Raw genomic sequence first — 70667 nt, 5'->3', positions numbered from 1 at the left:
ACAAGAAAGGGAAAATGCAAACCCGACCCTAAACGTGAGCTAAAAGCCAAACCGAAAAGCTCACCCTGAAACAGGCAGGAAAAAAGCAAAACTAAACCCTAAACATGACATAAAAGCCAAACCGAAAAGCTCACCCTGAAAGAGGAAAGGGAAAATGAAAAACCGAATCCTAAAATGATCTAAAAGCCGAAGCAAAAAGCTTACCCTGTTACAGGAAGGAAAAAAATAAAACTAAACTTGAGCTGAAAGCTGAACCGAAAAGCTCACCTTGAAACAGGAAGGAAAAAAGCAAAACTAAACCCTAAACGTCAGCTAAAAGCCAAACCGAAAAGGTCACGCTGAAACACGAAAAAAAGATCCAAAGCTGAACACGGAACGGGAGCTAAAAGGTGAACCGAAAAGATCACCGTGCAACAGGAAAGGGAAAATGCAAAACCGAACCCTAAACTTGTGCTAAAACATAAAGCCAAAAGTTGACCCTGAAACAGGAAAGGGAAAATGCAAAACTGAACCCTAAACGTGATCTAAAATCTAAACCGAAAAGTTCACCCTGAAACAGGAAAGGGAAAATGCAAAACTGAATCCTAAACTTGAGCTAAAAGCCAATAGAAAAGCTGACGCAGGAACAGTAAAGGGGAAATGTAAAATTGAAACTTAGCACGAGCTAAAAGCCGAACGAAAAAGCTCACCCTGAAACAGGAAGGAAAAAAGCAAAACTGAACCCTAGATGTGATATAAAAGACAAAACGAAAAGCTGATGCTGAAAGAGGAAGGAAAAAAGCAAACCTAAACCTTAAACGTGAGCTAAAAGCCAAACTGAAAAGCTCACCCTGAAACAGAAAAGGGAAAATGCAACACTGAACAGCAAACGTGATCTAAACTGTAAACCGAAAAGCTCATACTGAAACAGGAAAGAAAAAAGCAAAACTAAACCCTAAACGTGAGCTAAAATCCAAACCGAAAAGCTGACGCTGAAACAGGAAGGAAAAACGGAAAACTAAACCCTAAACGTGAGCTAAAAGCCGAACCGAAAAGCTCACCCTGAAACAGGAAGGAAAAAAATAAAACTAAACGTGAGTAAAAAGCCGAAGCAAAAAGCTCACCCTGAAACAGGAAGAAAGACAATAAAACTAAACGTAAGCTAAAAGTCGAACCGAAAAGCTCATACTGAAACAGGAAAGAAAAAAGCAAAACTAAACCCTAAACGTGAGCTAAAATCCAAACCGAAAAGATGACGCTGAAACAGGAAGAAAAAACAGAAAATTAAACCCTAAACGTGAGCTAAAAGCTGAACCGAAAAGCTCACCCTGAAACAGGAAGGAAAAAATCCAAAACTAAACCCTAAGCGTGAGCTAAAAGTCGAACCGAAAAGCTCATACTGAAACAGGAAAGAAAAATCAAAACTAAACCCTAAACGTGAGCTAAAAGCCAAACCGAAAAGCTGACGCTGAAACAGGAAGGAAAAACGGAAAATTAAACCCTAAACGTGAGCTAAAAGCCGAACCGAAAAGCTCACCCTGAAACAGGAAGGAAAAAACCAAAACTAAACCCTAAACGTGAGCTAAAAGTCGAACCGAAAAGCTCATACTGAAACCGGAAAGAAAAATCAAAACTAAACCCTAAACGTGAGCTAAAAGCCAAACCGAAAAGCTGACGCTGAAACAGGAAGGAAAAACGGAAAACTAAACCCTAAATGTGAGCTAAAAGCCGAAGCAAAAAGCTCACCCTGAAACAGGAAGGAAAAAAATAAAACTAAACCTGAGCAAAAAGCCGAACCGAAAAGCTCACGCTGAAACAGGAAGAATAAAAGGAAAACTAAACCCTAAGCCTGGTCTAAAACATAAACTGAAAAGCTCATCCTGAAACAGGAATGAAAAAAGAAAACTGAACCCTAAATGAGAGCTGAAAGCCGAAACGAAAAGCTCACCCTGAAATAGGAAAGGGAAAATTCAAAATCGAACCTTAAACGTGAGTTAAAACCTAAACTGAAAAGCTCACCCTGAAACAGGAAAGGGAAATGCAAAACTGAACCCTAAACGCGAGCTAAAACCTAAACCGAAAAGCTCACCCTGAAACAGGAAAGGGAAAATGCCAAACAGAACCCTAAACATGAGCTAAAAGCCAAACCGAAAAACTCAACCTAGAACAGGAAAGGGAAAATGTAAAATTGAACCTTAAAAGTGAGCTAAAAGCGGAACCGAAAAGCTGACGCTGAAACAGGAAGGAAAAAACCAAAACTAAACCCTAAACGTGAGCTAAAAGGCCAACCAGAAAGCTAAGCCTGAAACAAGAAAGGGAAAATGCAAACCCGACCCTAAACGTGAGCTAAAAGCCAAACCGAAAAGCTCACCCTGAAACAGGCAGGAAAAAAGCAAAACTAAACCCTAAACATGACATAAAAGCCAAACCGAAAAGCTCACCCTGAAAGAGGAAAGGGAAAATGAAAAACCGAATCCTAAAATGATCTAAAAGCCGAAGCAAAAAGCTTACCCTGTTACAGGAAGGAAAAAAATAAAACTAAACTTGAGCTGAAAGCTGAACCGAAAAGCTCACCTTGAAACAGGAAGGAAAAAAGCAAAACTAAACCCTAAACGTCAGCTAAAAGCCAAACCGAAAAGGTCACGCTGAAACACGAAAAAAAGATCCAAAGCTGAACACGGAACGGGAGCTAAAAGGTGAACCGAAAAGATCACCGTGCAACAGGAAAGGGAAAATGCAAAACCGAACCCTAAACTTGTGCTAAAACATAAAGCCAAAAGTTGACCCTGAAACAGGAAAGGGAAAATGCAAAACTGAACCCTAAACGTGATCTAAAATCTAAACCGAAAAGTTCACCCTGAAACAGGAAAGGGAAAATGCAAAACTGAATCCTAAACTTGAGCTAAAAGCCAATAGAAAAGCTGACGCAGGAACAGTAAAGGGGAAATGTAAAATTGAAACTTAGCACGAGCTAAAAGCCGAACGAAAAAGCTCACCCTGAAACAGGAAGGAAAAAAGCAAAACTGAACCCTAGATGTGATCTACAAGCCAAACCGAAAAGCTCATGCTGAAACAGGAAGGAATAAATCAAAACTAAACCCTAAACGTGAGCTAAAACTCGAACTGAAAAGCTCACCCTGAAATAGAATGAAAAAGCAAAACTAAACCCTAAATGTGAGCTAAAAGTCCAACCAGAAAGCTCAGCCTGAAACAAGAAAGGGAAAATGCAAAAGCGAACCCTAAACGTGACCTAAAACCTAAACTGAAAAGCTCACCCTGAAACAGGAAAGGGAAAATGCAAACCAGAACCCTAACCTGATCTAAAAGCCAAATTGAAAAGCTCAACCTAGAACAGGAAAGGGAGAATGTAAAATTGAACCTTAAAAGTGAGCTAAAAGCCAAACCGAAAAGCTCACCCTGAAACAGGAAGGAAAAAAGCAAGACTAAACCCTAAACGTCAACTAAAAGCCAAACCAAAAAGCTCACCCTGAGACAGGAAGGGGAAAATGCAAAACTGAACCCTAAACATGAGCTAAAAGCCAGACTGAAAAGCTGACCCTGGAACAGTAAAGGGGAAAGGTAAAACTGAACGTTAGCATGAGCTAAAATGCGAACCAGAAAGCTCACCCTGAAACAGGAAGGGAAAAAGCAAAACCGAAGCCTAAACAAGAGGTAAAAGCCGAACCGAACAGGTCACCCTGAAACAGGGAAGTGAAAATGCAAAATCGAACCCTAAACGTGATATAAAAGACAAAACGAAAAGCTGATGCTGAAACAGGAAGGAAAAAAGCAAACCTAAACCTTAAACGTGAGCTAAAAGCCAAACTGAAAAGCTCACCCTGAAACAGAAAAGGGAAAATGCAACACTGAACAGCAAACGTGATCTAAACTGTAAACCGAAAAGCTCATACTGAAACAGGAAAGAAAAAAGCAAAACTAAACCCTAAACGTGAGCTAAAATCCAAACCGAAAAGCTGACGCTGAAACAGGAAGGAAAAACGGAAAATTAAACCCTAAACGTGAGCTAAAAGCCAAACCGAAAAGCTCACCCTGAAACAGGAAGGAAAAAACCAAAACTAAACCCTAAACGTGAGCTAAAAGCCGAAGCAAAAAGCTCACCCTGAAACAGGAAGGAAAAAAATAAAACTAAACCTGAGCAAAACGCCGAACTGAAAAGCTCACGCTGAAACAGGAAGAATAAAAGGAAAACTAAACCCTAAGCCTGGTCTAAAACATAAACTGAAAAGCTCATCCTGAAACAGGAATGAAAAAAGAAAACTGAACCCTAAATGAGAGCTGAAAGCCGAAACGAAAAGCTCACCCTGAAATAGGAAAGGGAAAATTCAAAATCGAACCTTAAACGTGAGCTAAAACCTAAACTGAAAAGCTCACCCTGAAACAGGAAAGGGAAATGCAAAACTGAACCCTAAACGCGAGCTAAAACCTAAACCGAAAAGCTCACCCTGAAACAGGAAAGGGAAAATGCCAAACAGAACCCTAAACATGAGCTAAAAGCCAAACCGAAAAACTCAACCTAGAACAGGAAAGGGAAAATGTAAAATTGAACCTTAAAAGTGAGCTAAAAGCGGAACCGAAAAGCTGACGCTGAAACAGGAAGGAAAAAACCAAAACTAAACCCTCAACGTGAGCTAAAAGGCCAACCAGAAAGCTAAGCCTGAAACAAGAAAGGGAAAATGCAAACCCGACCCTAAACGTGAGCTAAAAGCCAAACCGAAAAGCTCACCCTGAAACAGGCAGGAAAAAAGCAAAACTAAACCCTAAACATGACATAAAAGCCAAACCGAAAAGCTCACCCTGAAAGAGGAAAGGGAAAATGAAAAACCGAATCCTAAAATGATCTAAAAGCCGAAGCAAAAAGCTTACCCTGTTACAGGAAGGAAAAAAATAAAACTAAACTTGAGCTGAAAGCTGAACCGAAAAGCTCACCTTGAAACAGGAAGGAAAAAAGCAAAACTAAACCCTAAACGTCAGCTAAAAGCCAAACCGAAAAGGTCACGCTGAAACACGAAAAAAAGATCCAAAGCTGAACACGGAATGGGAGCTAAAAGGTGAACCGAAAAGATCACCGTGCAACAGGAAAGGGAAAATGCAAAACCGAACCCTAAACTTGTGCTAAAACATAAAGCCAAAAGTTGACCCTGAAACAGGAAAGGGAAAATGCAAAACTGAACCCTAAACGTGATCTAAAATCTAAACCGAAAAGTTCACCCTGAAACAGGAAAGGGAAAATGCAAAACTGAATCCTAAACTTGAGCTAAAAGCCAATAGAAAAGCTGACGCAGGAACAGTAAAGGGGAAATGTAAAATTGAAACTTAGCACGAGCTAAAAGCCGAACCAAAAAGTCACCCTGAAACAGGAAGGAAAAAAGCAAAACTGAACCCTAGATGTGATCTACAAGCCAAACCGAAAAGCTCATGCTGAAACAGGAAGGAATAAATCAAAACTAAACCCTAAACGTGAGCTAAAACTCGAACTGAAAAGCTCACCCTGAAATAGAATGAAAAAAGCAAAACTAAACCCGAAATGTGAGCTAAAAGTCCAACCAGAAAGCTCAGCCTGAAACAAGAAAGGGAAAATGCAAAAGCGAACCCTAAACGTGACCTAAAACGTGAACTAAAAAGCTCACCCTGAAACAGGAAAGGGAAAATGCAAACCAGAACCCTAACCTGATCTAAAAGTCAAATTGAAAAGCTCAACCTAGAACAGGAAAGGGAGAATGTAAAATTGAACCTTAAAAGTGAGCTAAAAGCCGAACCGAAAAGCTAACCCTGAAACAGGAAGGAAAAAAGCAAAACTAAACCCTAAGCGTGATCTGGAACCAAACCGAAAAGCTCACCCTCAAACAGGAAGGAAAAAAGCAAGACTAAACCCTAAACGTCAACTAAAAGCCAAACCGAAAAGCTCACCCTGAGACAGGAAGGGGAAAATGCAAAATCGAACCCTAAACGTGATATAAAAGCCAAAACGAAAAGCTGATGCTGAAACAGGAAGGAAAAAAGCAAACCTAAACCTTAAACGTGAGCTAAAAGCCAAACTGAAAAGCTCACCCTGAAACAGAAAAGGGAAAATGCAACACTGAACAGCAAACGAGATCTAAACTGTAAACCGAAAAGCTCATACTGAAACAGGAAAGAAAAAAGCAAAACTAAACCCTAAACGTGAGCTAAAATCCAAACCGAAAAGCTGACACTGAAACAGGAAGGAAAAACGGAAAACTAAACCCTAAACGTGAGCTAAAAGACGAACCGAAAAGCTCACCCTGAAACAGGAAGGAAAAAAATAAAACTAAACGTGAGTAAAAAGCTGAAGCAAAAAGCTCACCCTGAAACAGGAAGAAAGACAATAAAACTAAACGTAAGCTAAAAGTCGAACCGAAAAGCTCATACTGAAACAGGAAAGAAAAAAGCAAAACTAAACCCTAAACGTGAGCTAAAATCCAAACCGAAAAGATGACGCTGAAACAGGAAGAAAAAACAGAAAATTAAACCCTAAACGTGAGCTAAAAGCCGAACCGAAAAGCTCACCCTGAAACAGGAAGGAAAAAACCAAAACTAAACCCTAAACGTGAGCTAAAAGTCGAACCGAAAAGCTCATACTGAAACAGGAAAGAAAAATCAAAACTAAACCCTAAACGTGAGCTAAAAGCCAAACCGAAAAGCTGACGCTGAAACAGGAAGGAAAACCGGAAAATTAAACCCTAAACGTGAGCTAAAAGCCGAAGCAAAAAGCTCACCCTGAAACAGGAAGGAAAAAACCAAAACTAAACCCTAAACGTGAGCTAAAAGTCGAACCGAAAAGCTCATACTGAAACAGGAAAGAAAAATCAAAACTAAACCCTAAACGTGAGCTAAAAGCCAAACCGAAAAGCTCACCCTGAAACAGGAAGGAAAAACGGAAAATTAAACCCTAAATGTGAGCTAAAAGCCGAAGCAAAAAGCTCACCCTGAAACAGGAAGGAAAAAAATAAAACTAAACCTGAGCGAAAAGCCGAACCGAAAAGCTCACGCTGAAACAGGAAGAATAAAAGGAAAACTAAACCCCAAGCCTGGTCTAAAACATAAACTGAAAAGCTCATCCTGAAACAGGAATGAAAAAAGAAAACTGAACCCTAAATGAGAGCTGAAAGCCGAAACGAAAGGTCACCCTGAAATAGGAAAGGGAAAATTCAAAATCGAACCTTAAACGTGAGCTAAAACCTAAACTGAAAAGCTCACCCTGAAACAGGAAAGGGAAACGCAAAACTGAACCGTAAACGCGAGCTAAAACCTAAACCGAAAAGCTCACCCTGAAACAGGAAAGGGAAACGCAAAACTGAACCGTAAACGCGAGCTAAAACCTAAACCGAAAAGCTCACCCTGAAACAGGAAAGGGAAAATGCCAAACAGAACCCTAAACATGAGCTAAAAGCCAAACCGAAAAACTCAACCTAGAACAGGAAAGGGAAAATGTAAAATTGAACCTTAAAAGTGAGCTAAAAGCGGAACCGAAAAGCTGATGCTGAAAGAGGAAGGAAAAAACCAAAACTAAACCCTAAACGTGAGCTAAAAGGCCAACCAGAAAGCTAAGCCTGAAACAAGAAAGGGAAAATGCAAAACCAACCCTAAATGTGAGCTAAAACCTAAACCGCAAAGCTCACCCTGAAACAGGAAAGGGAAAATGCAAAACTGAACCCTAAACATGAGCTAAAAGCTGAACCGAAAAGCTCCCCCTAAAAGAAGAAAGGGAAAACGAAAAACTAAACCCTAAAAGTGAGCTAAAAGCCAAACTGAAAAGCTCACCATGAAACAGGAAGGAAAAAAATAAAACTAAACGTGTGCTAAAAGCCGAACCGAAAAGCTCACGCTGAAACAGGAAGCAAAAAAGCAAAACTAAACCTTGAACGTGAGCTAAAAGCCGAACTGAAAAGCTCACCGTGAAACAGGAAGGAAAAAAGCAAAACTAAACCCGAAACGTGGTCTAAAACCTAAACCGAAAAGCACATCCTAAAACAGGAAAGGGAAAATGCAAAACCGAACCCTAAACGTGATCTAGAACCTAAATCGAAAAGCTCACCCTGAAACAGGAAATGGAAAATGCAAAACCGAACCCTAAAGGTGAGCTAAAACCTAAACCGAAAAGCTCACCATAATACAGGAAAGGGAAAATACAAAACCGAACCCTAAACGTGATCTAAAACGTAATCCACAAAGCTCACCCAGAAACAGGAAGGAAAAGAAGCAAAACTGAACCCTAAACGTGATCTAAAAGCCGAACCAAAAAGCTCACCCTGAAACAGGAAGGAAAAAAGCAAAGACGAACCCTAAACGAGAGTTGAAAGCCCAACCGAAAAGCTCACCCTGAAACAGGATAGGGAAAATGCAAACCCGAACCCTAAACGTGATCTAAAACCTAAAGTATAAAGCTCATGCTGAAACACGAAAGGGAAAATGCAAAACCAAGCCCTAAACGTGAGCTAAAAGCCGAAGCGAAAAGCTCACCCTGAAACAGGAAGGAAAAATATAAAACTAAACACTAAATGTGAGCTAAAACCTAAATCGAAAAGCTCACCCTGAAACAGGAAAGGGAAAAAAGCAAAACTGAACCGTAAACTTCAGCTAAAAGCCAAACCGAAAAGCTCACGCTGAAACATGAAGGAAAAAAGGAAAACTAAACACTAAATGTGAGCTAAAAGCCGACCGAAAAGCTGACCCTTAAAGAGGAAGGAAAAATCAAAACTAAGCCCTAAATATGATCTAAAAGCTGAAGTGAAAAGTTCACCCTGAACCAGGAAAGGGAAAATGCAAAATTGAACCCTAAACGTGAGCTAAAAGCCGAACCAAAAAGCTCACCCTGAAACAGGAAAGGAAAATGCAAAACCGAACCCTAAACGTCAGCTAAAACCTAAACCGAACAGATCACCCTGAAAAAAGAAGGAAAATTGTAAAAAGGAACACTGAAAGTGAGCTAGAAGCCAAACTAAAAAGTTTACCCTGAAATAGGATGTTAAGATCCAAAGCCAAACCCACAATTGTGAGCGAGAAGCTTATACCTAAATGATCACCATGAAAGAGGAATGGGACAATGCAGAACCGAAGTTAAGAATGAGCTGAAAGCCAAACTGAAAAGCTCACCCTCAAACACAAATAAAAGATCCAAAGCCGAACCCTCAACATCAGCTAAAACGCACACTGAAAAGCTCGCCCTGAAACAGGAAAGGTAAGATCCCAAGCTGAACCGTAAACATGAGCTAAAAGACGAACTGAAAAGCTCACCCTGAAACAGGAAGGGAAGATACGAAGCCATATTTAAAGGTGAGCTGAGGGGTAAGCTATAATGTCTCCAGTCAATTTATTGCCCCAAAATTATCTTTTTCCTGATGTTGTCTGAAAATAAATTAACATACTGTCAGCCTGTTGGAATTACAAGTAAAAACACCTGCAGCCCAAAGCCAACACGCTCCTTGCACACTGCTATACACCATGTCTCCCTCCTAGACACATATATCACAGCTCCAGCCCACCGCAGGGCCTGTACAGAAGAGCAACACCAGTTCGTCACTGCTCGTTGTCATTCCAGGTGAAGAACTCACAGCACTGCTCAGAGAGCAGGAGACCAAACAGCTGCAGTGAAGCCTCACACGCAGCGCTGCAGCAATGCAAGCCAGCCTTCCTCCTAAACCCTGAACCTCCTCAGCTCTTTCCCTAACGCCCGGTCAGCCAGAACTGCTGCCATCCTTCCTCTCCCACGCACAGGCACAGAACAGGCTCAGGTCCCTTCTGCACTGAACTTCCAGGCATTCGCTCTCCCAGCTTCAGAGAGATGCTGAAGTCTATGGTGCTCTGCACCTCATGGGAGATGACGTACGGCACTGATTTTCATCCAGGGGGAAAACGAGGGGTCACCTGAGGGCTGAAAAGGAAACAGGTTCTTTCCTTAAAGGATGAACACAGCACTGGAATGCACAGAAAACATGAACAGCAGTCACAAATCATACCAAGCACTCCTTCTCCTTGATGTTAGGGCACTTACCTGACGTACAAGCAGCTCTTTGTGCTTCTCACAGAGTTTTGAGCCCATGTCGGTAGCATCTGCATAACATGCTAGGGGAACAGAAAACAAGATCTACATAAAGGCTTTCACAAGGACATCCGTACACGGCAAGAATTCCTTCTTATCCATGGAAGAGAACAGGGAAACCTGTTGCCACTCTTATCCAGAAGAAGTGAATGGTTAGCAGTGACCAGTATCTTTGTGTAACGTCTATTTGTAAAACAATTCGGAGTTGGGATTTGAACTGTTGCTTTCACAGAAAACCTCCAACTTTGCATTTTTTTGCTGAGACTCTTACAAGGGGCAGAGAAATTAAGAAGAAATTAAATAGATATCAAAGAGACCTGTGTCCAAATGCACATTTTCTCCTTCTTGCCCATTTCAATCTACAGTTTTATTTTACCAGGGAGCAATCTATGTGAATATAAAGCGGGATGCGATGGATTGTCGGGGTTTGCTATGAGTGAAAGATTCTTCACGGCTAACCTTTAAAACCCTGGTGTATGCTTTCCATCTAAAAAGCTGTGCTCTAACTGAAGAAGAAACTAATCAATAACTAAGTGAAGCCCATCCAGTAGATTCAAAAAAATAATTTTTGGCATTTCAACTGTAAAGTTAAGAATGGGTTTGAGAATATGGCTACAAGGAAATAAGAATGAACAAAACAGGTAAATGAGATGAGAGTACAGGTGAAATTTCTTCACTGAAAAGGCACTGGAACAGGCTGTCCAGGGAAGTGGTTGAGTCACCGTCCCTGGAGGTGTTTAGAAGACATGCAGTTGTGGCGCTCAGGGACCTGGTTTAGAGGTGGCCTTGGCAGTGTTGGTGTGATTAAAATTGGCCCTTGTTAAGGTGAATGCCTTAAGCGTAGTATCAGTTTGGTTTACATTCACAGTATGTAAAGGAAATTAATTTTGCAGCTCATCCAGTCATTCAGGAGGATACATAACTCCTTGTTCACCACTACGTACGTCAACAGCTAAACCAGTAGCATGGGGAATGCTCACTCCAGGTTTAAATGCTACCTGCCAGGCCATGCTAGGGGAAAGCGATGGAACACTACAATTAAAAGAAAACAAGAACTTCAACTCAGTGCTAGGACTAGGACATGGGTCCAAGGTGTGGAAGGTAACCAACTCCAACCTTACAAGTTGGTGAATACGGACCAGAGACAGTGATAATCTTACAACAGTGCTGGGAACTAGTTTGGCCTCGAAATCTGGGCCGAACAAATGGATTGATCCCGAAGGAAACGGTCATTTATATCCATGGGGCATGACAGTCCCCAAGGTTTGGAAAAAAACCAGAAACAGGAGATTGGGAATATATGCAAATTATACCTTGGTGTATTACTTGGAATTAAACTGTTAGGAAGTACCCCAGATGGAATTCTAGCTTGACCTGTAACCGTTCCATGTCAAATAACTCCACTGAAATTCAAAGAACAGGTCCGGTGATCCAAGCATTAAAATGGGGATGCGAATGCTCAAATCAAACTAGTTCCCTTCTAGATACATGGACCGATCAAACAGAAAGGTTCCGTTCAGTTGATTGCAACCGGGACACTACCCCACCCATGGGTCACACTGTTTGGGTCAGCAGTGGTGGGACTTGGGCTGCTCTGTTGTTGCATAAAATCATCAGATTTAAGCAGTGATGTGCAAGCCCAATAAGCCAAGCATCCCCAAGCAGGGCCAACTTTCCTGCAAAAAGGCTCGTGAAACACAGATGCAGCACAATCCACGCTGGCTAGGGCAGCCACAGCAACACCCTCTGGACAGACAGACAAAGCAACAATGGGAAAGGGAGCAAGACAAAGGGACAGACAAGAAAAACAAGAGAGAGAAAGACAAGGGATTTTGAGCTTCACAGAGAGATGGAGAAAGAATGAGTGGGATCAGGAGCCCTGTGGAGACATGGAGGAAGAAAAAAATAAAAAGGGGGTCAGGGAGCAGCAGAGAGGGACAGCATGAGTAAGAGATGAACAGGAAGGAGGACAGGGACAGTGGGACACAGAATGAAAAAAAAAAAAACATTGACAGTGAGCAGGACAAAGGGAGACAGGCTGAGAGAGTTGGGGTTGTTCAGCCTGGAGAAGAGAAGGCTCCGGGAGGACCTTGTAGCGACCTTCCAATACCTGCAAGGGGCCTACATGAAGGCAGAGGAAGAACAATTTGCAAGGGTTTGTAGTGATAGGACAAGGGGTAATGGTTTTGAGCTACAAAAGGGTAGATTTAGGTTGGATAGTAGGAAAAAGTTCTTTAATATGAGGGTGGTGGGTCCCTGGAAGAGGTTGCCAGAGAGGTACTGGAAGCCCCATCCCTGGAGCCATGCAAGGTCAGGCCTCATGGGGCTCTGAGCAACCTGACCTAGTTAGAGATGCCCCTACTTGTTGTAGGGGGGTTGGAGTAGATGGCCTTTAGAGGCCCCTTTCAACCCAATACATTCTATGATTCTATGAACGAGAAAGAGGAGGACAGGGGCAGGGAGTGGGACATACAGGCAGAGAAAGAAAAAGCAGCTCAGGCAAGAAGCCAGAGAGATTGTGAACAACAAGGAGGAATGCAGATCGGGACAAAGAGGCAGTGAATGAAAAAGCAGCCATGCTCTGCAGGACAGAGACAGAGGAAGGAAAAAAGAGGGGCAGGGAGCAGGACAGAGGGAGAGCAAGAAAAACGAAAGGGGCAGGTAGAACAGCAGAACAAGAGAGGGGCTTGGAAACCAGAGAGGGACGAACAGGGAGCAGGGTACAAGAACAGACAGAAGAAGAAAGGTACAGGGAAGCAAAAGAGTGACGCCAGTGATGGAAGGTGGGAGGGCACAGGCACAGGGAGGGACCCAGATGCAGAAGAGGGGTGACACAGCCCCAAGGGCCCAGGACTCACTGCAGTTCCGGCTCTTGGTGCTGCTGGGAGGATTTTACTGTTCAGACACTTCTGTCTCTGCCTCTCTCAGTTCTTACAATATGAGGCTTCCTAGATACACAGCCTCACGTGCACACACACACACACTACACGGCTGTACCGTGCTTTGGTTACACACACAGACCCCGCGGTGCATGTTGGTGACCAGCTCTGCTGAGGACTACTCACAGGGACTCTTCCTCACACGGAGAGGCTGGCTGTCTCTTGTCTGCAGCTGGGGGCAGCTTGCAGCCGGATCCCCTTCGTGTCCTTCTCTAGCGCTTTTCCTTTTTCCCATCTCTTCAGCTTCAGCCTGAGCTGGATGCAGCTGACGACATCCCCAGGGCAGGAACAGACAACTGAACCCCTGGCACAGTTTCTGGCAGAGGGAAAGAACCGTGACTGTCACAGCCAGCCCCAGGCCGGAGCCCCTCCTGCTGCAGCCGCTCCTGCAGACCCCGCTCCTTCCCCGCACTGCTGCTGAAGGCCCCTGGGTTAACAGAGCCCTGGGCCTGCCCGAGGCCCCGCTCGCCGCTGCCAGGACAGGCCGTGGGGCAGCCTGGGGCTGCAGGACAGGCCTCAGGGGAGGTGCTGGGGACGGGGCAGCTGCAGGGGGTGAGCGGGGCTGGGGCGGCTCGGGGGCGTCCTGGGAGTCGGGGTGCCCAGTGTCTGTGCTGGGGGGTCTGTCTCCTTCTCCTTCCCTTCCCCAGCCCTCGGGTCACCCTGGGGCTGCCCCAGCCGGCCCGGCTCCGGCTTGGAGCTCCCACCCACCACCCCCGGGCAGCCAGCACGCAGGAGACACCCCCTCGCCCGCCCAAGGGCCTCACTCACCTCAGGGGCAGCCCCAGCCCTCACCTCAGCCGGGCCCCGGCTGGAACAGAGCCTGCACCTCCTGGCACCAACATGGCCGCCCGGCAGCCCCTGCCCCAGGACTACAGCTCCCGGCATGCCCCGGGAACCAACATGGCCACCCTGCAGCCCCTATCCCAGGACTACAGCTCCCAGCATGCCCCGGGGCTCCTTCCTGCTGCCTGCCCCTGCGGGGACACTTCCCCTGGCCCCGCCCCGCCCCCGTGGGCCCCATGGCCCCTCCCCGGGGCACAGGCTGAGAGCAGGGCGAGAAACGGCTAGCCCAGCCTCAGGGTCACTAGTGAATTGCACACACACACAGCGCTCCCACCGGTAGCTGGCCCGAGACACTCGCTCTTTCCCACCGCTGGGTCCCTGTGGCGTGTGTTCCCTTCTGCCCTTGCTGACAGCCAGGCCTCTGGACCCACCCACACCCCAGCTGCAGAGCGGGGCCGCACATAAAAGGAGGGGGAATCGGTCTTCCAGAGGAGGTAGGACGCACTGCGGTGATTACCTGCAGGGCTCAGTCAAACAAGCCAACCGACCAGCAGTTTACCTCTGTGTGACTGGCTCCTTGATCCCCCCTGCCCTCCTTTTTCCATGCCTATACATGCCCCTCAAATTCCTTGACGCCCCCCTTTCTCCACCCCGTCTCCTTCCAAGCAAGGGACCTCCCTGAGGGTATTTTTCCCCCTTGCTCCCAGGTTTGCCACAGCCGTGAACAGGTTTGGTGTTTCAGGCGCTGTTAGCTGGGTCACCTTGGACTTCCACAGCATTACTGATGCAGTTTTTTCCTGAGTACTGCTGTCCCTGCCAGACTGCTCTCCCCAAACCCACCCCAGCTCTTCCTTCAGTTATCTGTCAAGTGTGGTCACCTCCCACACCAATCCCCCTTAACCACATGCAAAATCTGGTGCTGCAGTAGCAGAATATCCACAGGAGGCAAGTTGTCTTCTCTAAGGCCTTCTTCTAGCTGCTCTAAGAAGGTAGGGGGCACCACCCACAGGTCAATTTTGAAAAAACAAAGCAGGCTTGAGTCCAGTTTATCTGGGGCCCTGAAAGTGAGACTTTGCAGAGTAAACCTGACCTTTTCTGTCCTAAAAATGAGGCTTTGGAGCCTGAAAGGAGGCTTCAGATTCAAAGACTAAGATTTGGGGCATGAAAATGAGGCTGTGGTCACCATCATTTAGGCTTTGGACTCTGGAAATGAGGCTTTGGAGCTTCCAAATGAGACTGTGGGGCTTCACAGCAACACTTAGGGTCCACCAAATGAGTCTTTGCACCTTTAAAAGCATTAATCTTGGAAGTCAGAAATGAGGCTTTGGAGCCTAACACTGAGGGTTTGGAGACTAAAACTGGAACTGTGAGTCCTAAAAAAGGCTATGAGTGCGAAAGACAGCTTTGAACCTTAAAAATGAGGACTTTGGCCCTGCAAATGGGGCTTTCCAGCCTAAAAACATGTCTTTGGGTGCTGAGAATGAGAACTTGGACATGGAGAAACTAAGGCTTTGAGCCCTAAGTTTGCCCCTTCAAAGGAGGGTCTGGGGCATAAAAATGAAGCTTTCACCCCTAGAATCTGAGCTGTGGACCCTAAAACTGAGGCTTTGAGACTGCAAACTATCAGCTTGGTGCACTCATTCCACAAGTTTTCCAAACTAATTACCAGCTGTGTGCCAGAAGATTGTTTTTCACGGTTTCTTTTAGGAATTGAACAAAAAAAAATCTCAGAAAGGTTCAAGTCCCAAATGAGCTCTGCAAGTTTCACCCCACGGCTGAAGACGTTTTGTACCCCGTAAAGACGGCCGACTGCGCAGCTTGGTTTCACAACGAAAAGGGGATGTGACAGCCCCAGCAGCCAGGGGCTGCCTTGACAGTTGGGAAGCGTCGCCATTTGCCTCGCCGTGCTTTGGGCACGGACCCCGGTGTTCTGGGCCTGAAAAGGAGCAACGTCTCCACCAGCCCAGGGTAACCCCCGCTCCCTCCTTTTCCAAAGCCTCTGCTGTTTCCATGGCGCTCCGTTGGCACCGTCCAGCCCAGCCTCTGGCTCTGGTTCCGCTCGGGCTGCGGCTGCCGAAACCAGCCCCGCTGCGCCCCTGGGCAAAGGGTTGTCTCCTCCAGATCAAGTCCCCCGTCCTCCCCACTGCACGGCCTCATGGCCGCTGGCTCTGGCGCAGAGAGGGGACGGCGGGTAGGGTGGGGTCTCTGGGCCGCACATTGGGTTTCTGCCCTGGCTGGAGAGAAGAGCAGCAGCACTGGCTTTGTCCCTGGGAGCCGAGGGGCAGAGGCGGTGTTGGGGCCGCCCAGCAGCTGTGCCCAGCACATGGCCACCAAGGGCAGGGACAGCTACCAAGGGCAGGGACAGCCCCCTGGGCCTTCTGGGCACACAGAGGCCGCCTCGGGGCTAGCACCCCAAAGGCCTTCCTCCGAAGGATGCTGGGCAGAGGGGCAGCGGGCAGGGCTGTGGCAGGTGGGGCTGTGCAGGGGGGGCCCCCATATCCCCCCCAGGTCACAGTGTCCACACTTGGCAACGCAGTAGTCACAATGCTGCGGGGCAGGAGAAAAGGGGCGTCCCCCCGTGTCCTGCTGCCAGACTGCCTGGCTTTGCCCTCGGGACAAAGCTGGCTCGAGGCAGCCCCAAGACATCTCAGAGGAAGCCCAGGAGGAGCCCCTGGAATTGCTTGGAGGGAGGAAGCCTGGAGGCTGGAGGAGGCTCCTGGAGGTTCTCGGCTGCAGGGCCAGCTCCAGGGAAGCCTGCGCATCTGCCCCAGCAGGGACCATCCGCCTTCGCTGTGGCCTTTCCTGAGCAGGCAGAGGACACCACTGTCAACCACATGCTGGCCTGGCTCAACACCGCCTCCGACGTCTCTAACATCCCCGACTGGACCGCCTTCATCCAGGAGCTCCCTGACCTCTCTGAGCACGCGGTGGAGAGCAGCTGCCACAAGGACAGCCTGGCGGAGGTGATGTTGGGGGACACTGACCCCTTCTGGGGGGTGCCGGCCAGCCCCTTGCAGGACCCCAAGGGGAAGCGGGGAGGGGTGGTGGCAGATCTCCCCACCTGCCTGCCGCTGAGTCCCCTGGAGGCTTTCAAGGAGAGCGCTCTGGAGAGTTGTCCCTAGACTGCAGAGGACTGTCCTGTGGGGAGTCCCCAGAAGAATGCCCTGAAGTGTCCCCTGGAGAGCCCCTGGCTGAGCCCCCTGCGCTTCCCGCTGCTGACCAGCCCCACAGCAGCCCCACAGCGTGATCCACCCTGCACGGCCCAGCAGGCTGGAGAAGGTGCCGCAGCAGCAGCCCCAGGAGGTTGTGAGCCACTTACCGCTGATGCCGGCTGTCGTCTCCAGCCAGGCACTGCCCAGAGCAGGAGAGGCGGGCGGCAAGCAGGCCAAGTGCCCTGCGCCAGCCGTCACATCCGAGATGCAAGAGAGCTCCCCGCAGGACAACGACCCACCCGAGAAGAATAAGAAGAAGATGGTGGCGTGCCAGGTGGACAAAGACTCCAAAGCCCTGTGCGAGGGGCAGCCGGGCAGGGGCGGCGTGGCGGTGGGCAGCAAGCAGCAGGCGGGCAGCAGCAGGCGACAAGCGGGTGGCATCAAGCGCAGGGCATCTGAGGACACCACTGCACCCACCTTGAGGCCCAAGCGACCCAAAAGCCCTGGGGACACCCAGGAGCCAAGCACCCCATGCCTATCTCTCCTGCCGCTGACCAAGAAGGACAAAGCGCCGGCGGGGCTGAGGACACCCCGCACTGACCTGAAGGTGCGCTTGCTGGCCTCCATCTGGACTTTCCACTCGCTGGGGGGAAGAGTGAATATGGTGGGGCCAGTGCGTCAACTGCCCCATCCGGAGCCCCAGGCCGGACCCTGGGTGCCCTAACGGGTCCCCCAGCCCCTGCCGGTGGCCCTGAGATCCCCAGCATGTGGCCAGCTGCCTCCAAGCCCCCAGCTGATGGCAAGAAGGAGATGGCACCGGCGGTGGCATCGAGCGGCAAGGCGCGCACCTGGGAGTCTGCCGAACACAAGCAGCCCAGCTGGCCGCGCCTGTCACCCGTGGAGGGGCAAAACCCATGGAAGCCGCCACAGCTGCTGCGCCCTCCTGCAGCTCCATACTGTCCCTGGGGCCCTGGGGGGACCCTCGTGGCTAAGCCCACCCTGCTGGAGGAGCAGGAGGCGTTGGTGCCCATCACATCTGAGCAGCGGCCTGAGCGGGAGCGCAGGAAGAAGCTGGCCCAGGAGGAGTGGGAGCAGACAGCCCTGCAGATGTCACAGGGCCGGGTGCAGTTCTTTCTGCAGAGACAGATCGACATGCAGAGAGCCGACGAGTACGGCTACTCATGCCACACACCTCCTGCACCAATCTGCCCCCCACCCGTGTGCACAGATGGTCTGGAGCGGGAGACCTGACCCCACCTGCCCATCCCCAGCCCTCTCCCACATCCCTCGTTCTGTCCCAACCCATTAAAGAGTTGGATGTTTGCTTGGCAGCGCCTCTCTCTGCCTGCGGTCATTTGGGCAGCGGGTGGGGGAGTGGCACCCCCACAGGAATGAGATACTGACAATGTCAACCACCCTGTCTTGATAAAGGCCCTGTGCTGTTGCAGTCATTGCCTTCTGCTGCAGAAGGACAGCCTGCCTCACCGTGGTCTTCACCACGGGCTGTGGGGGAATCTCTGCTCCAGCGCCTGGAGCACCTCAGCACCTCCTCCCCCTCCTGCTTAAGTGACCTTGGTGGCTGCAGAAATGTTTCTCTCACATCTTCTCACTCCTCCCTCTCGCTGCAATTGCTGCTGCCCAGTAAATTTTCCCCTCTTAAAGACGTTCTCCCTGAGGCACCACCACAGTCACTTAGGGGTTCAGCCTTGGCCACGGGGGAAGCTTCTAGCAGTTTCTCATGGAAGCACCCCTGCAGCCCCGACTACCAAAACCTTGCCTCTCAAACCCATCACAGCTATGCTCAGCCATAACTAAAAGATCCCTGTATTATTATCGACATGCTTTCCAGCATGAATCCAAAACACAGCCCCACACCAGCTACTCGTGGGGAAAATTAACTCCATCCCAGCCAAAACCAGCATGGCTCCCCAGCAGAAGAAGGTTTTGATGCCGGGACAAATGACAACTGGCCAGCTTGGCAGAGCACGGATGCCTTTTCGTGCCCTGAGGTGTCTCAGGAGGGACAGGCTGGGCAAAGCTTCTCTCCTCCTCCCCTCCGGGTGCTGTGGTGCAGCGGGGCAGCTGGGGCTTGGTTGCAAGGACACCCTGGGCCCGGGTGTGCTGTTCTGCAGGCAGCAGCAGAGGCCAGGAGTGACGCTGTCTGCTCAGCACACTCGGGGTGGTCCCCATGGCAAGGACACCATCAGACTGGGCTTGTTGTTCCAACTTTATGAAAAGATTTATTAAAATTGGCCATTTTTCCAGGGGCCATGTTAGTAAACAAGCTAACTGACAAAAAGGCCGTGTCTGTCGTATGGACAGACACGTGAGCACCTTGTGTAATCGAGTGTGAGGCCTTAAAAGGCACAGGGATACCATGCAGGGGTGTCCCGCTCCGGAGGCAGCCAGCTCAAGCCGAGATAAATAGGCTCTGGGGCAGAAGCGAGGGTCCCAACTCTTCTTTGCAGTTGAGGGCTAAGGCTGGATCCAGCCGCACCCAGACTCCTCTCCGAGAGGATGTTTAGAAAGCAAAGGGGGGCCAGTCTGAACTCCGTCAGTTGGCAGCAGGAGCTCCCCATACCCTTCTACAACAACCCCGCACATGCTGGGAGAGGGAGTCCTTCCCCTCATGGCACGCTGCAAGCTGGAGCCCCTGCCCGGCAGCTCCGCTCCCTGGGAACCATCACCCTCTGGGAGTACTGAGACGACAGCTCCTGGTCACAGGCCCTGAGAGCAGCTTCCTCCGACCGTCCCCTGCTACACACCGACGGAACAGCACTGGCTTCTCCCACGCCCATCTCCGTGCTCGGGAGGAGTCATTCACCCACCCTGCCAGCCGGCCTTGCTGCCTGAAAAACCCATGCTGTGCTGCTCATGGCCACCACAACTGTCACACTGCGGCTGTCCCCACACCACTCTTCCTCATTCTGAGTGACGCTGCCCATTTCTGTGCATTCCCACCTGTGTGCAGCTGGCTGTTGCCTTCCATCTCATAAGACTTTGGAAAATCCCACATTTTTTTCCTGAATTCCTGTTCTGTGCTCACTACAGGCCCAGAGTCCATGACTATGGCTGGTAAAGTCCAAAGCAATATAGAATTGTGCACGGATGTTAAATACCCAATGGTTCAGCTTGTTTCAATCATTTAAGGCAAGGCTTTTAACTAGAACACAGTCGAGAAAATTTAAAACTAGTGCTAACCTGCATGCCCTCCTTGATCAGCACCTCTTGTTTTATCAGTTCTTTGCATTTTGTTCTGTCCTTGGCGGTCCATATCGAGATTTTGTCTAAAAGAAACAAGATCAGTCACAAATATGCAGAAAACCAGACATCCACATACATGGTGCTCACACAGTAACGTAACTCTACTGTTTTCCTGCACCCAAAGCTACTAAGGATTAACTGAACACAACCATCTCTTGTCACCTGTTGTCACAAGAGGCACGTGCTGCTTTGCCGTTGATTTTTCAGGCTGTTACCGATGAGAAAATGGAAGTGTGTTTTATTGTAGGAGGAAAACCTGAACCAGAAACTTAGTTCAGGGCCTCATTTGCCTCTCTAGGCACCCACATGGTGAATAGCCCAGGAAACAGCACTGAAGTGAGCAGCAAAGCAAACCCAGGACGCCCCAGGGGCTCCCCTAACTACATGAGTCCCTCTCTCCTTTTCACCCCCGAGGTCCCAAAACAGCAGGGCAGGAGCAAGCATGGTACTCATGCGCTCGGGTTGTAGCAGGGAGGAGAGGGCAGAAACAGCCTGGCAGCAACTGGAGTTGTCCATGCCCAAGGCCAGCACTGATCCAGACATGAAACTGAGGGGCTCAGTGAACCCCAGGTGTCACACAATCTGCACCTTCTTCCCTCACCTCGTCCATGAGTTGTTTTCCAGGCTCCTCCAACTCACCGCGGCTCAGACCCCTGCAGGCTGGCTCAGGGCTGGCGGGGGGCTGTGACCCTGGGGGCAGCAGCAGGAGCCACTCTGACACTGGTTGTGGGGCTGTCCCTGGGGCCGAGCACTCGGGCCCAGGGCTGATGAACCGAGCCCTGGCAGGGTCCATGGGCCCTGCGATCTCCAGGTCCCTCCCCCCAGGCCCATCCACGCTGGGAGTTACCTGCTCCTGCAGCACCCCTAGTCCTGGTCCTGGCCCTGGTCCTGGCCCTGGTCCTGGTCCTGTCCCTGTCCCTGCTCCTGTTCCTGTCCCTGTTCCTGTCCCTGTCCCTGTCTCCAGCTGCCGCTGGCCCGTCTTTCCTCCATTTCTCTTCAGGCCCCTCGGCCTCTGCCCCTTCTCGCCCCCAGGCCTCTCCTCACCTCAGCAGCTCCTCAGCCATCCAGGACATGGGGCCTGCGGAGGCAGCCTTCAGGAAGGACCATTTCCCTGGAGCAGAGCCCGCAGCAGCATGGGGCTGGGCACAGCTCTGCCCATCCTCGGTCTGCTCGGGGGCCTGGGCCTGCTCAGGGATGGAGGGGGACAGGAGCGGAACTGCCCTGGGCTTGCTCTGGATTGTCGAGTCTTTCCCAAAAGGCGGCTCTGTCTGTGCTCCAGCCGCAGCCCCAGGCAGCAGGAGCTGCGTGACGGAGCCGCTGGCATCGGCCAGGCGCTGCCCTGTCACACTGCCCGTGCTGAGCCCAGTGCCCGGCACCTTCCTCAGGCCTCGCCTTCCCCTGGGCGATGGGGAGGAGAGACGCCCTGTCCTGGCGTGGCCCAGGGCAGCCTCCTGTGGCCAGAAGAAAGGATAGAGCCCCCCTCACTCTCCTCATGGGGCTGGCCACCGTCCTTGGCTCCTGTCTCTGGGGCTCCCCAGCACTTGCAGGCCCTACAGGGTTTCAGGGCCGAGGAAAGGCTGGGGTGCCGGGGGCTCCTGGGGCTCAGGGCAGCTTTGGGCTTCTCTGAAGCTGAGGGCTGGCTGCCCCTTTCTTTCTGCAGGAGTAGGTATTTGATGCCCCCTTCATGTTCAAACCCTGTTTCTCCTCACGGCACATGAACTGGACAGAGGCCACATCCCTGTTAGTCTGGGAGGACTTCAGGCAAATGTAGAAGTCAAAGATGCATGCAGATAGGAAGAAAGTGAAAAGCAGCCATGTACAGGTTTTTCTGCTGTTTCATGTCTGAACTCAGGCATTTGTGTGCATCCCAGCACCAAAGTGTGCTTTTTTCCTCCAAGCTGCACAGCTTTTCACCAGCAAAAGTGAGTTGGGCTGAGCTGGCCTTCAGGGTACCTCGGCTCCTTCCTCTATTAATTGTGTGCCTATACTTCCTTTTTCTTCCCAGAAACTTTTTTTCTTCCCCCTTCCCCTCCCAGTTCCCTTCTCTTTCAAAGGTAATTATGATTTGACTTTGTGGACAGGTCATCGAGTAGGTGGACTCAGGATCTAAGTCTAGGCTGGTCTATACCTCCAGAGCTGTAGGCTGAGCTCTTCTACATATAAAGCTAGGTAGGTATGAGTTCCTGTTTGCCACTTGTGGGTTTTTTTTGGTCCTGTGACAGTGAATGTAAGGTCATCAGCCTGCAGCTCTGCACAGCTAAAACTACTACTGAAAGTGTTTTCCTGGTAGATGCTATTCTGTGTGTCTGAGTCCAGGTACTGGAGGGATCCACCCTGCACAGGGATATCTACAGAAAAGAATAGTTCTTTTGGTAGGGGCCTACAATGATCATCTAGTCCAACTACCTGACCACCTCATGTCTCACCAAAAGATAAATGGTGTTCTGAAGGGCATTGACCAAATGCCTCTTAAACACTGACAGGCTTGGGGTGTCGACCACCTCTCTAGGGAGCCTGTTGCAGGGTTTGACCACCCTCTTGGTAAAGAAATGCTTCCTAATGTCCAGTCTAAACCTCTCCTGGTGCAGCTTTGAACCATTCCCATATGTCCTGTCACAGGATACCAGGGAGGAGAGCTCAGCACTTCCCTCTCCATGTCCCCTCCTCAGGAAGCTGTAGAGAGCAATGACGTCACTACTCAGCCCCTTTTTTTTCCAAGTTACACAAACCCACTGTCCTTAGCTGTTCCTCATAGGACATGCCTTCCAGCCCTGCCACCAGCTTTGTTGGCCTCCTCTGAGCACATTCAAGTATCTTAACATCCTTGAAAATTGTGGGGACCAGAAGCGGACACAGTACTCAAGGGGAGGCCACACTGACACTGAATGCAGCAGGATGATCCAGGGACAGCACAAAGCCTTTTCCACCTGCCTCCCTCACCTGGATGTGATCTCCCTGCTTCTCAGCACTGCCACGTTTGCCCACCTGAAGCCTCCCTCTATCTTCTCACCATTCCTGGATCTGTTGGTTGCAATGCATTACTCGGTTGTGCCTCCAGCTGTGAACCTCCTCATCTACAGCATGAGGAACCAGGAGCTCAAGGATGCTGTGTGGAAACTGATGGCTGGCTGTTATTCAGAAGCAAGAAGCTGCGCATCCTCCTCTGCATAGCAGTTGTCATGTACCTCAGTAGAGGCCCAGCCTGTCATTTGTATTTTCTGTTGTTGCTGGTGCCATTTTACTTGTCTTGATGTTGTACCCCCCCTTCTAATTCACTGTCTGCTTCTCTTTCTGGAAGGAGGCTAAGGAGGAGGAGCTGTGCTTCTTGTGTGTTTAAACAAAATACACAACCAGGAGGTCCTGCAGAGACTTTTTGGGGGGCTGTGTTTTGGATTTGTGCTGGAAACACTGTTGACAACACAGGGATGTTCTCTTTATTGCTGAGCTGTGCTTGCACAGAGTCAAGAACTTTTCTGCTCTCAGTGCACCCCTCCAGCAAGTAGGCTGTGGGTGCACAAGGAGTTGGGAGGGGACACAGCCGGGACAGCTGGCCCCAGCTGACCAAGAGGATATTCCATAACATGTGATGTCATGCTCAGCAATAAAACCTGGGGGGAAGAAGAAGGAATGGGTGGACATTCGGAGTGATGGCATTTGTCTTCCCAAGTAACCATCATGCATGATGGAGCCCTGCTTTCCTGGGGGTGGCTGAGCCCTGCCTGATGATGGGAAGGAGGGCCTGAATTCCTTCTTTTGCTTGGCTTATGTGCACTGCTTTTGCTTTACCTATCAAACCACCTTTATCTCAACCCATGAGTTTTCTTACTTTTACCCTTCCGATTCCCTCCCCCGTCCCGCTGCAGAGGTAGCAAGGGAGGGAGCAGCTGTGTGGTGCTTAGTTGCCAGCTTGGGTTAAACTTCATGCCATGGCGCAATCGTCATGGAGGAGCCCCATCACAACCACCATTTCCAGCACTGCCCTCTCACCCCAGCTTGGAGAGGTTCTTTGTCCCTCCACAGTGGAACAGTGAATGACCAGGTCAGACATCCATGTTCACATTGTACAGATGAGACGTAAGAATGCACATCTTGTCCATGATGTGAGATGAGCCTGAAGGAGCACAACCACATTCAGCTGTTCCTGGGTTTGCCATGAAGGCCAGTGGGACAGGCAGTGTCTCAGGGTCACTTCATGTTGATGGTAATGTCCCCTGGGAAAACACCTGAATGCAGCACTGGGATGGACTTCCTTGAACCAATGTCCCTGCGTCCATTTCTCTTGCCGTGGACATCTCAGATCAGTGCAGAGCAACTTGACACACGCAGGGCTGAGGTGCCTCCCACCCTCTGGGAACGGCAGCAGGAGGCCAGAGAGGCACTACAACTCCTGCCCTGCACTGTCTGTGTGTGTGTGAGTGAAGGACTCGTGTCTCTGAGCAGCCCTGTGGGTGAGTTCACGAGACCAGCTCAGATGTGGAGACCTGGCAGCGCCCTGACATTTCCGTGTGTGACTCCAGGAACAAGCCCCACTGGCCCAGTGAGATTCATCCCAGCTGCCTTGGACAGGCTCGATGCAAGGGCTCCTGTTTGCTGTGTCCCCCTTGCCTGTGGTTCTGGACTGTACCCTCAAAAGTGCCAGAGCGATCAGGGAGGTTCTGGGGTCCGTGGAAACACAGACGTCAAACCCATCTCCAAGAAGTGCAGGAATGAGATTTGGGAGAATTACAGGATGGTGAGCCTAGTTCCATCCCTGGGAAGGTCCTGTGGAAAGTCCTCCTGTAGCCATTTCCAGGTACTTATAGGACAAGAAAGGGATTGCTGAACCAAAATGGGCAGGGGAAAGAAGAGCATGTTGTATACATGGAATTTTGCAAGGCCTTTGACATGGCTGTAGCGACCATGAGATGGTGGAGTTCAGGATCCTGCATGGAAGCAACAGGGCAATCAGGAGACTTGCAACCCTGGACTTCAAGAGAGCAAACTTTGGCAATTGCAGAGACCTACTTGGAGGGATCCCATGGGCTGGGGCTCTAGAAGGTGGGGTGGGCCCAAAAGAGCTCATTGCTCTTCAAGCACCACTTCCTCCAAGCCCAAATCCGATACATCCCTATGAGGAAGAAATCAAGCACAAGAGGCCTGCTTGGATGGGCAAGGTGCTCCTGGAAAATTCTCTCAAAGGGAATAAGGAAGTTTACAACATGAGGGAAAAGGGACTGGCCACTTGGGAGGAATGTGGAAATATCATCAAGGTATGCAGGGATGCAAGAGGAAGGCTAAGGCCTGTTTGGAGTTAACTCTGTCTAGGGACATCAAAGACATCAAGAAAGACTTCTTCAAATACATCAGTAGCAGGAGTAAGACCAGGGAAAAATTAGACCCACTGTTGAAAAAGTGGATGCCCTGGTGATGGAGGATAAGAGAAGGCGGAGTTACTGACCGCCGCCTTTGCCTCATTCTTTAGTGCTAAGGCTGGTCCTCAGGAATGCCAGACCCTGGAGTAGGGGAGGAAGTCTGAAAGAAGGAAGACTGCCTTTTGGTTGAGGAGGATTGTGTTAGGGATCTTTTAGGCAAACTAGACACTCGCAAATCCATGGGCCTCGATAGGATGCACCTGAGAGTGCTGGGGGAGCTGGCAGGTGCTATTGCTAAGCTGCTCTCCATCATCTTTGACAGGTCATAGCAAACAGGAGAGGTGCCTGAGGAATGGAGGAAAGCCAATGTCACTGTAGTCTTCAAAAAGGGCAAGAAGGAGGATGCGGGGAACTACAGAGCAGTCAGCCTCCCCTCCATCCCTGGAAAGGTGATGGAACAGCTTGTTCAGGCTGTCATCTCTAAACAGGAGGAGGAAAAGAGGATTATCAGGAGTAGTCAGCATGGATTCACCAAGGGGAAATCATGCCTGACCAACCTGAGAGCCTTCTGTGACGGCATGACTGGCTGAGTGAGGAGGGGAAAGCAGCGGATGTTGGCGGCCTTGACTTCAGCAAGGCTTTTGTCACTGTCTCCTACCACATCCTCATAGAGAAGCTTAGGAAGTGTGGTCTAGATGAGTGAAGAGTGAGGTGGATCGACAACTGGCTGAAGGACAGAGCTCAGAGGGGTGTGCTCAGTGGTGCTGAGTCCAGCTGGAGGCCTGTGACTAGCGGTGTTCCCCAGGGGTCAGTACTGGGTCCCGTCCTGTGCATTCTATTTGTCAGTGACCTGGATGAAGGGACAGAGTGCACCCTCAGCCAGTTTGATAATGATACTAAACTGGGAGGAGGGGCTGACACGCCAGAAGGCTGTGCTGCCATCCAGCGAGACCTGGACAGGCTGGAGAGCTGGACAGAGAGGAACTTCATGAGGTTCAATAAGGGCAAATGTAGGGTCCTGCACCTGAGGAGGAATAACCCCCTGCACCAGTCCAGGCTGGGGGTCGACCTGCTGGAGAGCAGCTCTGTGGAGAAGGACCTGGGAGCTGTGGTAGACAGCAAGTGTACCATGAGCCAGCGATGTGGCCTTGTGGCCAAAAGGCCAATGGTATCCTGGGGTGTATCAAGAACAGTGTGGCCAGCAGGTCGATGGAGTTTATTCTCCTGCTCTACTCTGCCCTGGTGAGGCCACATCTGGAATGCTGTGCCCAGTTCTGAGCCCCCCAGTTCATGAGGAATAGGGAGGTACTGGAGAGAGTCCACCACATGGTTACTAAGATGATGAGGGGCCTGGAGCATCTCCCCTACGAGGAAAGACTGACAGTCCTGGGCCTCTTTAGCCTGGAGAAGAGAAGACTGAGAGGAGTTCTTATCATCACTTATGAATATCTAAAGTGCAGGTGGCAAGGGTATGGTGCCAGGCTCTTTTCAGTGGTGCCCAGTGACAGGACAAGGGGTAACAAGCACAAACGGAGCACAGGAAGTTCAGACTCAACATGAGGAAAAACTTCTATGAAGGGTGACAGAGCATTGGAACAGGGCGGGTGTGAAGTCTCGTTCTCTGGAGATACTCAAAACCCGCCCATACGCGATCCTCCACGACCTGCTTTAGGCAAACCTGCTGTAACAGGGGCGTGGGAGTACATGATCATCAGAGATCCCTTCCAATCCCCAACATTCTCTGATTTTGTGATTCTTTCTGCAGCAGCTGATAGGTCAGCCCTGGACTCCTGGCTGGGATACGTGCTTTTAGGCTGACCTCTGCCAGTGTCTCTGACAGGCCAGCAAAAGCATGTGGATGGTGAGAATCCCCTTCCCTAAGAACCTGGTAGGCCCATCCAGGAAGAGGGCATGGACAGGAGTTGTCACACCTCTTCTGCTGTGGAGGGCAGCTTTGGCTGCAGTGTGTGTGAAGGTGATAGGGTAGAAAACCATGAGGGAGGTGAGCAAGAGAAACTGTAGCAGGGCTGAGTAGAGAGGAAGGATCACCTCCACCAACCCTCTGGCAGTGCTCTTCCTACTACTGCCCAGGATGCTCTTGGCCACCTTTGGTGCAAAGGTGCAAAGGCAGGAGACGACAAGGCTTTGTGGAGCCCTAACAGCCTTCCCACATCTCCTTGTATATCAGCAAGGAAATGCAGTGAGGCTCGACTCTATTGTTCATGATGGGAGGATGAGGGCCAATGGGCATCACCTGAAAGAGGGGAGGAAAACAATTCCCCACCAAGACAGTCAAGCACTGCAGCAGATTTCCCAGAGAGCTGGTGTCATCTCTTTCCTTGGAGCTGTTCAAGCCCCAAATGAATGAAGCCCTGAGCGACCTGCTCTGACCCCATAGATGACCCTGCTGTGAGCTGCAGGTTGGCCTAGAGACCTCCTGAGGTCCCTTTCGGCATGAATGATTCTGTATTTCCATCCCCCACAGATCTTGCCTTCATGATGGAGGGTAATCATGCAGGTGCCTGCTGACCATTGACATCAAACAGAAAGTTTGGTCAGATGACCTGTGACTTTCTCGTCCCACTTCAGGCATTGTTGCACAGATGCAGGGCTGCTTGGCAGGTACCCCCAAACAGCCCTGATCAGCTCCACGGCACCACATTTTGTATTTCCTTCACTTCCTGGTCACGATTTCTTCACTTTGACCATCCTTGTACCCTCCCCTGCAAACAGCCCATCTCTGTTTATGATTTCCTCCCTGCTCGTACTCTGCCTTGATTTCGACCTTCCTTTGGTGTTTTGGAGCTAGACACCATGGGAATGTGTCCCTTGGTCAGCAATATCACTGAACAAGTGCCTCCTGTTATGATCTGTAGTGCTCTGCAATTCCTCATGCTGTTGTCTTGTCAGAGGCACTACAGGTCAGGGTGAACTACCTGCAGGTGCAGATGAAGAGCTGGTCCAATGGCACTTCACTGCTAGGGGACCTTGGCAATCTCTGAAATTTGGCACTAGAAACCTCAGGAAGCTTTGTGAGGAGAAGTGGTGAGTCTTTTATGAGGGCAGAGTGGAACCATAGCGGAGGGCAGGTTGGGACATGAGCAGCTCAGGAGTGACCCTAAGGAGAAGGGCCTGGGCTGCAGAGATGGGGCTGCATTAGGGGGTGCATGGCCACCCAGACAAGGGACCTCTCATCCCCCTCGACTCAGCACTGGTGTGGCCACAATTTGTGGCATTAGCTCTTTCTCGTGCTTTATCTTACTACAAAGAAAAGCTCCGTCACCTCTGAAACCACCCTTCAAGCACTCTCAGGCTAATCCTAGAGTGCCTGGACCCTCCACAGCACGGGGCCAAAATCTCCAGGTCCCTCAGCCACCCCACACGGGTCATGTGCACCAGGGCCCAAATCCCACCTTGGCAGACCTCTGCTCAACACTCTCTAGTTCTTCACTGCTGCTGCAAAATGGGGAGCAGCACAATGGGAGACAGCCATGGGTGTGGGGCCACACCAGTGCTGAGGTGAGGGGGATGATAACTCAGGTCATCTGGTGGCCCACGCTCCCGCTAATGCAGCCCCGTGGCCATATTCTGCTGGCTTGTAGGGCAGCCCTCACAGCACTCGGAGTCTTCTCAGCGTCACTGCTCAGCTGGTCAGGTCCCAGCCTGTTCTGGTGTATGGGGTTATTCAGCCCCCACTCACTACCGAAGCAGCACTGGCCACTTCCCCTTGTGAAACTTCAAGTGATTTCCATTTGCCCAGTCCCAGAGTTTCTCAAGGTCCCTATCACGGTCCCCTCGGTGGACTCGTGATGGTTCGTTTGCTGTGATCTCGAAGTGCAAAATTAAGGCGACCACACCAAAGGGGTTTGCTACAATCAAACATGGAAGCTTCATTGTTTGCCCTTAAAGCGGTGTGTGCTAGGGAAAGAGGGTGAAAGGAAAGGGGAAAGTAAAGTGAAAAGAGGACAGAGATTGATAGCTATCACCGCAGGTCCAAGGTGTCCCTATGGTCCCAGGTCCAGGCAGCGTCCCACCGGTCCTAACAATCGTCATGACGCTTGGTGGGGGAAGCTTCCAAAGTTCAGGTGCTGAGGTGCCATTGTTTATGCCAAGGAGCACCCCTTGCTCCTTCTCTGTATCTCCACCTCTTCTTGGCTCCATCGATGCTGATCGATCCTTCTTGATAACAGTTCTCAGGCTCATCCCTGGCACCAGGGAATGGCATAGCACTCTTTAGCCAGAACAGAGCTGTCTTGCTGAAGGCTCCCTCCTTCGGCTGTTATCTGCCCTCACAAGGTTTCTAGAAGGGAGAAGCAGACAGCTACATCTCTTATCCTTCTGCTATTTTCAGCCAGATGAACAAGTTTCTCAGCTCTCATCCTTGCTCTGTCCAGGGCATAATCACCTCACAAGCCTGGCATTCAGGATCAGCAACTGCTTCTCAGGCAGGCCGCTGCAGACTCATGTCAAGATGTTAGCCTAACTTTCAGAGTCCATATTCCTGATGACAAGGTTGAGACAATACTGTTTTTCGGACCAACTCTTACAGTACTGTTCCTGGGGAGTGCTCAAGAAACAGGACAGCTGCCTGTACCTGCAGGCGGGCGGTGGAGTGTGCGCAACAGGAGCAAGCAGTGGCTTGTGCGGCTGGGAATGTGTTTTGCCTTTAAATGTGTCCAGCCTGGTACCCCTGGTTCTTTTTTCCTTGCAGGCTGTATTTAGAGCCTAAATAGTATTTTTTTAGAAGCAAAAGCAACAAACAAACAAAGCAGCTGGGTCATTGTTTATTTTCCCAGCTGGGATTTTTTGCTCTGCTCCTGGCTACTCTGTAAGGTGATGATTGTCGCCAACAGTAGGGTGTGGGACTGGGCCCAGGGCAGGGCTTTTGCAGGCAGCACATTTCTTGAGGCTCCTGGTAATGCAGTTCCTGGTGAGTGCTCAAGAATTGGGGACAGTTGCCCATAATTGCTATTTTTGGTCTCTCCTCATTGTCTCTGTCCAGCTCCCCACCCTCATTTTTTAATTCCTCCCTCTCTGTCTTTAGCCCATCCCTTTTTTTCTTTCTTTCCTTCTGACTCCCTGTCTATCCCACAGTCTGTTGCAATTTTTGTCTTTCCCCACATCTCTCTTACTGCTCCTCACCACTACTTACCCTTCCCCCACTCCCTGCCCAGCTACTCCTCCCTGTTCTCCTCATCCCTCTCTCCTGCTGCTGCCCCTCTGCCCTTCTTCTTCCCCTCTCCTGCCACCCCACTGCTCCATCCCACCCCTCTCTGCTGCTCTGCCTCTCTCTCCTCCTCCTGCCCCCTGCTCCAACTGGGCCTGGGCTGGGGCAGCCCTGGGGAGGGGCCATGGGGGGGCAGGGCCAGGACAGGGGCCAGTGTCCTCACAGGGTCAGACAGCAGGAAGGAGCCCCAGGGCATACCGGGAGCTGTAGTCCTGGGGCAGGGGGCTGCTGGCTGGCCATGTTCAGTCCCAGGGCATTCTGGGAGCTCCTATTTCACTGCACTCTGCTTCCTGGAAGCCATGTTTGTGTCAGGAGGCACAGCCTCTGCTCCAGCTGCAGCCTAGCTGAGGTAGGGGCTGGGGCCACCAGTGAGGTGAGCGAGGCCCTTAGGCAAGGGTGGGGGTGTCTCCTCCCTGCTGACCACCCAGGAGTGGCAGGGAGGAAGCTCCAAACCACCCAGTGTGTTGGGCTCCTAGTCAGCTGGAGCCAGGCTCTGGCTTGTGCAGCTGCTTGTGATGTCATAGGTGGGTGAGTAAGTGAGTAGAAGGAGGCACGTGGCTTCTTCACATGCTTCTGATGTCCCATGTCCCTGAGTAGGTGATAAGGCAGGAGAAGCACCTGTCTGAGCAGCTACTTGTGATGTGACACAATGCCAAGCAGGGTATAGAGCCAGAGGTGGCCCCTGGCATGTGCATCTCCTTGTGATGATGACACTAGTGGTGCTGTAGCCAGGCAGGCAGGAGCATGCAGTAGGCTTGTGCATGTACTTGTGATGTCATGTGTACCTGTGTAGTTGACAGGGCAAGAGTAGGCCCCTAGGTTGGCTAGCTGAATGTGATGTCACCTGTGGTCAAGTAGATTTTAGGGCAAGAGCATGCAGGTGGCCTGTGCAGGTGTTTGTGATGTCACTTTTCCGAGAGTAGGAGGTAGGGCAGAAGCAGGCCATGACTTGCGAAGCTGCTTCTGATGTAAGTGTTGTCCGAGCATCTGACTGGCAACGAAAGGACACCTGGGTCAAGAGAAAGACAATTTTATAGGACAGAAAAGGAAGGGGAAAAAAATGATAGTAGTGCTAAAAACTTTAGAATATACAAAAGAAATTATGCACAATGCAGTTGCTCACTACCCTTCAACAAATACCCAGCCAGTTCTTGAACAGCAGCCCCAAGCCAGCTTTCCCCTCAGTTTATATACTGAGCATGACGTCATATGGTATGGAATATCCCTTTGGCCAGTTTGTGTCAGCAGTCCTGCTGTGTCTCCTTCCAGGTTCTTGTGCCCCTCTCTTACCCCAGCCTGCTCACTGGCAGGGTGATAGGAGAAGCTGAAGAGTCCTTGATGTAGTGTAAACACTGCCTAGCAACGACTAAAACATCAGTCTGTTGTCAGCATTATTCTCATCCTAAATCCAAAACACAGCACTGTACCAGCCGTTAGGCAGAAAATTAACTCTATCCCAGCCGAAACCAGGCCAATATCCACCCGTTATTCCATTCCAGTGTTCTGGGTTTGGCTAGGATAGGGCTAATTTTCACGGGAAGCTGCAAGGGGGCACAGCCGGGGCAGTCAAACTGAACTACCCAAGGGGTATTTGATACTATGCTGACATCATGCTCAGTATATAAGTGGGGAGCGCATGGGAAGGTGCGCGGCGCAGAAAGGTGGCCCGTCTGGGCGGTGAGCCATTGCGTTTTGTGTCACTCGCTGTATATATTATTTCATTGGTATTGATGTTGCTACTATTGTTAATTCTCTCCTTAAGTTGTTCCATTAAACTGTTCTTATCTCAGCCCACGGGGTTTTACCTTTTCCTCCCAATTCTCCCTGCTGACCTCACCACCGGGGGGAGGGGTGAGCCATTGGCCGTGTGGTGCCCTGTTCCCAGCTTGGCCTAAACCATGACAGTAATACATCTTCATACTGTAAAGACTGATTGGCATAAGAGTTAGGGGGGAAAATTTTGATAACCTTTGACTGGGGGATGCCTGTGGGCAGGTGGATTCTGCAGAGAGCTCTTTGATGGTCAAGGGTCACCTCTTCATGACCCAGAACGGTCCAACCCAACATACAGGCAGTCACACCAAGATGGGAGGAGGCAGCAATGGATGAGAAAGGAGCCCCTGACTAAAATTAGGCATGAAGATTAAGCACAGAGAAGGTGGAAGCTGGCTGCCTTCCAGCCTCAATGGTTCTGTGGTTCTGTGCTGCAGAGAGACATTTGCTTGTGTGCTTGTCAGTGCATGGGGGAACAGGGGAAGGAGGAAATCCTGGGACCAGCTCCTACATAAACGGTCTAAGATGGGACCCTGGTGTGTCTATCTAGGTCTACATCTTGAAGTAATGCTACCTAACATGCGTACAGCCCAACGCTTACTTCTCTTTCGCCACTGTCAACGGTTAACTTGGCCTTAAGTCCTGAGGTCCCTTCTAGGATGAGTGAAAAACTTCTTGAAGTTTTACAAGGAGAAGTGGCATGGGGGGGAACAAATAACCCCATAAGTCAGGTCCAGCTGGGATGTGACTGGCTGAGCAGTGACCCAGGGGAGAATGGCCTGGGCACCATGAGGGACACTGTACAAACCAGCAGTGATCACTCACCAGTAACAAGGCCAGCTGCACAGGGGGATGCATTAGGAGGAGCATGGCCACCCAGACATCTTGAGCTTTCATCCCCCTCCAGTGAGCCCTGGCGTGGCCACACCCAGTCTAGTGTGTCCCTCTGTGTGAATTCCTGCTGTAGACAGGTGGGAGGAACTGGAGAGTGCCCAGAGGAGGTCTGCACATGCCCTGGACTCTCAGCCCCAAACCCCATCTTTGCAGCCCTCTTCCATCTCCACACATCCCCAGGAACATGCTGTCCCTGCAGAACTGCCCAGCTCTCTCGGCAGCTCCAGATTCCCCTCCTAGAGGATGGGTGTCTTTAGTGTCCCCTGTGGGAAAGCCCTGGGTACATCCCTCAATTACGTTCACCACCTTACATGTCATCAGACACCGACTGGTGACTCCTAAGTCTGGTCCTATGTCTCTGAAAGGATACGAACCCTGAGCTTTTTAATCCCAAAAACATGGAGGAAGAGGAACCTCAGAGGTGCAGTTCCTCAGGCTTCTTTGGAGAAAGTGCGCAGCCTGAAAGCACTGCACCAGGGGATCACATTTTATTAGCAAACTGCCATGAAACAGCAAAACTCCGAGCCAGTGTCAGACACACATTTGTCCAAGCATGAAGTGACTCGAAACACATCCATGCCTCAGATGGAGTGATGCAAATGCAAATATTTGTCTAGTAACATAATAGCCATGAATGAAAATAACAGCGATAATAACAATAGTAAGAACAACAAAAACAAGACTGAAAACCATAGATAACCAACCATAAAAAATATTCCAACCCCAAAGAAACCTAACCTAACTGAAAAAAGACCAAAGCAGTCTGGAATCAGATACTTCATGAATCATTCTTGGAGAGAGGTAGTAATATTTTAACTGTTAAAAAATGTGCAAGGAATCAGTTTCTTAACAGCATCTTTCAGTTCCTGGTTCCTCATGCTGTAGATGAGGGGGTTCACTGCTGGAGGCACCACCGAGTACAGAACTGCCAGAACCAGGTCCAGAGATGGAGAGGAGACGGAGGGGGGCTTCAGGTAGGCAAAAAAAATTGTGCTGAGAAACAGGGAGACCACAGCCAGGTGAGGGAGGCAGGTGGAAAAGGCTTTGTTCCGTCCCTGCTCAGAGGGGATCCTCAGCACGACCCTGAAGATCTGCACATAGGACATCACAATGAACACAAAACAAAAAAAGTCAAAAATGACACTGACCACAATTACCCCAGCCTCCCTGAGGTAGGCATCTGAGCAGGAGAGCTTGAGGATCTGGGGGACTTCACAGAAGAACTGGTTGAGGGCATTGCCTTGGCAGAGTGGGAGTGAAAATGTATTGGCCGTGTGCAGCACAGCATAGGGAAAAGCAGTGCCCCAGGCAGCTGTGGCCATTTTGACACAAGCTCTGCTGCCCAGGACAGTCCCATAGTGCAGGGGTTTGCAGATGGCAACGTAGCGGTCGTAGGCCATGACAATGAGAAGATAAAACTCTGCTGAAATCAAGAAAACAAATAGAAAAACCTGTGCAACACACCCTGTGTAGGAGATGTCCCTGATGCCCCTGAGGTAATTGGACATGGCTTTGGGGAGAGTGGTGGAGAGGGAGCCCAGGTCGAGGAGGGAGAGGTTGAGGAGGAAGAAGTACATGGGGGTGTGGAGGTGGGGGTCACAGGCTACGGCAGTGATGATGAGTCCGTTGCCCAGGAGGGCAGCAAGGTAGATGCCCAGGAAGAGCCCGAAGGTCAACAGCTGCAGCTCCCGTGTGTCTGCGAATGTCAGGAGGAGGAACTGGGTAATGGAACTTCTGTTGTACATCTTTTTACTGCAGGAATGGGGGACTGCTGACAGATGAGAAGACATTGACAAGTCAGGAGAGATTTCTCTGAGCCGGTCTTATGCCATTTCTCACAAATATCGCCCACTATCACTTCTCTTTTTTGGGGGGACCTTCCTTCAGTTCCTTTTTGTGAGGTCAGGATTGACGAGCAGGGGCTTTGCCCATGGGCTCCAGAGGAGTCAGACCTGTGCTATTGCAGTGGTGCCAAACAGCCCGTGCATTCGGTAGGTGTTCCTGGCAATGGGTGCCTTCAGTCCGGTGAGAGTTATTTGCCTCAGTGACCGTGTGACAATTCTCCCAATTTATTCCAGTGCGATGGAGTCAGCACCCAGACCAGCTGTGTCTGAGAGGGAAGAGCCCAGGGAGGGACCCAGACCCTCCAACTCTGCTCTCCTGAGCAACAAAGTCTGGGTTGGAATCACTCACGGCCGAAACAGAACCTTTCTCACCCCCATTTTCCATCTACAGGCTCTCTTCAGACATGATAAGAGCAGCGTGCCTGTGGGGGAGAGTGGGGCTGTCACTAGGTTCCCGTACTCCCCTGCTGAACAGCCCCCAGTACGGGGGAAGGGCACCTCAAACTCTTCACCCCAGGAAGATGCTCAGGTGCCTGAAAGGCAGCACCCAGCAACTCCTTAAGGGAGACTCAAGTTGTTTCCAAGTCCCACACACTGCATTGCCCAGAGGACCCCAGGATCTGTGTCTCAAATGCATCTGAGATACCTCAACAGTCCCCCCAAAACCCAGAGCTTTCACAAGCAAGTACAGGAGAGCAGGAACAAAAGAAAAAAAAACGCAGAGCAATACCCTGATCCTTTTGCCAAAGATGAACAGGGGAGAAAGACAGCTGGCACTTGGGAAAGTCTTCTCCTTACACAGCACAGCACAGCACCTCCACGTTGGTGACATCCCAGGCCAGTTGCTCTCAGTCCCTTTTCTCTGTAGAAGGAAGAGTTTTATGTGCCAGGAGAGATGCACCTTTGCTGGGGATCTGTCTTCCACCCACAGCTTCTCCCCACAGCTCCATGAGGAGATCCCAGGGCAGGCTGAGTGCTGATGCTGGCTGATGACAGAGTCCCTGCCCCAGGACACAGATCCTTGGGGTGAAGACACTGCTTGGAAGGACAACCCTGGGAAACCTTGGCTGCACACCCACCTTCACACCCTCAAGCCACCTTCACCAGGCATAATACCCCACAGCCATCCCCATGAGAAGGCAGCCGTCATGCCATGTCCCTCTCACACTGCAGTAGGGAAGCCCTGCTCTGCAGCCCGTCTTCCTGTTCTACATTACAGACAGATCCCAGACGCTGTACACATTCAGGAGATCCTTCAAGGAGCCACCGACACATTACCCTGCACCCAGAGACTTACTGTGTCAGAGGCTGGGAAGAGTTCTCTTCCAGTGAGCTCTCAGCCATCCTCCCACTCTCCCCTGCCTTTGACCTCTCTCTGCCTCGCTCCTTTCTCCTTGGTGCCCACAGGCAGCACCCTCAGCCCTGCTGCGCTTTGCAGAGCAGCTGCTCCTGGGCAGAGCTGTCTCTCTGCAGCTCTGCCTGCTTGCTGTGAGCTCTCTCTGTCCCAGGAGACCAGCCCAGATCACCAGCAGAGCACCCACCCCTAAACTTTTTAATGATCTCTCTGGCGGTTTTGGTGCCGAGTCCTTGAAATTCAGAAACTGAGGGGAAGTTGAGGAAACCTCTGGAGGAGTCAAAGTCAGATGTAAACTCCAAAGTTTCTTGGAGCACTAATGGGTTCCCCTGAGGGACGTTACTGAAAAAGTCTCTCTGGGTCTGGTTAAAGGAGAAACCTGGAGGCAGTGATGACAGGTAGGCAAAGACAAGGTAAATGTGACTCTGATGCTGGGTAAGCCTTGCTGTGCTTTATCAAGCCAAAAGAAAGCCCTGACTCCCCAGCCCCTGCAAGACAAATCCAGTCCCTCACCCATTCCTCAGGGTTCTTCCAGGGGCAGTGTGATGTGGGAATGTGCAGTGCCAAGGGCAGGGCCAAGGTCCTCTGCTTCTGGGTTTGTCCTGGATGGGCTGAGGAGGCGCTGAGGTGCTGGTGCCGTAAGGTTGAGGTGTCTTCTGGTGGGCCTTGGGGGTTGAGACAACAGCCCTAGCCAAGGGGAGAAAGATCTCGGCTCTCTTGGGGGCTTTTTGTCTTGCCAGAGCCCTTGAGCATCTCCACCACAGCATGTCCTACAGTGTCTCACACCTGCGCTTGCCATTGAACCGTGTAGATCAGACTGTCCGCAGGAGAGGCCTGAGCAGTGCATGACGGACCTGTTCTCCCTTCCCAGAGGCTGGCGGTCAGGACCTGTAGCCTTCATGGAACACCCCCAGGTTTACTCAGCATCAGAGCCACCTTGACCTTGCCTTTGCCTGGCTGGGACGAAGGGAGCTCCTGGCAAGAGGGCAGTGCTGCCAAGAGCTCTGGAGTGTCACTCTCCTGCCAGAATCACAGAACCAAGGAGGCTGGAAGGCAGCCAGCCGCCACCTTTTCTGGGCTTCCCCTTCATGCTTGCTTTTAGCCAGCAGCTCCTTTCTCAGCCATGCCAGCCTCCCTCCACCTTTACATGACTTCCAGCATGACAAGGTGGACCATTCTGGATCATGGTGAGCAGATCAAACAAGGCTCTGCACCCATCTTCTCTGCAGGGCTGTAGCCAATTAGATTCTTCCAAGGAGGTCCCTCAGCAGGCCAAAGTCTGTTCTCTCTTTGCCTTCTTCCACTTTCTCAGTATCGTCATCTCTACCTTCTCACCCTGGACATTAACATTCCTAACCAGCTCTTTCTTGCTTGTAAATGTTGTGCGTTAAGCCCAGTAAGAAATAAGGCACCACCCTGCAGCTTGCTCACCTCCCTCCCCCAACTTCAGTGTGATGGCAGAAAAGGAAGAGTAAAAGCAACAACACTTGTGGGTTAAGATGGTCTTTTGGGGTAATGGCCTGGTTGTGTCCTCTCCCTATCTTTTGCACCCTCACCCCCTCAGTCTATTCACTGGTGGGGTACAGTCAGAAACAGAGCAGGCCTTGACACTATGCAAACACTCTCCAGCAACATCTAGAACATTACTGTGTTCTCAGCATTGTTTTAGTCACAAATCTAAAACACAGCACCATGGGAGTTTCCATGAGGAAAGTAAGTCCAGACTGGCCAGACACAGTCCAATCTCCACCCCTTATTCCATCCTATTTCTGTCATAGTCAGGTCCCACACTGTCCAAAAGCCCCTCATTTACCACCACACACTTCTCATCACATGATTTATAGACACCTATCATTGCTTTATATATGGGCCATCCCTCTCATATATTCATGAAGTTATCCATAAATTGTCCACTGTGTTCATGTATTCCATGACTCTGCTTCCATTTAGAATGGTGGTTAATCAGGACAAGAGAGGTGTGTTGTGTGCAGTTACTGGTCATGAAACTAGCTCAGGTTGGGTCATGGCTGCATTTTGCCAGCTTTTTGCAACGTCCATTTAGGTGATATCTCCTGCGGTACTTCCTAAAATGTACAACTCAAATCGTGAGTTATTTTCCAATCAAGGTTAAATCTACTGGAGGTACACGTCAGATTTCCCCATCATCCACGCAGTGCACCCGTGTCCTTGAGCAAAAGCAATCCCACAATCAGGTTAGCCTTTTCCTGAGGGAGGAGCAACCCGTGCTGTCTTTCCAAACCTGCTCCCTACGTGCACTATGGGGTCTTTATCTCAGGTTATTGTTTGGGCAGGGCCAGGTCGGTCAGTCGATCCTCTGGTATTAACTAGGCAGGTGGCTTCTGCCCAATCTGCATCCACCGCTTCTATTTCCCAGCATCCTTTTCTCTCACTATTGCCCTTACCAGTCCCTTCTCTCAGTCAATCATTCCGGAGGCTGGTGTGTGACAGGGGAAGTGACACACCCAATCATTGCCACGTTCCCTGGCCCAGGGGCTTCTGAGGGTGTTTCAGAAAGGAATCCTGCTGTCTGCCTCAGGTCTTTCTGGAGTGCCACAGCACTTGCTTTTCAAGGCCCAGGATGGTGTTTTGGGGGGTGGGTCATGGTGGTTGTGATAAATAGAGACACGGACAATTTAAAGTATCAAAATCCAATACAAATTTTATTATATTAGCAAGCGAACAAGAGCAAAGGCAGCGCTGGGCGGCCGGGGAGTCTGCGCTCTGCCAACGGCTCACACCTTCCCGTCTCATGTAAGCACATTATATACAGTCTCATTTCCTGTATTCGCGATGTCACAATCAGGGCGATGTCGCAATCAGGTCGATACTCTGCACATGTTCCTTCTGTTGCTAGGGGGTCTTTCTCTACCTCCTAGTGGTCATAAGGATGAAAGCTGAAGGTCTTCCTTGTTGCCCTGTGGGTGAACTTATGCAAGAATGTGATTACTCAACCCCCTCAGCTACGGGTCTTGTTTACTGGGTCTTGTTTACTTTGCCGGATGTCCTTCAGTTGGGCTATCAAGCCTTGCGGGCACATAAATCTTCCATCCATACCTTCCCATACAGGTTTAATGAACAAAGCACAATATGTTACCTATTACAATCCCCCCTTTTTCTTTTGTCCATTATTTTGTTCATTGAACCGTTGTAGCTCTTGAGCACTCAAGACAAGGGTTTCTGCTAAATCGGGCTCATCGGGTACCAATTCGTACTTCGCTCGAACAAGCATCAGGTGAGCGGCTTCTAAACGGTTCTTAACTATCGCGATAACTTTATTAAAAATACAAGGTCCAAATGCAAGCGTTAAAGTGAGCAGTATTAATGGTCCCGCCAATGTTGACAATAAAGTAGTAAGCCAAGGAGAACGGTTAAACCATGATTCGTACCAACTTTCTTGGGATTCTCGCTCTTTCCTTCGTTGTTTCAACCCCTTTCTTAGGTCTGCCATTGTGTCCCGTACTATTCCGGTATGATCTACAAACACACAGCACTCTTCTTTTAAAGCTGCACACAATCCCCCTTGCTGCAAGAATAATAAATCCAAGCCGCGTCTATTCTGAAGCACCACTTCTGATAGTGATCTTAGTGATTTTTCCAACGCGTCTATCAATTTTTCTATTCTGCTCAAATCCTCATCCACTGCTACTCTAAGTGACTTAAATTCAGCTTGTTGATTAATCAGAGAGGTTATCCCTGTGGCCGCTCTGGTTCCTCCAATTGTAAGGAGGGCAGCTATGGTCAGAGCTGTAAACAGCTCCCTCCTAGCAAGATGGTGCTCGGGGGTGGTTTGATAGTTGTAGACAAACTCATTTGAGTGATATACAATTTTTGGAATTATTGCTACTTGTATGCAATAATCTTTGTTTTTATTAAAATTTTGTAGGCTCAAGCAAGGTGTTACTCCGATACTTGAGCACACCCATTTTGTGTTTGCCGCTGGTATTAACCAATCCACAGGAGCTTCCTTTGTGAGTGAAATACTTACATTACACAAATGTTGTTTCGTGGGTGGAATTGTCCCTACGCATCGTCCTTTTCCTGTTACTTGTTCCAAGGTGAGACCTTGGACCTGATCCTTTCCTTTTCTCCATAAACATTGTGCAGGGTTTGTCCCATTTACACGCTTGGCCTTAGATGTAATTCCCGCAGCCTCATAAAAGGGCGGTCTAATGCCATAACACAGCCAACAGGAGCTGGTCGTTTGTGGGTTAGTTTTATTCAATATTTGGTAGCTCGCTTGCATCACTTTCCGTAAGGTATTCCCTCCTAAATCTTCTTCCGGGATAGTTATACCAGAGTGAGTATTCTTACTAGTAAACTGGGTATCATTGCTAATTTCAGTATCATTTGTAGGTCCCAGAGTTTGTTCGTGTGCGAGTATGGAATTTGGTCCAATTGGTTCAGGATCATTTGGAATGGCCTCCTTTTTAATAAGTATCAGTCCCCCTCTATCCGTTCCTGACTCCCAATAACGAATTCCCCAAGTCTTTCCAGTTACCCACCCCGAGTCGTTGGGCTGTGTGATATTTATAAAGATAAACTTACAATTTCCTCCGGACGCGGAGGGAGATCCCCGGTATCCTAGTTGCATAGAATCTTCCCCTTTTGGAGGCTTACACCCTACAGGTCCCCACCCCGTGGTGAGATATTTATCTCGAACGTGGGGACTCCAATCGGACGCAATTGTTTCACAGCCCCAGTATGAACAAAAGTAGTGTCTGGGCGAATTGCAGTATCCTCACCCCGGATTTGAGCTGGGGCACATATAATAACTTAGGTTTAAACAGGGTTGTATCGGTACCAGTTGGCACAATGTGGGGGTGAAACTGGGAGACCCAGGAGCAGTTACTGTTTGCACTATGGCTTAATCTTCCCATCTGGATAATGTCCATTTAAAAGGTTGGTGTGCATATGGCTCACAGACAGGGACGCATAATACTACCCAGATTGCCCCTATAAATATGTATCGGGAAAAGTGGTAGTTTTTGTAATATACCAATTGCTTATTCCTACCCCAATTTGATACCCGTACCCGATTTTTGTCGTTTGTACTCCAGGGCTTCGCCTTTTTGCTACCATCCTTGAGGCAGGATCTCAAGCACTGCTTTGCGGTCCCAATCGTTGGGTTCGTTCCTCCACAGTTTTTTACTCCTCTGCCTCGCTCGTCGACTCGGTTGCTTCAAGCCACGAGGGGTACCATCTTCTCGGCAGCAGGGGTATTCTTCAGGAGGACTAGTGCTTACTTTAGCAGCTTGCCTCAGGATGTACGAATTCCAGTTGGTATCTTTAACTTAGGGTGTGTTGCACTTCACCCCTTTCAGGAACTTCCGGCACTGCCCTCTTACTATTTCAGCGACAAAAGGAATCGGTTCGTTCGAATGGTAACAATAATTTTCGGGCCGGATTCCCTTAGCAAATATCTCCCACCATTCCCTTGATTCGGGAATAATCTCTCCCTGTGATTCTTTTAATTTTAGTGCCAATTCTGTAAGTTCTCTTTCCCACTCCCAGGAGATTCAGCAGACGCCCCTTGGGGGTCTTCCGTTTCGGCAATGGGTCCACCACCGTTCCCGACACACCTTACACACAAAGCACACGAATGGGTAACAGTTAATATACCACACTTGATTCAGACGTCTTCAGCCTCTACATGCCCATCTTCAGTCAAAATTGGATTTTCAATATATTCAATTTCAAAAGTATTCATTCAGGTCTTTTGAAATTTTATTTTTAGGTCCCCGGGTTCACTGGTCACTTGCCACTGTTGATTCTTTACGGGTCCTTTGATTCGGCTGGCGTGAGTCCACTCTCTTTCAGCTGTTCGTATGGAGGTTTCTGTAGTAAGTAAAACAAGATAAGGTCCTTCCCACTGTGGGGTTAATGAGGTCTCTTTCCATGATTTAACCAACACCCAGTCCCCGGGTTTCACTTTATGGATTGCCATGTTTAGTGGGGGTTGTTGGGCAAGCAATCCTTTTTTCTTCAACTGTTCCCTACGATTCATTATTTGAGTGATGTACCACAGTACATGTGAATCTTTTAGTTGAGGGTGGTTATGTGGGACTTCTAAGTCATAGGGCATCCCATACAGCATCTCGAATGGGGAAATTCCTACATCTGTACGGGGTTGGGTCCTTATATTTAGAAGTGCGAGGGGCAGACACTTGACCCATGATAGTTTGGTCTCGATCATTAATTTGGTGAGCTGTTTCTTTATCTCCCCGTTCATCCTTTCTACTCTTCCTGAACTTTGGGGATGCCAAGGGGTATGATATTCCCAATTCGTCCCCAAGGCCGCCAAGGTATCCTTAACTATTTTAGACACAAAATGAGGTCCCCTGTCAGAATCAATGGCTTCTATTACCCCATATCTTGGGATAACTTCTTCTAACAGCACCTTTACTACGGTTTGGGCCGTTGTTCGTGCAGTCGGGTATGCTTCAACAAAGTGCGTAAGGTGATCCACGATTACCAGTAAATATTTGTACCTACCCACCTTTGGGAGTTCAGCAAAATCTATTTGAACCCTCGCAAAAGGCCTATGTGCCAGCTCTCTTCCCCCTAAAGGTCTTTCTCTTACTTGACTCCTGTTGACCCTTTGACACACGAAGCAACTGTTTGTTATTTGCTTGGCCAGGCTACAAATACCAATGCACATGTATTTAGTAGCGAATTGGTCTATCAAGGCTTGGGTTCCCCAGTGTGTGGTATCGTGGATTCTTTGTAATACCCCCATAGCCAAGGATTTTGGAAGTACCTGTCTCCCATCAGGTAGCACCCATTTTCCCATTTCATCCTTTTTTACCCCCATCTTATGCAACTTTTCCTCTTCTTGAGTGGTGAAACTGAGGAGGTGGAAGACCTTTCCATGATGCAAACAATGCTTTGCTTTTGGATTTCCACAGGCACATGCTATCCCATCCATGCCCCAATCCTCCCAGCAAGCATAACAAGGCTCCTTATAGAGATTACCTCCACAGGTGATACATTTTTCTCTCTGTTTGAAGGGATCTTGAGCCCTTAGAACCATTAGAGCAGCTTTTCTAGCCTCCTGATCTGCAGCATTATTACCTCGCTGTCGGAAATCTAGGCCTTTCTGGTGACCCCTCACGTGTATCACTGCTATTCGGTTAGGACCTCTTAGGGCGTGAAGGACTTGGGTTATTAGGCCCTGGTGTATTAAATCCCTTCCCTGGGAATTTATGAGGCCCCGCTCTTCCCAAATTTTTCCAAAGGTATGGACTACCCTATACGCATACTTTGAATCTGTATATATTGTTCCTGCCTTTCCCTTTAGTAAACATAATGCTCGGAGTACTGCATAAAGTTCGCACGCTTGAGCTGACCATGCCGCGTTCAAGAGTCCTGATTCTATTACATTAAGATTTCTTCCCCCGATTACCGCATACACTGATCTTCTCTTCCCTTCCAGCACTCGAGAGGACCCATCCACAAACAGTTTTTCTCCACCTTCCAGTTCCTCCTCCTCTAGGTCTGGCCTTATCTTTGTTTGTTCCTCAATGGTATGTAGACAATTATGTGTCAACCTTTCCCCTTCTGGTTCCCCATACAAAAATTGGGCCGGATTTTGCAAAGTAGTGCTTTCTAAAGTTAGTTTTGGTGAGGAGATTAAAATCCCCTCGTATTTTAACAACCTAGAATCGGTGATCCATTTTTCGGCTTTCTGTTGTAAAATTCCCCGGATGTTGTGAGGTGATAGAACTTTCAATTCACTCCCGAATGTTATTTTGTGTGCCTCTTCCACAAGCAGAGCTGCTGCCGCTATCGCTTGTAGGCAGATTGGCCACCCACAGCTTACTGGATCCAAGAGTTTGGACAGGTATCCTATAGGTTTCTTTTTCCCAGCCCACTCCTGTGCCAATACTCCGAATGCCATACCCCCATCGATATTCACAAACAAGTAAAATGGTCTCTTTAAGTCTGGTAAGCTTAATACTGGTGCATTAATTAAATCCTCTTTTAAGTTTTCTAATTGCTTTTCATCCTCCTTAGACCACTTTAACAATCCCTCCTGGCTTAATTTGGCATATAGAAACTTGACTTTGTTACTGTAATCCTCAATCCATTGTCTGCAGTACCCCATTAATCCCAACAGTTGACGAACCTGTCTTTTGTTCGTCGGAAGGGGCATTGATAGTATCCCATTTACTCGCTCGGGATCTACCTTCTTTTTCCCTTCGCTTAGCCAATGTCCCAAATATTTGACCTCTGGTTCTACAAACTGTAATTTTGATTGGGAAACCTTCAATCCCTTTAGGTTTAGGAAATTTAACAATTTGATACTCTCCACGCGGACTTTTTCCTCCTCCTGTCCAGCTGTCAGGAGGTCATCCACATACTGAATCAGCTTCTCCCCGCTCGTATTCTCGGAGGATGTGCTTCAGGGCCTGTCCGAATAGATTGGGAGATTCCGTGAACCCTTGGGGCAACACTGTCCATCTTAACTGCCGTTTTCTGTGGGTTTCAGGATCCTCCCATTCAAAGGCAAAATAATCCCTACTGTCTTTATCTAGTGGGCAAGCCCAAAATGCATTTTTGAGATCAATCACACTATACCATTGACTTTCAGGTCCCAGCTGGCTCAGTAAAGTATACGGATTTGCCACAGCTGGGAACCTTGCAAGTGTTCTTTTGTTAATTTCCCGTAGGTCATGGACTAATCTATAGGACCCATCAGTTTTCTTTACAGGTAAGATGGGTGTATTGAAGGGAGACATGCATGGTTCCAGTAGCCCTTGTTTAATTAATCTTTCAATCTCTGGTTTCAACCCCATCCTGCCTTCTCGTGAGATTGGGTATTGTTTTATTTTTACTGGAATTTCCGGATCCCTGATAGTTACAGTGAAGGGTGGGATATTTAATTTGCCCACTGTCTCCGGAGTGTACCAAACCTCGGGGTTAATTTTTACTTCATCCTCACTCCTAAGGGGACATAACTTTACTTGCAACTCATTGTTTTTAACTTCCAAATTAATGCCCAGTGTGATGATCATATCTCGTCCCAATAGGTTATAGTCTGCTTCTGGGACCAACAATAGGGATCCCACCCCAAATTTAGATTCAGTTTCAAAAAGAACGTCTTTTATTACTGGAACCCTGAAAGGTTCTCCTTTTGCTCCAATTACTTGCATTGTCTCCGGGGACAAGTGACATCCCCGGGGTATTTCTTGTACTGTGGACCTCTCGGCCCCGGAGTCCACAAGGAACTCGATTTCCTGTTGCTGGGGACCTATTTTAATTTTTATCAAGGGCTCGGTTTTATGTCTAGCCCCCAGCAAATAGAGCCCCTGACACCTCTAATCCTCCTTGAATATTTTCTCATCCTGCAGCCGTTTTCTGCATTCCCTTCTCATATGACCCTTCCTCCCACAATAATAACACTCCATGTCTTTTCTCCTTGTTCCTTCCACCCCAGGTCTTGGATCCGTCTTGTGAGTCGATCTAATCCCACCCCCACGCTGTCGTTCCCGAGCTACCATCAACTTTGCCTGCTTCTTAAACCTCTCGTCTTCCCTTCTGACAAACACCTTCTGTGCCTCCCTCAATAACTCATCCAAACCTCTGTTCTGCCAGTCATCTATCTTCTCAATTTTTCTTCTAATATCTTCCCATGCGTTTGCTACAAATTGCATTTTCAGCAGGGCCTGCCCCTCCTGAGTGTCTACATTCAGACTGGAATACATTTGGAGACTCTTTTGTAGTCTCTCTAACCATTTAGTGGGCGACTCATCTGTTTCTTGATGTTCCTTGAAAGCTTTATTAATATTCTGTCCCCTAGGGACTGCCTCCCTGATACCCTGGATGATGATATTTCTAAGGTCTTGCATGTGGCCCCTATGTACCGGGTCCTGGTGATCCCAGTTGGGCCTCTGTAGGGGCCATTTCACATCTGCCGCTGGCCCCTGGGCATGTTGTGCATCCCAAATTCGCATCCCCGCTCTCCTGATCATGTTTTTCTCCTCTGTGGTGAATAAAATTCCTAAAATAGCCTGAATCTCATCCCATGTATAGGTACTGGGTCCTAGAAATTGATCCACCCTTTCCACTACCCCCAGCGGGTCTTCCAGGAGATCTCCCATTTTATCTTTAAATTGTCTTACGTCCCCTGAGTTAATGGGGATTGATACAAACCCCATTCCTGGCTGTGGACCCCCCATTGGTACTTCCCTCAAGGGGTACAAACCGCCACCCTTATGTGTATGTCGTGTTTGGCTCCTGGTTCTACGTCTGTAAGTTTCAGGGGAACTAGGGGGCGAATCTGGGTCCGAGCGGTGAGGGGCCGAGGGCAAAGGTTGGGGTGGTGCGGGTGGTGGTAAAATGGGAGGGGGAGGTGGTGGAGGGGGAATATATGGTGGTGGTATTATAGGGACCGCGTCTTCCTCTCTATTCTTCCTCCCTCGGTAGCCACCCCCCTTTTCTTTTAAAGGGTATAAATTTACCCTAGTGTCGGCCACCATCCACAGACTGGCATATTTACTTTCTTCCAAATTAAATGGTTCCTTTGAGTTAACATAGATGTTTAGCGCCTGACATATCCAATCCTCAAATGATGCAAAAACAGGCCAATACAGATGGTCTCCTCGAATCTGTTTTCCACCCCAGACCTCCATGCAATAATGGATCATTTTTACCTTATCCTTTCCCTGCCTAGAGGGAAAGTTATCCCAGTGTTTCAACATCAGCCCTAGGGGACTATCAGGTGGTATTTGGGGCAATTTCACATGGGGCCCCTCTCCCATGGGCTCAAAGGGCTTGCTTTTCCTTTGCCCATCTTCTGAGGCACTCACACACACACACCAACCACTCCCCTCGTTTGTGGCTTGCTCCCTCGCGGGCTACGAGAAACGCACTACTAGAGGGTCCGCACTCACTTCGTCCTGGCAGGACGTCTCATACACCGTGCCCCAGGATACCCAACCCAAACCGAACGGATTCCCGGCCTATACTCACCCGTCCTGTGTCTTCGTTCAGAGCTTCGTGCACAAAGATTACAGGGTTACCGGTTCTCCTTTGCTCAGTGTTCAATTTAGGTTCGTCGGTCGGGACAGAAGCGACCTGAGGGCTGCAGGGGCCGCCGGATGGCGGGGTGCCTCCCCAGTGCAGCCGCAGGCCACAATCTAGTCACGATCCGAGTCACGGCACCAAATTGTGATAAGTAGAGACACGGACAATTTAAAGCATCAAAATCCAATACGAATTTTATTATATTAGCAAGCGACCAAGAGCAAAGGCAGCGCTGGGCGGCCAGGGAGTCTGTGCTCTGCCAACGGCTCGCACCTTCCCGTCTCATATAAGCACATTATATACAGTCTCATTTCCTGTATTCGCGATGTCGCAATCAGGTCGATGTCGCAATCAGGTCGATACTCTGCGCATGTTCCTTCTGTTGCTCGGGGGGTCTTTCTCTACCTCCTGGTGGTTGTAAGGATGAAGGCTGAAGGTCTTCCTTGTTGCCTTGTGGGTGAACTTATGCAAGAATGTGATTACTCAACCCCCTCAGCTACGGGTCTTGTTTACTGGGTCTTGTTTACTTTGCCGGATGTCCTTCGGTTGGGCTATCAAGCCTTGCGGGCACATAAATCTTCCATCCATACCTTCCCATACAGGTTTAATGAACAAAGCACAGTATGTTACCTATTACAGTGGTCACGGGGCACGTTGCCAACCATCTGGTTGTCACTTCCACCACAGTAAGCACATGGCACTTGCCTTGGCAGGTTCGTGGCAGTATGATACAACCCATCTCTGAGGCCTCTCTGTATTGATATTGCAGCAACCATCCTTCACACCAGAGAGGCTTTGCTCGCTTGGCTCACTTGACTCTGGTGCATGTTTCACATTCCTGAATAACACCTGCAATGGCTTCAGTGGTCAAGTCCACCCCTCGATCTCAGGTCCATCTGGACATCTGCTGGGGTGATTCCTCTAGTGAGTTGGGCCTTGGGTTCCTATCTCACCCCTGGTGCCCTCAGGTGTGGTTTGGGTTCCCATCCCAACCATGGTGTCCTCCAATGTTATGTCCATGTCAGAGTCATAGCATCCTCAGAGGTGGCTTGGGTCCGTATCTCAACCATGCTCTTTTGACAGCACTGAACAGATAGACATGGGCCAAGCCCCACTACAGTTGTAGGAGCTCCTGGGTTGCACTGGGTTAGTCGAGGCACCCTTCTGTTAGGTAGTGTGTCCATGTAGCGGGATTACCTGCCTTTTCAGGCTTCAAAGAACAGGCACTGGGAGATCATAACCACCCTAGGCACACACCCTGACACCCAGGGACTGGCTGCCTCAGGGCATGTCTCAGTATCTCCTCACCAACAACTTGTCTCCTCTGACGCCACAATTCCACACCAGATTGCACAGGCATTAGGAGACAGGAACACTGTTACCATATAACTGCTGCATCATTATCCTGAGACCCAAGACTTGTCACCTCCCCTTACTGAGAAGAACAAGTGTGCAACAAAGAGAAGGACAGCTCTGTTCTCCCAAAAGTAACAGATGGATCCAGATTGAAGAGAAACACGAGTTGCTGATGCCCAATGACTTTGCAGAAGTCTATGATGGAAACGTAGAATCATAGAATCATATAATGGTTTGGGTTCAAAGGGACCTCAAATATCACCTGGTTCCAACCATCCTGCCATGGAAGAGACACCTCCGACTAGACCAGGTTACTCAAGGCTCCATCAAACCTGGTCTTGAACACTTTCAGGGATGGAGGTGAGGCTGACTGGTCTGTAATAACTTGAGCCCTTTTTCTTCTCCTTTTTGAAGACTGGAGGGACATTTGCTTTCCTCCAGTCCTCAGGCACCTCACCTGTTCCCCACGACTTACCAAAGATGATGGAGAGTGGTCTAGCAACGACTTCTGCCAGCTCCCTCAGCACCCACGGGTCCATCCCATCAGGGCCCATGGATTTGTGTATGTCCAGGTTGCTTAACTGATCCCTAACCCAGTCCTCATCAACCAAGTCAAACTCCTCCTTTATCCTGACTTCCTCTGGGGCCTCAGGGGTCTGGGGATCCTGAGGACAGTCTCCAGCAGGATAGACAGAGGCAAAGAAGGCATTCAGTAGCTCTGCCATCTTTGTATCCTCTGACACCAGGGCACGTGCCTCATTCAGCAGTAGGCCTGCATTGCCTCTAGTGTTAGTTTTGTCTGCAATGTATTTGAAGAAGCCCTTTTTGTTGTCCTTGACCTCCCTTGTTGCTTCCCTACATCCTTTGACAACAGTCTTACAGTCCTCCCAAGTGGCCATCCCCTCCTTCCAAGATCTATAGACTCTCATCTTCCACTTGAGTTTGCCCATTAGTTCCCTGTTTAACCATGTGGATTTCTGTCGCAGTAGGGACTGACGTTGACAAAAATATATGTAAAAAAGAAGGCAGCCTTTATTAAGTTACAAAAGCCAAGATGGCCGAGATGGTGCAGCAGAAAAAACATACCCTTTTATAACCTTTCTTATCTGTCCACCGGTTCATGCACTAAGGCTGCTAAAATGATTCGCTCAATACCTCTGTCCATTCACCTCTGTTCACATACTGATTGGCTGGAGTTCCTGCTGTATTTCCCACTTCATTCTCTTGCCAAATTTCTGCTCTGTGGTATTCACTTGTTTAGTCTCTCCTTGCTCAGTCTCTTATCACCTTCTCAAGCCTGTTTACAACATTCTTCATCCACTTCTTTCATCTTCTCACGGGTATACTGGGATGCTGTCGAGGCCAATTTCATCTTCCCCAGTCAGGCTATCCCCGACAGGTTTCCTGGCTCCCTTTCTTGATTTCCTACCCACTGAGAAGCTCAGATCTTGATCTTAGAAGAAGTGGTCCTTGAATAGAAACCAACTCTCTTGGCCCCTTTACCTTCTAGTACCCTGTCCCATGGGATTTCCCCTAGCAATTGCTTGAAAAGACCAAAGTTGGCCCTGCTGAAGTCCAAGGTTTTGATCTTGTTAGGTATTCTGTTCCTACCACACAAGATCATGAACTCCACCATCTCATGGTTGCTGCAGCCAAGGCTGCCCTCGACCTTCACTGCTTCAACCAGACCCTGCTTGTTAGTGAGCAGAAGATCCAGCAGTGCTCCCCTCCTAGTTGGCTCATCCACCAATTGCATCAAGAAGTTATCATCGATGCACTGGAGGAACCTCCTGGACTGTGAATGGCTGGATGTGTAGGCCTTCCAGCAGATATCTGGGGAGTTAAAATCCCCCATGAGAACCAGGGCTGTGATTGTGACGCTGCTGTCAGCCGTCTGTACAAGGCCTCATGAACTTCCTCATCCTGATCAGGTGGCCTGTAAGAAACACCCACAACAGTATGGGTGCTAGCCTGCCCCTTCATTCTCACCCACAAGCTCAGCTCACTCCTCATCCCCCCCTGGCCGGAACTCAACATATTCTAGTTACTCTCTCATGTATAGAGCGACTCCCCCACCTCGCCTTGTTGTCCTGTCTTTCCTGAAAAGGACACAGCCATACATGACCACATTCCAATCATGTGAGCGGTCCCACCATGTCTGTGTAACTGCCACCAGATCATAACCTCTGGACCGCACAAGGGCACATTGCTGGCTCATGGGCATCCTGCTGTCCACCAGGACCCCCACCTGTCTTTCCTAAAGAATTTATACCCATCTGTTCCAACACTCGAGTCATATGAGCTGTCCCACCACATCTCAGTGATGCCTGTGACATCACAGATTTGTAGATGTGCACACATCTCTCACTCCTCTTGTTTGTTCCCCACGCTCCGTGAGTTGCAGAGAGGCATTTATGTGGGCCCCTCCCCCCGTTGAAGCCGACTTCCCAGCTGGAGTGCTTGCTGGCTGGAATTCATTCTCTTACACTTGATGTGCTCTCTCACTGGCCTGTGATCCATCTCCAGGGCCAGGGTATCTATTTCTGGTACTGGCCTTGAAGTGGGATGGATTGAGGATCCCCTCCCCCAGCCAATCTTGTTTAGAGCCATCCTTCCTAGATTGGCAAACCTTTGTCCAAAGATGTTCTCCCTTTCTCTGAGAGATGTATCCCATCAGCCCCCAGGAGACCAGCTTTCTCACAGGGAGTCCCATGGTCCAAGTAGTTAAAGCCCTGGCTGTGGCATCACTCCTTCAGCTGTTCAGGATTTTCCTGAATCTGTCGTCTCTTCCAAGCCGCTTGCCTTTGACTGGGAGGACTGGTGAAAATATTACCTGGGCCCCTGAGTCCTTCACTGCCTCTCCTAGGGCTCTGGAATCCATCTCGATTCACTTGAGATTGCTCCTGGCTGTGTCACTGGTGCCCACGGGAAACAGCAGCAATGGAGAGTGCTCCGTGGGAGGTATCAGATTCGGTAGTCTCTCTGTGACATCCCTCATCCTAGCCTTGGTAAGCAGCAAACGTCTCTAGACAGTGGGTCGGTGAACAGGTGTCTCAGTACCCCTCAAAAGAGTCTCCCACTAATATTACCTGTTGCTTTTTCTTGGTTGCACTTGTACTTCGGGGAGCCGATCTAGCCGCCTTCCCCAACTCTGAGGTGTTGTTTATGTCATCATCCTTTTTTCCCTCTTCATTCTGCAGAGCCACGAAGTGGTTCTGCAGGAGCACCTCAGGCTTTGAGGAAGGCTTCATCCTCCTTCTCGATCTTCCCTGCACTGCGGAGACGGGAGTTTGGAGAATCCACGAAAGACTCAATATGAGTTATATCAGGAAGCTCCCTTTTATTGTGCAGATGCACTTTCTTATATAGCATAATTTTCCAAAGTCATCATGACTTGCAATTTTCATAAACTCCAATTGTGCTATACATACATCAGTCATCTGCTTCTACCTATCACTTTACTATTAATTTTAATGTGTTCCGCCTCATACGGATGTTAGCTTCTAATTCTTCTATTCTGTCCCTCAAGGTCGAAGCGTCCTTGAGGCCTACTATGTTAGTTTAGACAAACTGCTCAACAGAGTTTTCCTTGTGCAGGCCCTCTAGCATTCCATGCCTGTTTTCAGCGAGCCACGCTCCCACACTGCACCAGTTCCCTATCCACACTAGGGTTGGCTTCCTCCTGTTTTGGGTGTGCCAGTGGAAGAGTTTTGGGTCTTTGGCCAGAGGGAGAGGTTTTGGGTGTGCTGGTGGAAGAACCTCAGGCTCTGAGGTCTAGGTACTTTTCCCCAGGCTGAGGTCTGAACTGCAGCCTCTACCTTCAGCAGCTCCTTCTGGGTGGAGGCACTGGCCACCACCAGGGCTGGTGGTGCAGGCTGTCCAGCCAGAGCTGCAGCCTTGGCTCTGCGACGAGTGCCCACCATTCTGCCTCGAGGGCCAGTGAGGATGAGTGCCCTTGGCCTCTCCAACTGGTGGAGCTTCAGCGCCCTCCCTGCACAATGCCGCAGGAGCTGCTCGCTCCGCTCCTTGCTCCCCACAGGCTCCTGTTGTGGGCAGGGAGTGACAGCCAGTGACAGCCGTTGCTCTGGCCGTGCCGACGGCCCCTGTGCCTCTCCCGGCAAGAGCTGCCGGCTCCAGGTGGGTCTCACCACTCCCCAGGCATTTGCCTACAGCGGGAAAACCTCAGGAGACCTCCTGAACACCGAGATCCGATGCTGGCCGGGCCCGTCCCGAAGCAGCTGATCTCAGCAACTGATGTTTAATAAGATTAAGTTTCTTCTTGAGAACATGTCATGTCATTTTCTATGTAACCAGACTGTCATTTTCTGTATCTGCCCTTCTCTTTGTAGGGATGGATTTGTTGCTGACACTACCTATTTCCTGAAATCCTCGAGTGTGAGGTTTTTTACGTTGTGGGTTTTTTTTTTTTTTTGAGACTAATCTTTCTATTAAACTGAGGTGGCTACTTGTTTACAGTTTCTTCATGCATTTGTTGTGAAGAAATGGATCTTAGGAATCAGAAAATGTGGAGGAAAGCTCTGCCTTGTTCAGTGTAAGCTTGCTTCTCAAATCCCAATTGCATGAAGGATTCGTCAGCTTTCTTTTGTAATGCTTTTTATTACATTGAAACTCTGTGTGTGTTCCGATTGGCAGTAGAGCGCGTTTTTAGCCTTAGTTCTTCCATCCAGAAATTGTCAAATTCAGGAGTAAGAGAGGAGGTTACAGGCAGGGCTTCTTTCATCCTAATCAGGTGTCCGTTTCTTGTGGAGTGTCTGCATTTGTGATGCGTGTAACAATGGTCAACTCGTAACCTTTGGAGTGAATCATTGACATGTGACGCACAGCAATGAAGTAAAACATCCCTTGGGCGGCCTGAAGAACTTATCTGGGGGAAAACTCATCCCCATGACTGCTTTGAAGAAGCTGCAGTTGGCTGGGGCAGATGTGGTAACCAGCTCCGTAAGGAAGTGTCACTGTCAAAAGTGCAAGTGGAGCATTGCCCACATCTGTTTTTTTGAGTGAGGTGCGTGTGAGTAAACTGCACTCACAGCTCAGACATGAAGGCTTTTATTGCCTGGAACAGGCTTCCAGAGGGCTAAAGTACCTCATTGGTCACTGTCACGGTTTGAGGCTAGGCCGGCCACTAACGAATGACAGACGCTCTCTACTAACCCCTCTCCCCTCCCAAAAGGGAAAAGGAGAGAGAACAAGGGAGAGAGACTTTACGGTTTGGAAAAGAAAACTAAAACAGCTTTAATGGAACAATAACAATAAAAGAAAAGATAATAATAAGAATAAGGAAAAAATGAAATATATACAGTATGTACAAATATATACAAAACCAATACCGAACCCAACTCCCCCCCCCACCCTGATGACAATACGTCACCACCACACCGCAGGGCTGGCACTGGGGCAGTCCCAGGCTGGACTCGGCAGCAGACAGGGACGGGATGCAGGAGCTGGACTCAGGCACTGGATTCAGGGATGCACGGATCAGTCCTCCTCAGATGTCGGCCATCGAAGAAGAGCGAAGGGGCGAGACCCTCGTGATCTCTCAGCTTTATACTGAATATGACGTCTATGGGATGGAATACTCTGTTGGTCAGGTTTGGGTCACCTGTCCAGTTCGCTCCTCCTTGTAGGTGCGACTCTTTTCACTCCTGGCACCCCAACACAGAGTACAAGATTTAGCAGTGACCTTGGTCACCATAAGAACAAGTATAAGCAAGGGCCTCTCTGCATACCATTCCCTGGTACGAACTATAAACACCAGGCCTTATCACTGCTAGGAGCAGTCACTGTCTGGAAAAACATGCTGCTGTTTCAGAAAGTGCTGGTAGTTAGAGGAGACTTAACTGAAAAGTTAAAGCACTAAAACAGAATCAGTTCTGATTTAGCCCAAACCAGGACAGTCACTTAGAGCCGCCAGACTCTACAGTGCTCTGAGGTTCCTTGTGGTAGGAAAATTAAGAATGGGTCAGTGCTACTCCTGCTGTTCTTGCTTCACATTAAAACAGAATAGTAAGGTAAGTGGGTCATGATGGGTGATGTCATAGGTGGCTGCATATGTGAAAGGTCAAAAGCAGCCCCTGGCTTGTGTAGCTCCTTCTGCTGTCACTGATGGCTCAGTAGCTGATAGGCCAGGAGTATGCAGCAGGCTTGTGCTTTTCATGTATTTTAACGTGTCCTGATAAAATGACCATTTATAAAGTCATCTTTTCAGATGCCAACTGCCCAGGCAAAGGCCTTTTCCATCAATATCCAGGTTTCTCCTTCCTTTACTCTTTGTTCATTCAGACACCTCTCACCAATGGAGCTGCTTTGAGCTTAAGGGACTAAAAGAATTTCAGTAGTCTAGTTTTCTCTTGCCAGCTCTTTCATTAGGTTTATACCTATCTTTTTGTATCTATCTATCTAAAGCATTTCTCACAGGATTATCCCTTGTTGAATGGCGACCTCATTAGAGACACCTTGTACTTAGCACATGGTTGAGGAGTGTGTTTTATTGTTGATGAGACTTGGTCATGCTTTACTTTTCTTTGCTTACCCATAGGAGAAATCTTTCTGTGCCTGTGTGCAGGTAGTTCTCTAAGGAAATCAGGTGGGAGATGGTCCAATGGAGATGTAACATTTGTCTGCAGACTTCAGTTTAGAAGTCTGAGGTAAGACAGGACATAAATCCCCATTGGCCAAAGACATCAATGGGGAGGTAGAGTATGTGAGGAGCAAAGCTGTCCGCAAAAGTGTCAGACCTCAAGAGACTGCCGTTCCTAGGTGTCCAGAGCTCCTGAGGAGACACCCTACATCAATATCAATTGCAGAATGCTACTATCACCTCTTCTCTAAACTGTCAAGTAAATAAAAATACACTTTAAGATTACTTTTAATTAGGTGCACTTTTAAATATTCGTCCATAACTACACTTTGAGAGTATTCCAATTAGCTGTGGAAATCTCGAAGATTTGAAAAAAATGCAAGAAAGACGAATAGCTCGTTAGGGCTTTCTGTCTTTTAATGAGCCCCATGGGGTATTTGGCCTTAAGTAAAGGAATCTCAGCTACTGAGAGGAGACTGAGCAAACTGCTCAATTCGCCAGAGTCAGAAGCAAGCCCTAAAGTCCCTTGAAGGACTGATTCACCCCACTGAGGACCACTGCTGACAAAGCCTCCCCAGGGACTTGTTAGAGCAGAGAATGGGAGGTTGAGCTCGCAGGTAGGCAAAGGCCCTGTGCAGGGGGCTGTAGTGCTGAGAAAACCCTGGCTTTGTTTCACCGAGCAGAAAGTCCAAACCCTGACCCTCAGGCCCTGGGCAGGCAGATCCTGCCCCTCGCATGGGGCTCAGGGCTCTTCCCAGGGGCAGTGGGGTGTGAGGGGGAGCAGTGCGAAATGCAGGGAAACTGGACAAGCCCTCCTGGCTTCCCCAAGCAACGGGGAAGAAGAAATGGAAAGGGTTGCCCGGGAGACCTTGGTGGCAGAGGCAAGTGCCATAGCCAAGGGGCCAAAGGCCTTGCTCCTGTTGGCCCTTTGAGCCTTGCGAGAGCCCTCAACCATCTCTGCTGCAGACTGTCCTGCACTCTTCCACATCTGCACCTCTTCCCTTGCAGGCTGCAGACACCCATCTTGCTTTCCTACAGAGCTCTGCCCTCAGCATTTCTAGATCTTGACTGATTTCTCTCCAACTTCACCGCCTGTTCCTTGAAACACAAGGCCATGGTCTGATCCAGACTCCCTCTGGGTGACCTCTTGTACCACAATGCTACCCTTTGAGGGAGAGTTCTTTTTTCTCACATGCAGTCTAAACCTTCCAAACTGCACTTTGTGGAGGTTTCCTTCTCTTCCCACTACCAAGAAAAGCTCCGTCATCTCTGACAACACCCTTCAAGAAGGTGCACTCTGCTACTGTAGTGCCCTGAGCCTCCACTTCAGCAGTCTAAAGAAGCCCAGAACCTTCATCCTCCCTGCATAGGCTCCAAATTCTAGCTTGGCAGATCTCCTCGGCAGTCGTTCCATTTCCTTCCCATTCCTCCAGGCAAGGGAGCCCCAAAGCCAGACTCTAGTCATCCAGATGTGGCCACATCAGTGCCGAGTTGAGGGGCATGAGAGGTTCCTTGTCTGGGTGGCCATGTGCCCCCTAATGCAGCCCCGTCTCTGCAGCCCCATCTGCAGCTGGCCTTACACACAGTGAGTGTGTACCACTGGCTCCTATGGCATCCCTCGTAGTGCTCAGGCCCTTCTCCTTAGGGTCACTCCTGAGCTGCTCAGGTCCCAGCCTGCCCTCAGCTGTGGCTTCACTCTGCCCCCATAAAGGACTCACCACTTCTCCTCACAAAGCTTCCTGAGGTTTCTACTACCAAATTCCAGAGATTTCCAAGGTCCCTCAGCAGTGAAGCACCATTGGACCAGCTCTTCATCTGCTCCAACAGGTGGCTCACCCTGACCTGTAGTGCCTCTGATAAGACAACAGCATGAGGAGTTGCAGGGCACTACAGATCATAACAGGAGGCACTTGTTCAGTGATATTGCTGACCAAGGGACACATTCCCATGGTGTCTAGCTCCAAAACACCAAAGGAAGGTCGAAATCAAGGCAGAGTACGAGCAGGGAGGAAATCATAAGCAGAGATGGGCTGTTTGCAGGGGAGGGTACAAGGATGGTCAAAGTGAAGAAATCGTGACCAGGAAGTGAAGGAAATACAGAATGTGGCGCCGTGGAGCTGATCAGGGCTGTTTGGGGGTACCTGCCAAGCAGCCGTGCATCTGTGCAACAATGCCTGAAGTGGGACGAGAAAGTCACAGGTCATCTGACCAAACTTTCTGTTTGATGTCAATGGTCAGCAGGCACCTGCATGATTACCCTCCATCATGAAGGCAAGATCTGTGGGGGATGGAAATACAGAATCATTCATGCCGAAAGGGGCCTCAGGAGGTCTCTAGGCCAACCTGCAGCTCACAGCAAGGTCATCTATGGGGTCAGAGCAGGTCACTCAGGGCTTCATTCATTTGGGGCTTGAACAGCTCCAAGGAAAGAGATGACACCAGCTTTCTGGGAAATCTGCTGCAGTGCTTGACTGTCTTGGTGGGGAATGGTTTTCCTCCCTTCTTTCAGGTGATGCCCATTGGCCCTCATTCTCCCATCATGCACAACAGAGTCGAGCCTCACTGCATGTGGGAAGACGGTTAGGGCACCCCAAAGTCTTGTCCTTTCCCAGTTTTACAATTTTGCAGCAAAGGTGGCCCAGAGCATCCTGGGCAGCAGTAGGAAGAGCACTGCCAGAGGGTTGGTGGAGGTGATCCTTCCTCTCTACTCAGCCCTGCTACAGTTTCTCTTGCTCACCTCCCTCACGGTTTTCTACCCTATCACCTTCACACACACTGCAGCCAAAGCTGCCCTCCACAGCAGAAGAGGTATGACAACTCCTGTCCATGCCCTCTTCCTGGATGGGCCTACCAGGTTCTTAGGGAAGGGGATTCTCACCATCCACATGCTTTTGCTGGCCTGTCAGAGACACTGGCAGAGGTCAGCCTAAAAGCACGTATCCCAGCCAGGAGTCCAGGGCTGACCTATCAGCTGCTGCAGAAAGAATCACAGAATCAGAAAACGGTGGGGGTTGGAAGGGATCTCTGATGATCATGTACTCCAACGCCCCTGTTACAGCAGGTTTGCCTAAAACAGGTCGTGGAGGATCGCGTATGGGCGGGTTTTGAGTATCTCCAGAGAACGAGACTTCACACCCGCCCTGTTCCAATGCTCTGTCACCCTTCATAGAAGTTTTTCCTCATGTTGAGTCTGAACTTCCTGTGCTCCGTTTGTGCTTGTTACCCCTTGTCCTGTCACTGGGCACCACTGAAAAGAGCCTGGCACCATACCCTTGACACCTGCACTTTAGATATTCATAAGTGATGATAAGAACTCCTCTCAGTCTTCTCTTCTCCAGGCTAAAGAGCCCCAGAGCTCTCAGTCTTCCCTTGTAGGGGAGACGCTCCAGTCCTTTCATTATCTTAGTAACCCTCTACTGGACTCTCTCCAGTAGTTCCCACTCCCTCTTGAACTGGGGAGCCCAGAACTGGACACAGCACTCCAGATGTGGCCTCACCAGGGCAGAGTAGAGGAGGAGAAGAACCTCCCTCCACCTGCTTGCCACACGCTTCTTATCACACCCCAGGATACCACTGACCTTTTTGGCCACAAGGGCACATGGCTGGCTCATGGTTAACTTGCTGTCTATCAGAGCTCCCAGGATCTTTCTCCGCAGAGCTGCTCTCCAACAGGTCGACCCCCAGACTGGACTGGGGCAGGGGGTTATTTCTCCCCAGGTGCAGGACCCTACATTTGCCCTTATTGAACCTCATGAGGTTCCTCTCTGTCCAGCTCTCCAGCCTGTCCAGGTCTCGCTGGATAGCAGCACAGCCTTCTGGTGTGTCAGCCACTCCTCCCAGATTAGTATCATCACCAAACTGGCTGAGGTTGTACTCTGTCCCTTCATCCAGGTCACTGATGAATAGGATGCATAGGACGGGACCCAGTACTGACCCCTGGGGAACACCGCTAGTCACAGGCCTCCAGCTGGACTCAGCACCACTGAGCACATCCCTCTGAGCTCTGTCCTTCAGCCAGTTGTCGATCCACCTCACTCTCCACTCATCTAGCCCACATTTCCTAAGCTTCCCTATGAGGATGTGGTGGGAGACAGTGACAAAAGCCTTTCTAAAGTCGAGGTCACCAACATCCACTGCTTTCCCCTCCTCCACCCAGCCAGTCATGCCGTCACAGAAGGCTCTCAGGTTGGTCAGGCATGATTTCCCCTTGGTGAATCCATGCTGACTACTCCTGATAATCCTCTTTTCCTCCTCCTGTTTAGAGATGACAGCCAGAACAATCTGTTCCATCACCTTTCCAGGGATGGAGGGGAGGCTGACTGCTCTGTAGTTCCCCGCATCCTCCTTTTTGCCCTTTTTGACAACTGCAGTGACATTGGCTTTCCTCCATTCCTCAGGCTCCTCTCCTGTCCTCCATGACCTGTCGAAGGGAGCGGCTTAGCAAAAACATCTGCCAGAAGGTGCATCCCATCGAGGCCCATGGATTTTTGAGTGTCCAGTCCAGACAGGGACCCAACCCTCCTCAACCAAGGGGCTGTCTTTCTTCCTCCACACTTCCTTTCCTACTTCCAAGGTCTGGCATTCCTGAGGACCAACTTAGCACTAAAGACTGAGGCAAAGAAGGCAATCAGTAACTCTGCCTTCTCCGTATCCTCTGTCACCAGGGTAACTGCCTCGTTCAGCAGGGGTCCACATTTTCCCTGGTCTTCCTTTTGCTGCTGATGTATTTGAAGAAGTCTTTCTTACTGTCTTTGATGTCCTTAGCCAGACTTAATTCCAAACAGGCCTTAGCCTTCCTCGTTGCATCCCTGCATACCTTGACGATATTTCCAAATTCCTCCCAAATGGCCAGTCTCTTTTCCCTCATATTGTAAACTTCTTTCTTCCCTTTAAGAGAAGTTTCCAAGAGCTCGTTGCCCATCTAAGCAGGCTTTCTGCCTCCTGTGCTCGATTTCTTCCTTATAGGGATGCTTCGGTTTCGGCTTGGAGGAAGTCGTGCTTGAAGAGCAACCAGCTCTCTTGAGCCCTCCCAACCTTCTAGAGCCCCAGCCCATGGGATCCCTCCAAGTAGGTCTCTGAAGTTCCTAAAGTTTGCTCTCTTGAAGTCCAGGGTTGCCCTGCTGCTTCCACGCAGGATCCTGAGCTCTCGTGGTCGCTACAGCCATGTCAAAGGCCTTGCAAAATTCCGCGTATACAACATGCTCTTCTTTCCCCTGCCCATTTTGGTTCAGCAATCCCTTTCTTGTCCTATAAGTACCTGGAAATGCCTACAGGAGGACTTTCCACAGGACCTTCCCAGGGATGGAACTAGGCTCACCATCCTGTAATTCTCCCAAATCTCATTCCTGCACTTCTTGAAGATGGGTTTGACGTCTGTGTTTCCACGGACCCCAGAACCTCCCTGATCGCTCTGGCACTTTTGAGGGTACAGTCCAGAACCACAGGCAAGGGGGACACAGCAAACAGGAGCCCTTGCATCGAGCCTGTCCAAGGCAGCTGGGATGAATCTCACTGGGCCAGTGGGGCTTGTTCCTGGAGTCACACACGGAAATGTCAGGGCGCTGCCAGGTCTCCACATCTGAGCTGGTCTCGTGTACTCATCTTACCCACAGGGCTGCTCAGAGACACGAGTCCTTCACTCACACACACACAGACAGTGCAGGGCAGGAGTTGTAGTGCCTCTCTGGCCTCCTGCTGCCGTTCCCAGAGGGTGGGAGGCACCTCAGCCCTGCGTGTGTCAAGTTGCTCTGCACTGATCTGAGATGTCCACGGCAAGAGAAATGGACGCAGGGACATTGGTTCAAGGAAGTCCATCCCAGTGCTGCATTCAGGTGTTTTCCCAGGGGACATTACCATCAACGTGAAGTGACCCTGGGACACTGCCTGTCCCACTGGCCTTCATGGCAAACCCAGGAACAGCTGATGGCGTTTGTGCTCCTTCAGGCTCATCTCACCTCGTGGACGTGATGTGCATTCTTACAACTCATCTGAACAATGCGAATACGGATGTCTGACCTGGTCATTCACTATTCCACTGTGGAGGGACAAAGAACCTCTCCGAGCTGGGGTGAGAGGGCAGTGCTGGAAATGGTGGTTGTGATGGGGCTCCTCCATGACGATTGCGCCAGGGCATGAGGTTTAACCCAAGCTGGCAACTAAGCACCACACAGCTGCTCCCTCCCTTGCTACCCCTGCAGCAGGATGGGGGAGGGAATCGGAAAGGTAAAAGTAAGAAAACTCGTGGGTTGAGATAAAGGTGGTTTAATAGGTAAAGCAAAAGCAGTGCACATAAGCCAAGCAAAAGAAGGAATTCAGGCCCTCCTTCCCATCAGCAGGCAGGGCTCAGCCACCTCCAGGAAAGCAGGGCTCCATCATGCATGATGGTTACTTGGGAAGACAAATGCCATCACTCCGAATGTCCACCCGTTCCTTCTTCTTCCCCCAGGTTTTATTGCTGAGCATGACATCACATGTTATGGAATATCCTCTTGGTCAGCTGGGGCCAGCTGTCCCGGCTGTGTCCCCTCCCAACTCCTTGTGCACCCACAGCCTACTTGCTGGAGGGGTGCACTGAGAGCAGAAAAGTTCTTGACTCTGTGCAAGCACAGCTCAGCAATAAAGAGAACATCCCTGTGTTATCAACAGTGTTTCCAGCACAAATCCAAAACACAGCCCCCCAAAAAAGTCTCTGCAGGACCTCCTGGTTGTGTATTTTGTTTAAACACACAAGGAGCACAGCTCCTCCTCTACACATCCACTCAGTCCAGAAAGAGAAGCAGACAGTGAATTAGAAGGGGGGGTACAACATCAAGACAAGTAAAATGGCACCAGCAACAACAGAAAATACAAATGACAGGCTGGGTCTCTACTGAGGTACATGACAACTGCTATGCAGAGGAGGATGCGCAGCTTCTTGCTTCTGAATAACAGCCAGCCATCAGTTTCCACACAGCATCCTTGAGCTCCTGGTTCCTCATGCTGTAGATGAGGAGGTTCACAGCTGGAGGCACAACCGAGTAATGCATTGCAACCAACAGATCCAGGAATGGTGAGAAGATAGAGGGAGGCTTCAGGTGGGCAAACGTGGCAGTGCTGAGAAGCAGGGAGATCACATCCAGGTGAGGGAGGCAGGTGGAAAAGGCTTTGTGCTGTCCCTGGATCATCCTGCTGCATTCAGTGTCAGTGTGGCCTCCCCTTGAGTACTGTGTCCGCTTCTGGTCCCCACAATTTTCAAGGATGTTAAGATACTTGAATGTGCTCAGAGGAGGCCAACAAAGCTGGTGGCAGGGCTGGAAGGCATGTCCTATGAGGAACAGCTAAGGAGAGTGGGTTTGTGTAACTTGGAGAAAAAGAGGCTGAGGAATGACGTCATTGCTCTCTACAGCTTCCTGAGGAGGGGACATGGAGAGGGAAGTGCTGAGCTCTCCTCCATGGTATCCTGTGACAGGGCATGTGGGAATGGTTCAAAGCTGCACCAGGAGAGGTTTAGACTGGACATTAGGAAGCATTTCTTTACCAAGAGGGTGGTCAAACCCTGCAACAGGCTCCCTAGAGAGGTGGTCGACACCCCAAGCCTGTCAGTGTTTAAGAGGCATTTGTACAATGCCCTCAAGAACATGATTTAACTTTTGGTGAGAGGTGGTCAGGTAGTTGGACTAGGTGAACATTATAGGCCCCTCCCAATTGAATCATTCTATTCTATAGACATATCTGTACAGGGTGGATCCCTCACACACATACACACACACATACACACACACACAAACTCCAATGTCCAGTCGCTCCAGTCTCTCAGCTGCTGGCACTAATGACACAAGGGCTGTCTGACCCCCTGGTCCTGCGCCGGTTGCTGCAGACACACTCCTGTGCTCATAGGTTCACGCAGAGGAGAGATTGACTCACCCAGGGAAGAGTTAGAAATAAAGTTTAATGAGCAGACAGAACAGGTTACACTCGTCAGGGTCCTCCCCTAAACTTCCCGTAGTAAGTCCTGTGCAATCCAAAAATGCTCCTGCCCTGCATCCCAAAAGGTGTCCTACACCACCAGGCAACAGTCCCCTTAGTCCAAGTGGTGATCCAGGAAGCTGCTCTCAGTGACTCATCTTGATGGGTTTCACACCTGGACAACGGGGCTGATGGCTCTCCCAGGGCAGCCCTGGAAGGAGCTGGGACGTGTTCATGCCTCAGGAGCCTGTAATTTGGGTTCCCACCTGTCACTGAGCCTCTGAACTCTTCTTAGTTTGCAAAGGCTCTTGATGAGCTGGTGGCTCTCCTGGGATGGGTCTGGGAGAGCTGGGGCGGGGTATAAACTGGGCTACTCCTCCTGCCATTGGTAGTGCTTTCTTTGGCTATGTAGATGTGCTTCGTATCACTTAACCTAACACAATCCCACAAGAACATCAGTCTCCTGAGGCATCTGTGTTTGGAGGTCATATATAGGTGCATTGGTATTATTTAAGATGTGACAGCAGGTCATTGGAATAGCTGTCCAGAAAGGCATCATGATGAGGGGAAAAGCTGTACTATTGCACGGGCAATGGCTTTGTTCAGGGCCAGCATCACAGCCTTGTTTCTAAGGCTGTAGACGAATGGATTTAAGAATGGATAGAGGACAGTGTTCAGCAAAGCTACAATTCTGTTTGTCTCCAAGGAAACATCTTCTGAAGGACACACGTAGAGAGCAATGCAGCTCCCATATGCAATGGCCAAGGTGGTGAGATGGGAAGAACACGTAGTAAAAGCTTTTTTCCTCTCAGAGGCTGCTGGAAGGTGTAGAATACAGAGAAGGATGCCCATGTAAAATGCCAGAGTTAAACATAAGGAACTCAGTATGACAAATGGTATTAAAAGAGAGTCTAGTTTCCAAAGCAGGCTGGTGTCAGAGCAGGACAATTTGAATAAGGGGAAGTTGTCACAAAAAAAGTGGTGGATCTTGTTGGAGCCACAGAAAGTCAGCGTGTAGAGGAAGACCAGACAGTAACTCAAGAGTGTGATGCCTGTGACCCAAGCAGCAACAACCAGGTGGATGCAGAGCTGAGGCTTCATGATGGCAGCGTAACACAAAGGCTGGCAGATGGCAACGTAGATGTCAAAGGACATGACAACCAGAAGAGCAAACTCTGTGCAGCCCAGGGCAAAATAGAAATAGGATTCGGCAAAGCAGCTGCTTAGTGAGATTCTTCTCCTACCAGAAGCCAGGATCACGATGAGTTTGATGCTTGTGGAGGATGTAAACCAGATCTCCAGGAAGGCCAGGTTGCTGATGAAAAAGTACATGCAGGTTTGCAGGCGGTGGTCCATACACATGAGGAAAATGATGGTCGCATTCCCCATCACTGTTGTCAGGTAGATGAGCAGAAGGACCAGAGAGAGAAATAGCTGTAGTCTTTGATCACCCTCTAGGATGAACTCAGTAACTGCAGTTTTTTTTCTGGTCCCATGCTGAATTTCAGTTCATCCTGACAAGACAGGAACCTGGCAAAACCCAACTCTGATAATTTCACTGTCTGGCTGAAAAGTTCTGTCCTTCCTTATCTGCTGCTTTCCTTTCTTGCAGTCTTCCTATATGACACAGAGAGAGACAGCCCTTCAAGCATTTCTCCCACCCAAATTTTTCTGTTTCGCATTTCAGTAAGAGTCCTCACAGAATTTGTTGTCTCTTTTCTACCCTTTCCAAACACTCACAAAGGATTTTTTTCTCCAGAACACATTTTAAAGAGGCTGTTAGCTATTTCACCCCATTCCTGGGTAATCCCAAATTCACTCTAGTTCTATTGCAAACATCTGTCACACGTATGTGCCAAAGTCTCCACTTCTATTGCACAAACACTAAACAGTTGAAACAAATTAAATCAAATCAAATCTGTATGTTGAAAGCTGTTCTTTCTACATTTCAATACTTGCCTTTTTGGGCTAGGAATCCCTGAGAATCTGTTGTTTTTAAAGTAAGTATTATCAAGTATCTCTTCCGTAATCCCCTGCTTTCTTCCATAGCTTCTTGCTCTCTATTTCTTCAGGAGAGAACAGGGGTGGGAAGGAGGAATAAGGACCAAGTCTAACTTGTCTTCCTTAGTACTCTAAATAGTGACTGAAATTTCCTATGATTCCACACAGTCTCATCTGACATCTGCCTGCACTGAAATGCAGTTGTTTCCAAACAGCTGCTCATTGCTATTACCCTCCAATGTCCTGACCTAAACGCAGAACGAGAGTGCCTGGAAGAGATTTGTGAACTTTCTTTTGCATGCCAGTTATAGGCTGGGAGGATCCAGCCTCTAGCGTTTTCTCTTGTCTCCATTGAGTATAGAGGGAACCTCTGGGAAACAAGTTCTCACCTGAAGCAAAGTCGGTGACACTCACTGTTCAAGTCTCAAATCTCTGAGGTACTCAGTTATTATTTTTTAAAGTCAAAATACGCATCTAACAGAAGGAACTACAAGAAAAGTATATGCAATAACGACCAATGTTTTTCCCTTCATCTTTACCATTGTTTTTAGACATAGAAAGGAGCAGAGCAGATGACTCCAGACACAGGATGATTCACAACGCAAGGGGAGGAGAGCGAGGGGAGGAGCTGGTCGGTTTGAAGCAGTGAAACAAAAGCTCTCCACAGGCTGTTTTGTCCCCTCAGGCTCTGTCCCAGGGCAGAATGGATAGCATTACGCAAGAAGCAAAATGGGAAGTTCAGCATAGGGTGGTTCTCCATGTTGGCATGACATTTTAGCTTGGGGCTCAGGCTAGTCTTACATCTCAAATGCCCGGCTTGCTCTTTGCCTCTAGTCTGGCACAGGGGAATCTCTGCACTGGGTTCATCTGGAAAGCTTTCTGAGGTTAAACCACTGGCTGTATTTGAGCAAAATCTCAAGCTCAGTCACCCCCAGCAGTATGAGCGTGGTGAATCAGTGAATCAGAGGTGGCCATCCCAGTTTTCATTTTCTGGGTCAGTTCAAACATTCAAAGGCTGGTGTCTTCTTACTCTGTTGGGTGACACCTAAATTACCTAAAATTATTCTTCTCCTGAAGACACCTCCTTAGGAGAACCTGCAAATTTGCAGACAGATTCTGTTCAGGCTGTGCATCGTCAAACATGCAGACAGCATATGTGATACGGAGTGAAGAAATAGAGGATAGGCAGGTGAAGGATATTCTGGTGAAGAAGGCCTTATCGTGGCTTTGCACAGAGGTTATCCTCAGAATGGTGCCTATCATGGAGGCATAAACCACAGTAGTCCGTGTGAAGGAGCTCAGCAGCACAGCGGAGGAGAGAGCAATGCTCCTGTTTCATAGTAGCTGGTGCCCATGTGGGCTTCTCTCAGCAAAGGCATGATGCCCAGAATAAGCAGTCTCTGCATTGGGCACAGAGGGTCTGGTGGCACACAAGATTGTGAGGCTGAGCATGGACAGAGGAGCCATTCCCCAGCAGGTGAACACGAGCACGGAGCACAAGCAGGAGTTTGCAAAGACAAGAGCAATGCGAGGGCTTGCAAATGGCTCCGCAGCCATCGAAACACGTCGCAACACATCGGTTAAATTCAGCTGTGCCCAGGGAGACAGCGAATGTCTGCGGCTTGTAAGAAGCCACAGCGATCTCCCAGTCTTCAACACAGGACTGACAAACATGTCAGGGAGAATGACCAATGTGAACCAAATCCATGGGTCGATGCTACAGGGGATGCAAGGCCCCCTCATGACCTTCACACCAGATCAGCCTGAGAGGGGAATAAGATGGGACCTGCTGTCTTCCCAGCTGTGTATGTGCTGCTGGTGGTGTGGTGACTTTAAAGGTGCTATTCCTTGTGGGAGCTGATTTCTTTATGGTCAGGTGTGTCCATCTTTCATCCCTTGTTTTGTGGGGCTCCAGTCACTGTCCACACCAGGCACAACTGGTCCCTGGAGATCCCCCAGGCTCTCCAGGCAGCTCCACACTCCTCTCCTGGAGGATGTCTGTAGGAATAAGGCAGAGGCAACCTTTGGAAGCCGGCCAGGCACTGTTGCATTGAGGAGGAACAAGGAGAGAAGGGATGGAAAGAGTTAACAGGATTCAGGCAGCTCCAGTCCTGAGCCTTGAACAAGAGTAAAGGAAGAGAACAGGGAAGTAAACAGGTGCTGACCATTAGATATGAGAGGAACTCAAGCCTGCACGACAGCAGCCAATGATGTTAGTGGTAGTGGTGCGTGGACAATGCCCATGCACCAGTCATAGCTTACTTAGAGGTGCGTGGGCTAGTAGAGAAAAGTATATAATGATGCTGTAGCAAAAAATAAAGGTCTTCGGTTTATCCCCAATCGGAGTCTGTGCCCTCAATCTCCACACCGCTCTGTGCATCCTTCATGTCTCAGAGCAAGAAACAGGCCACTGAGAATGTTCATCCAGCTGGCATGCTGAGGAGATCCTCACCCTGGGCACCTTGCAGCCCTATGTGGCAAACTTGCTCCCCAGGACAGCAGGAGACAATTGGCCTAGAGGATCCTCAGGAAGGTCCTTTTATCCCAGGGAAAGGGCAGACTGACCCGAGCTGCCACCCAAACCAAAGGGTTTTTCTTTCCATGTCCCCCCTGCACACGCACACGGTGCTCTGCTCTTCTCCTGGCACATCCCATCTCCCCACAGAGACTTTGCCCTACAGAGCTCATCTCTGCTGACTTGGACAGCTATTCCTGTACCCCCTCCCCAGGCTCCCCACAGACCCTGAACCAGTGGTGCTGCTCTGCAGAGCAAGTGGGCTGTGGTGGCCATGGCGATGCTGGTAAGGCTCAGAAGCAGACCCAGCTCAGGGTGGCTACTGCCCCCTCCACCTCAGCACACAGACACTGCGACAGCAGCTCCACAGAAGATCTTGAGAAAGGAGCTCAGACAAACAGGTCAGTGCAGGGTCCTTTATTTGAATTAAAAACACAGAGAGCACAGCACCTTATTTACACAAAGTCTTTGGGGCTCACAAGGCAGGCAGATACTGACATGGAAACAGGATGAAGAATAAGGGAAGGGTTCATGGACAGCATTAATACAACCAAGAAAAGTAAAACCAAAGAAACGAAATCAAAAAACCTCACAAAACTATAGGCTATGCCAGTAATGAGTTCCATTACTAGTGATGTGCAGGGGATGATGGGCAGTTCAGTGCTGCTTCTGAAAAGCAACCAGTCATCAGTTTGCACACAGCATCCTTGAGTTCCTGGTTCCTCATGCTATAGATGAGGGGATTCACTGCTGGAGGCACCACTGAGTATAGAAATGACAGCACCAGGTCAAGAGATGGAGAGGAGATGGAGGGAGGCTTCAGGTAGGCAAACATGGCAGTGGTGATAAACAGGGAGATCACAGCCAGGTGAGGGAAGCAGGTGGAAAAGGCTTTGTGGCGACCCTGCTCAAAGGGGATCCTCAGCACGGCCCTGAAGATCTGAACGTAGGACACCACAATGAACACAAAACAAACAAAGGCTAAACAGAGACTAACCACAAGTACCCCAGCCTCCCTGAAGTAGGCGTCTGAGCAGGAGAGCTTGAGGATCGGGGGGATTTCACAGAAGAACTGGTCCACAGCATTGCCTTGGCAGAAAGGTACGGAAAATGTGCTGGACGTGTACAGGGCAGCATTGAGAAACCCACTGCCCCAGGCAGCTGCTGCCATTTTGGCACAAGCTCTGCTGCCCAGGAGGGTCCCATAGTGCAGCGGTTTGCAGATGGCAACGTAGCGGTCGTAGGCCATGGCAGTGAGGAGACAATACTCTGCTCCAAGCAAGAAGGAAAACAGAAAGAGCTGAGCAACACATCCCGAGTAGGAGATGGCCCTGGTGTTCCAGAGGGAGTTGGCCATGGCTTTGGGGAGAGTGGTGGAGATGGAGCCCAGGTCGAGCAGGGAGAGGTTGAGGAGGAAGAAGTACATGGTGGTGTGGAAGTGGGGGTCACAGGCTACGGCGGTGATGATGAGTCCATTGCCCAGGAGGGCAGCCAGGTAGATGCCCAGGAAGAGCCCGAAGGTCAACAGCTGCTGCTCCCATGTGTCTGTAAATGCCAGGAGGAGGAACTCTGTGATGGAGCTGGCATTGGACATTATGTCACTGCAGGAATGGGGGACTGTTTCTCTGAGCTAATCTTATGCCATTTCATACAGATAACCCCACAACAGCTTCTTTTTTTGGAGGAACTTCTCCTTGTTGTGAGGTCAGAACTGACAAGCAGACACTCTGCCCATGGGCTCCAGAGAAGTCAGACCTGTGCTATTGCAGTGGTGTCAAACAGCCCATGCCTTCAGTAGGTGTTCCTGGCAACGGGTGCCTTCAGTCCAGTGACAGGTGTTTGCCTCAGTGACCATGTGACAATTGTCCTAATTTATTCCAGTGCGATGGAGTCAGCACCCAGACCAGTTGTGTCTGAGAGGGAAGAGCCCAGGGAGGGACCCAGCCCTTCCAACTCTGCTCTCCTGAACAGCAAACTCTGGGTCGTAATCACTCTCAGCCGACATAGAATCTTTCTCATCCTCATTTTCCATCTAAAGGCTCTCCCCAGACATGATAAGAGCAGCGTGCCTGTGGGTGAGAATGAGGCTGTCACTAGGTTCCCATACTCCCCTGCTGAAGTGCCCCCAGCACAGGGGAAGGGCACTTCAACCTCTTCACCCCAGGAAAACTCTCAGGTGCCTGAAAGATCATGCCCAGCATCTCCTGAAGGCAGAGTCCACATGTTTCCAAGTCCCACACACTGCATTGCCCAAAGCCCCCCATGATCAGTGTCTCAAATGCATGTGAGATACCTCCTACTCCCCCCACAACCCAGAGCTTCCACAAGCAAGAAAAGGAGCAGCAGGAAAAGGAGAAAAAAAATGCAGAGCAATACCCTGATCCCTCTGCAAATGGAGAACAGGAGAGGAAGACAGAGGCCCCTCGGGAAAGCCTTCTCCTTACACAGCACAGCACAACACAGCACCTCCACGTTGGTGACATCACAGGCCGGTTGCTCTCAGTCCCTTTTCTCTGCAGAAGGAAGAGGTTTATGTGTCAGGAGAGATGCATCTTTGCTGAGGATCTCT

At 49.7% G+C, this 70667-nt stretch overlaps 2 protein-coding genes across 2 annotated transcripts; both read right to left on the bottom strand.

Annotated features, from left to right (window-relative positions):
- Positions 1-21235: 21235 nt before the first annotated feature.
- LOC147414816 (olfactory receptor 14A16-like) lies at positions 21236-34840 on the bottom strand. Its single transcript, XM_086470854.1, has 2 exons — positions 34292-34840; positions 21236-21646 (listed from the first exon to the last, which is right to left on the bottom strand). Exons 1-2 carry the CDS (start codon positions 34838-34840, stop codon positions 21236-21238), a joined length of 960 nt encoding a protein of 319 aa, XP_086326980.1.
- A 32041-nt stretch (positions 34841-66881) lies between these two features.
- LOC147414815 (olfactory receptor 14C36-like) lies at positions 66882-69347 on the bottom strand. The gene is made up of 2 exons (XM_086470852.1): positions 68780-69347; positions 66882-67003 (listed from the first exon to the last, which is right to left on the bottom strand). Exons 1-2 carry the CDS (start codon positions 69345-69347, stop codon positions 66882-66884), a joined length of 690 nt encoding a protein of 229 aa, XP_086326978.1.
- Positions 69348-70667: the final 1320 nt, after the last annotated feature.

Source organism: Leptosomus discolor, chromosome 10, assembly GCF_034619465.1.
Source record: "Leptosomus discolor isolate bLepDis1 chromosome 10, bLepDis1.hap2, whole genome shotgun sequence".
Taxonomy (NCBI): Eukaryota; Metazoa; Chordata; class Aves; order Leptosomiformes; family Leptosomidae; genus Leptosomus; species Leptosomus discolor.
Note: the sequence above shows the minus strand (reverse complement) of the source record. Positions and strands in the feature narration are given on the sequence as shown.

Excerpts from the sequence above, each read along its gene's own strand:
- LOC147414816 (XM_086470854.1), bottom strand. The coding sequence starts at position 34,840 with ATGGCCTACGACCGCTACGTTGCCATCTGCAAACCCCTGCACTATGGG. Across the intron at positions 21,647-34,291 it reads ACCAGGAACTGAAAGATGCT|GAGGCTGCCCTGGGCCACGC; the intron begins GTTAAGAAACTG and ends TTCTGGCCACAG.
- LOC147414815 (XM_086470852.1), bottom strand. The coding sequence starts at position 69,347 with ATGGCCTACGACCGCTACGTTGCCATCTGCAAACCGCTGCACTATGGG. Across the intron at positions 67,004-68,779 it reads TGTGTGCAAACTGATGACTG|ACCCTCTGTGCCCAATGCAG; the intron begins GTTGCTTTTCAG and ends GTGTGCCACCAG.